This window comes from Camellia sinensis, chromosome 12 (assembly GCF_055761805.1).
Source record: "Camellia sinensis isolate YWXY chromosome 12, ASM5576180v1, whole genome shotgun sequence".
Classification (NCBI taxonomy): domain Eukaryota; kingdom Viridiplantae; phylum Streptophyta; class Magnoliopsida; order Ericales; family Theaceae; genus Camellia; species Camellia sinensis.
The window spans coordinates 58736101-58808189 of record NC_138972.1 but is presented as its reverse complement, the minus strand read 5'-3'; the positions used below and the strand labels follow the sequence as shown (position 1 = coordinate 58808189).

The following is a 72089-nucleotide window of genomic DNA, read 5'->3' as shown; positions in this document are numbered from 1 at the left end:
AGAGAGCTGGAGCAAATGTCTTGCATCTGATGAATCCAATTTAACTTGAAATGGTTGTACTATACAACACTAGTGACAAAGGTCTGGGTACACAAAAGTCATAACAACCCCTGAATAATCATGATAATTAATTAATATTTGCGTGAAAGAATATTTAGATTATTATAAGATAGTGGGTGGTGATGCAAAAAATTAAATTATTTCAACCTTGTTGAGTGTTTCCTAACAAGAAGACAAAGTCACTTTATGAGTGCTTAGACTTGAAAACATTGGGACAAATATCGAGTGTTAAAGGTATGTGGAGAATCGATATTGGGAAAATAATGCCCCCCAATACCCTAGTTAGTGACTTCCATGCAGACAATTAAATTAACCATGTTTCAAATGGCATTTATCATGCTATAGACAATATCCAGATTGAAAGTTGTTTTTGGTCAATAGTGGAGATGTAGAGAGTTAATAGTCATACCCTTCAAGGTCAAAGAACATGCACATGCAATTAAATGGGTAATTTTATTTATACAACTACTTAAACTCTTTACACTGCTCATTTTCATTTTATTTTTTTTACAATTTTTTCTTTTAACAAAATTACCTTTTAGACCTTCAAACCCTAAAATTTGAAACTCTAATTTCTTTACACACCCAACATTCTCTACCATGCCACAATTGTTGTCGGCATCACCCCACCCAACTTGTCGCCATCATCGGCACTATCTACCTAGCTCACCACCAGTACAATGCACCTAACTCACCGCCGATTCCTCTCTCATTGTTCGACCATCGCTTCTTTTCTCTACCACTCTATAACCATCCATCACCATCTGCAAACCTCCTTTCTACATTTCTACGAAACACTCTAGCCTCTCTTTTTCGCAATGGTGTTATTCATGATGGAATGGTAGGGAGGAGAACTTGGTTGCGATTATGGTGATAAGAGGCAAGACCAGGTTGCGAAGGTTGGGTGAATTGCCGGAATAGTAGTCGCAGTTGCAAAAGAGGTGGTTATGGAGACAAAGGTGGTAGCACGACGATATGGAGGCTGTTGGGGTGATGATTACGACGGTTGGCAGACTGTAGGAGTGGTAGTTGTGGCAATGACATCTTACAAGGTTAAAGCAGTGAGGCTCTGCTAGGTGGTGGTCATGGGCAGTGTAACACCCCGAAATAATAACAATAACCCACATCATAATATCCTGTAGAATTAATTAATAATATCATATTTAATATTTCCATTTATACTCCTTGTTCATATAAAAGATAACATATGTGTGTATGCGTTCATAAATCCTAGATCTTAAATCTATAACATATGACATTCATACATGAATTTAAATAAAAGGAGAATCAAATAATTTCATGCCCTAATGGCTATATCTTTCCAAGCCAATGCTTGGTTACAACAAAATGAGCTCAACTCAATGTAGTTAAAGCTCAAGACTTGTACAAAAATAATTATATCAAAAGAAAAAGAAAAAAGAAAAAAAAAATTTGTGGCTTCATATCCTCCCAAAATATGTCCCTCATAGAGGCATATCATCAACACTAGAAAGTTATTTTCCACATAGGGTGAGGTAAAGCCCAGTAGAGATACTCTTAACGAAGTCATAAGGTGAATGCATATACATGCCATTTGTCAAACATTTCACACTTACATCTCAAAATCATGCAATGCTAAAATTATACATCAATTCATGAAAAATATCCTTTTATGTTAGAAAACAGGGCAGTGGATACAAAACACTGAGAATCTCTAGGCATGTGTCTGCCAGTATGCTATACAAGCATTACCAAAACCATTTTATCGATACTAACTGAAAGGATTAGCACCTAACCGCACGGGTTTCTGGACTTTCACCAAGGACATACAGGCCAACATAATAACCACAACCACAGTCCCTAACCAAATTTACCAAGGTATTCTCCTATTTTTCTCAAAACAATACATTTTCAATGCTTAAGTATTAAACAATGCTTAATGCAAGATGTATGAGTAATTAGTTTCGATTCACTTAAACCTCATGCGATTTCTATAATAATCAAATCTATACTCCACCGATAGCCCAAAGCAGATATTTCTATTTAATAGATAATTTTCAACAAAAAATATAATCTCATCACTTTCAAAATGGAGCGATATCACATGTCCAACTCCACCATCATCATCAACAGATACATTCATTTCATTCTTTCAAAAACTAACATCTTTTCTCTTTTCTTTTATAAACCAAATATCAATGATTTTTGAACAAAACTTCCTTACTTTCAAAATCACATTTAAATAAAGAAATTTCACATTTCAACATATCTCAACCACAAACACGTCTCCACAACCTTTCTCAAGAACCCATTTGAAAACCTTTCTTTTACATTTCAAAATCAAATCCTAAGTTTAATCTAAAATTTTCCAAATTACCAAACACTTTCTAGGAGAAAATAACTATGCTAAAATTCATACAAGAAGTTAAAGAAATCCATATCTCAAGAGTAGAAGAAGAACAGTGCAAGAGTTGAAGTTTGGCTGAGCCGAAAACAATATCATCTCCGAATAAAACGAAGCTTTATGCAAGCTCTACATTTTTCTCCAAGGAACTAGGGTAGAAAAATCAATGGATTGGGAGCATTTCAGGCTTTAATTCAAGAACTAGAGAGAGAGAGAGAGAGAGAGTGAAGAAATTAGGGTTTTGGAATGTTTAGAGAGAAAGATGAATGAAAAAGTGTTTCAATTTTTTCTTTTCCCGAACTGATATACATGTAGACCGTTCGAGCGACCAAAACATCGCTCGAGTACACGATAACCCTCTTCCAGAAGTTTTGCATCATGTAGAAGACCGCTAGAGTGCAAGAAAGACCGCTTGAGCGAAGATTACCCGACTCCCAAAAGTTTTGCAAACCTATAAAATATTAGGAGACCTCAAAGACTGCTCGAGCGACCAAAACACCGCTCGAGCGAACGTGAAGAAAACTGAATAGAAACTCTTTTAAAAAACTAACTCTCAATCTGCTCCAAAACAACCAACACTCAACCCAGCTACCAACACTATGAAAAAGACATAGCTAACAATTTAAAGATATGAGATCCTAAATCCAAGAGTAAGAAATGAGTCGGGTCTAAATCGGAACTGTTATACGTAGCGACTGCATCAGTTGAAGGTGGAGAAATTAGGATTTGAAAGGTTTAGCTACGAGGAGAAGAGAGATGTTAGAGATATAGGGTATAGATAGAATAATAGGGTGTGTAAAGAGATCAAATAAATTTTTTGAATTTTCGAGAGAGTTGTAATTAGAAAATGGGTGTAATGAGGTAGGATTGTAGTGTAAGTGGAATTACTTTTTTATTTATTCATTTATTATTTTTTGTTGGTGTTTTGGCTAAAGGGTATTGTAATAAAATTAATTGACATTTAGTGTCAATTGATAGAAATACAAGCAGATGCAATAGTAAAAAAATTGATTCTTAGGTCTCGTTTGGAAATAAATTATTTTAGTATTTTTTTGACTTTTTATAAAAGAATATACAGAAAAATAGAGAAAATGATACGATAACTTATAGTAATTTTTTAATTTTTGCAAATAATGCAGGGCATTTGCTCGTCTCCCGATAGCATGGTTTAGTTTGTTCAGTAAATACCTGTAACCAAGGTTAATATTTCAGTATTGCTGCTCCTTGTATAGACCAATGCTTGCTGTTTTGAATGCCTAACCCCTTTTTATGCTTTATTTATTTATTTATTTGGGTGACCTTTCCGTTTTTAATATATATATATATATATGAAGATTTATTAGAACTTTTTTTTTTTTAAAGTATTTATATCTTAATTATTTTATAAAATATTCTTGTCTTCTAATAAGTCCTATTATTTGAACATTTGATCTATCAAATTCTAATTCTCATATTTAAAGTATTTTATGGACATTTTTACTCTTACAAATATTTTTTAAACGGTTAGTAATTTGATAATATGAGCATTCATATTTTACAATATGAATATTCACATGTTCACATTGATAGTATGAACATTCACATTGACGGTATGAACATTCACAACACGAAACATTCACACTGTAAATTTGAATATTATTAGGGATATTTTGGTAATTATGTCACTCATAGAACTTACTAAAATATAAGAAAATAATATGAATTAAACGTAACATAAGTAGGTGAAAAGAGATTTCTGAAAAAATGTCTATATATATATTAAAATTAGGTTTTATTTGACTAGGGTACCCTAAGTATTTTTAAAAAACTAAACTGAAATTCAAAAAGTCTGCTAAAGGAAAAAAAAAAATTAGTTTAAGTTTAAGTAATTTTTTTTTTTTGGGGGGGGGGGGGATTTTCTTCAAAAAAATTAAATCTTTCTAGACTATGACAAGGTCTAAAAAAAATTGACACTAACTTAAAAAAAAATATATATATATATATATATTCAAAAACAAATGGGATCTTTTTTAATACTTGCTAAACACCAAATTTGATTTTTTAAAACTTGCCAAACATTCATTGAGTACTTCAATATAATAATATCAAATATCTTTTGGAATCACACTATCGAAATTCTGAACATGATTTCATAATGATCAAACCTACCCCATAATAACTAATCTAACTTTCTTGAAGGAGATTATATCTAATATAGATGTGCTCATATATCACTTATTTGGATCCAATATTTATCTGTGTTTGTGTTCGAACATGACAAGCTATATCCATTTGTTGAGTATGACTTGCACTGGTAATAGTGTCCTCCACTTACCCATCTTGAGCCAAATTAGAGTACTTTGTTTCTTTGTTTAATTTGTGTATATGTTCTATTTTCCCATCAAATAGTTTGAAGTGGAGTCTACTTAAAAAGTTACAATTATTCTTGATACAGTAGAAAAATAAGAATAATAGTAGATGAACCTTGTGGCCTCATTTGATATCTTTTTTTAACACAATTTATGTGGTGGAATTTTATTTTTAGTTGGGTGTTGGAATTGTAATAGACAGAGTGACCATACAATCATAAAGCAATTAGTTGGGTGTTGGAGGAAGTGTCAAATTTTTGTTGGCTAGCCACGTCCCAAGTACCGATTTGTTGGATTCGGACCTAATGGAGCATCTTCAATTTCTTATTATTATTACTATTATTATTATTACTTCATTAAATTTAAATAAAAAGTTGTATTTGATACATAATGTATGAATGCAACACTTTTCATCAAATTTAACTAAAAATTTAATTTGGTGAAAAATTAAATACTCTAATTCCTACTTTAAAAATTTATCAAATTTATTTTAAAAATTTTGAACTTATTCCAAAAGATTTATTTCATCAAATTTGAAGAACAACTTATTTTTGCCTTAACTAGTACATTGCACATGATTTTTATCTTATCTAATCTAATATAATATAATTTAATTAATTTTTGAAAATCCTTATTATTGGATTGTCCTTATAATATAGAGAACAAACTTTAAAATAGAATGAACATACTAACAATTCACCCGTTTGTACAATTTAGCAAAATCATGAACAAAATATAACATATATAAACTTTAAAAATATAATAAATAAGTTCTTAAATACATAATATTAGCAAAAAGAAGGAAAAAGAAAGTAAAAAAAAGGATTGATTTTCTGTACAGTGAGCATCCTATATAATAAGAAAGATAACATTGTTTTGTTGTATTGTATCGTTTGCATCCTACCCTTGAACTACGTTGATTTGATTCCTTGCAAAGGAATACGTAGGCAGCCTGCGGGTTTAACCAACTGCATCTGTATTTTGTTTGTTTGTCCAAGTCTTCGGCCTTGTCAAAAATGGGTCGTCTCTGGGCTTTGACATTCACTCCCGTTATTTCATGACTTACGAGTTCTGTCAAAGAGGGGCAACTGTAGACACCCCATTTTTGACCGCCCTTAAGACTTGGGCGCTACTGATGGCTTCTTTGGTGATGAAAGTTGTGCAGTGCAAAGGTTCGATTTCTTCGGCAAGAGGAGAGTCAAATCCTAACCTCATACCCCATTTTTGGACTAAAACTATTTTGAATGGTTTTTAGACTTTCAAACCCTCTCTTTCAAAATATTTTTGAAAAGAAGTTTCTACGATGTTCCGAGGCTCACATTTTGTCAAATGTTGCGCTTTTCGGTAAACCGAGCAAGGACAAAGTGGAAATGAATGAAAGGGAGATGAAATCTTTAGAAAATATTTCAAAACACCTTGTTTAGGGGTTTGGAGTTGAAGAAAATCGGAGGAGAGGGAAGAAACCAAGTTGAAGAAGAATGTGGGTATGAATCGCTAAGAAAGAGTCGAGCGGTCCTCCCTAAATCAAGCCTATCTATCTATACACTTGGATTTAAGCTATGAGGCCACCACCGTTGGAAAGAAGACTTCTGAGGCTTCATTTTTCACTCAAGAATCTCCTAAAGCCGAGTCCGGATGAGGGAGATATGGTTATTGGAAGTTGGGTATCAATCCGTTATGATCAAAACTGAGCAGTCTTCACTAAAAGAGGCATAACTTTTTGCATAGTTGGAATTGTGATGTGAGGATGCCATCATTGGAAAGCTTACTTTCGATGCTTCATTTTAGATAGAAGAATGTCCTGAAAATGAGTTCATATGAAGGAGTTATGCCTGTTTGAAGTTGGAACTGCAGAGTAGAATGTCCTATCGGCCACAAATGTGCACAATCAGCCATGGAGATGGTCGGTCCGCCATCACAAGTAGCAGGTCGGCCCCAAAGATGGCCGGCCTGCCAAGAGTGATCCAAACTCAGAATTTTTGAAGATATTTCTCCTCCAGCTGTTTCCAGCTTGCTCCAGCTGTCCCAATTCAGATATTTTCGACCAAAGCTCTTGCTTTTGCTATATATGGAGGCTATATCTCATATTTTGCAAGGTTAGAACATTTTGGGAAAGCTTAAAATTTGAGAGCTTCTCACTCTAGAATCCTCTCTCTCTAGAAAATTTTCAGAACTAAATCTCTGCCTCTCTCTCTATAGTTCACTCTCTCTTGCCATTTTGGGCATAGAAGTGCATAAAAGTAGAGAAATACTTCTAGTTTGCCTAGACATCCTTCATCAAAGTTGCATATCATTGGGCTGAGGTCCCTTGGAACCTATTTTTGGGCTGTTGGAAGGTTATTTGGCTCAGAAAAGAGGCTGATTTGCTGATGTGCTTCAAAGGTAACCCCTTGTCCCTTTTAAGCTCTTTGTGCACTTTTGTTTTGCCATAGTCTTCAACTACTTTGGGGCTGTTTTTTGGGGTGGTGTTGAACTAAAAAAACCTCTTTTTTTCCTCTATTTTTCAGTCCTAAAAGTGTTGGTTCGTGCCTTGTTTGGCTAGGGGGTGTCTCCTCCCTTTTGCTCCTTGGCTTGTAAAGCCTTTTGAGCTAAGTTCCTAAGCTTTTGAAACCATATTTTCTTGGCCTTTAAACCACTGAACTCAGAGGAATTTCAGTAGTGGAAAGTGTGTTTTGAGGTCCTAAATAGGAGGGGGTGGTCCCCTCTCCTCTTGTCTTGTTTGCTTATGTTGATGGATCACCAAATGAGCATGTGTTTCTCTCTTTTTGTGGCTTATTTTGAGCACGTTTTTGTGACTTTTCAGACCTTCCATAACTTTTTTTTTGGCTGTCTTGGTCACCTCTTGCATGCTTATTGCACTTGTAGTGTAATCCTACTTGTGGCCTTGTAAAGTAGCATGTCATTGTGCCTTGAATTTGCTTAGTTCAAGCATGTTTTTAGCCATTATTCGCCATGCTCTAACTCTGATTTTAGTTGGTGGGGTCACCTCTTGCTTGGTTTTTGTATTTGTAGTGCAATCCCCCTTTGTAGGCTTAACATGCATCATGCTTTATGTCTATAATTCTAGCTTGCTTTAGCTTTGTTTCAGCATGCTTTTGCCCTTGATTTAGCATGCTTAAACTCTATTCCAAGTGGTCTTGGTCATGTATGGCTTGCTTTGTATAGCTCTAGTGTAATTGGCTTCACTAGTCTTGAGTTTTGAGACCACTAGCATGCTATATTCGTGATGTGTGCATGATATGGCATCACTTGGCATGTAATTTCAGAGCATATGTCATTGCCACACTCTCACATTTTCCACTTCTTCAATGTGCTTGAGGGTTGAGCCTTATGCCTTGCTTGCGAGCCAACATGGGCGCATGATTTTCTTGCCTTTTGTGCCTAAGTTTCAGCATATTTCAGCCACTATTTTGGCATATTTAACCTCTGTCTGGGGTTGGTTTGGTCATTTAGGCTTAGTATTGTATGCCTATAGTGCTATGCTCTTTGCTAGTTTCAATGCTTTCGACTCCGAGTATGCCTTGCATGCATCATTTTCGTGTTTTGATGTCATTTAGCATACTATTTCAGTGTTGGAATATATGTCATTGGATCCCATTCTTCATTTGTTATATCACTTTGAAAGAGGTTTTAAGCCCTATGTTGGTTTGAGCACGAAATCGAAGCGTTCATGCCTAATGGTTTTAGCCTTCTCTTGAGGGTTTCTATTGACCAACGGCATGATGATTCTTTCATGTTCAAGGTGCTTGTGGCTTAGATCCTCTTTCAAAATTAGAGGACTCTCACTTTTGGATTTAACTGGTTAAAAGACTTATCGGTAATCTAAAATGAGTAAACAAAATGAATCAAAGTAAAACATGCCAAGATAACATGTTTGTGTTGCATTGCATGTGTTTGGATCAGACGTTAATTCAAACACAAGAAATGAGAGACGTTTCATACTTGAAGTGATGAAACATGCCTCATTTCTTAGTCACTGACACCCTTGATCGTGCATGATATGGTGGAGGTTCATCGAGTCTTGATTGTGCATTCATTGACTTGTACAAACTTGGCTTCTCGACCATCGTGCATTGCGATGCTTGGTTGGTGGTCCGAGAGTCGAGTACCACACTCCTTTAAGCTTGAGGCATGATAAGGAGTGTGGTGGTACACATATTCCCTTGCAAATACACTAACATGCCCATGTTTGTGCTCTATTGCAGCAAAAAGAGAAATTGCAGGAAGCAGTGGCTGACCGGCCATCAAAGCTGCCGACCGACCACCAAGGCTGCCGATAGGCTATCAGAAGTGGCCGATGGCCACCATCTTTGGCCGATCATTCCTCAGCATGTTCTTGAGATGGGTCAAAAGCAATCTGGGAGTTGGCACAATTTTCAGAAGTCCAAAAGAGTGCAAATAGAGGCAATTGGTGGCATGACAATGGATTTCCAAGCGAGGCAATCGAGCATGCATATCTCCCTTCCCTCGAGGCCATTTTAACTACTTTGTTTAGCTAGTTAATTTGCTAATTTTGTAATTAATTAGTTAATGTATTTAGCTAATTTATTTCATCTTTATAATATTCTAATTAGCTTAGTATAGCTAGTTTCAATTCGGTTTGTAATTAATTAGCTTAGCGTAGTTAGTTAGTTGATTTATTCGGACTTTCCGTCGAGAGGGCAAATGTTGTAATAAGTGAGCGTGTGTGTGTAAATGTATTCCAACCCCACGTCTTTCTCCCTTTTACTTATCAACTTTGATGGTTAGTTTTAGGGCATGTTTCAATTAGCATACTTATGCTTTGTATGCGTGCATCATTCATCTATCTTGCATGCACCAGGCTCGGCGCATTATTCAAACTGCATTGTATTTCAACACACTTTCTTGAATACGTGTTTCAGAGCATGTTATCAAGCGTTGCATTCATATGCCATTCTAGATAGCCGAGCCTATTTTAGTTGCATTTTTGCATGTGTTGCATCAGGAATCTTAACATAGCCAGGATCATGTATGATTTCAAACTAGCTTCTGTTTTGGCTCGGAGTACACTGTGAGTGTTTACGCTTTAGCATCCTTGCATGTGTGTAAGTGACTACCATGATAGCATGCTTGCCATAAGGCTATGTGCTTATGTGTTTAACTGCATGAGTGCCTTTGGATGAAGGCTTGAGTGCATGAATTGAAACAATTCATCGAAATGTGAGTTTTAAGCCCACTTGAGAGTAGCAAAATCATATTTTTCTAAGCCCACTTGAGGATGGTAAATCCGCATTTTAGCCTACTTGCGAGTAGCACTTCCAAACCATTTTCGAAAAATGAACATGAGATGTTTTGTTCCAAATCGAGTGATTTAGTCTATACTTGTGTGCTGTGCGCATCACATAGTAAGGTTAGCTAATAAACCAGAATAAGAACACATGTGTTTTCAAAAACAATATATCATGTTAGTAGAGGCCAATCCTTTGATTGGGCAAGCGGGGGGGTGCTCATTTCAGGACCTTCCCCTCTCGTATCTAAGTTCCCGAGCCGAGGCAACTTTGGTGATGACGGACGCGTGGCCTTAGGCATGAGTCAGGGTTTCTTAAATTTTTCAAAACAAAATATTTAGGTGGCAACTTTGAAATCTGGCAAAGCAGTCCACGTTTGTCGCTTTTTGATTAAAATCGATTTTCCAAAACGATTTGCCGAATTTGGACTCTTTGGTGATTTATCAGTCTTACATTACACTTTGTGAGATTAGATTCAGAACCGTGACAGGAGTCCGAACTGTAGTAGCTAGAACCACAAATCCGTGCCCTCTCCAAAAGGAGGGCCGCGCGAAGCGAGTTCGGGTGGTCTACAGGTCTGCGGCTTAGTGGCGCGGCTCAGTCTGTGGCTCGACTCGTGGCTCGGCTGAACGGCTTGACGTGACGTTAGCAATGACGTTGGCGATGACGTTAGCTCTTGGATCCGGATCCGGGCTAATGGATCAGATCGTGTGCCAGACGGGTTGGACCCTACAACTCCGGGCGAAGAAGGCGCGTGGTAACGCATTCGTGAGTTGCTGCAGGTGGCAACGGCGTCAAGAGGCGCGTGCAGGCGCTGCGTGCACTACAACAAGTTAGGTCTTGAATGGCGAAATTTTTTTGTCTCGAAAGAGCTTATTTTTTCACTATAGATATTTGTGACAAAATATTTTCATCACCAGCTTCGTCATTGAATGTTTGTCACTAAAAACTACCATGACGAAAAATAATTTCGTCACCAATGAAACTAGTTCAGTGACGAAATTTTTTGTCACCAATAAAACAAGATTTTGTCGCCAAAAATTCTCATTTTCTTCACCAAATAATTATTCAATACCATATTTATAATTTTAGTTGACGAATAAATTTGTCACAAATGTTGATTATTGATGAGGAAATAATTTCGTCACAGTAAGATGTAAAGGTGACGAAATTTTTCGTCTAAAAAAGTCATACATGGGTGATGAAATATATTTCGTCGCAAATATATTTATATACGTGACGAAATATATTTCGTCACCAAACAACAAAATCAATGAAAACTTCCATATTTGCGCTACAAAAAATTTTGTTACAAAAAATGTTTATTAATGACAAATAATCACTTTGTCATAATAACAAGTACAAATGACGAAACAAATTCGTCACTAAACCTATTCCATATTTTATATTTCAATTTCAATTATTATTTCACAAATATCCCTGCTCATATCCCAATAGCCTTTTAATTGTACTAAGAAATCACTAGCTATTATACATCACTCCACAAAAAAAATTATATACAATTTATGTGTGGGTGATTTTCCGACCACACTGCCCGCTTAGTAACCAGCTAGAGAGCACTGGCAGAATAGATGGCACCTGACTGACCTGCAACAGAAATATAAGAATCCCGCGGTGGTTTCGACCACCTGGGGGCACTCCGGCGATCAAGTCAGTATATCTCTCAAAGATAAATCAAGTACTAAACTCACAAGCTTGAGTATCAAAAGCATACCTTAGATCCATGGGGGTGCCTCTTTTTTATAGCCAATACAATCCTAGTCCCAATAGGAGCCTGGCCCTAATGGACTTAGGATTACTGCTAATCTGGGACTCCCAGTGGGATTAGGATAAACTCTCTAAGAGTCTTATCTTTACCCAAACTGAAGTCTTCTCCCAATCTAGGACTCTTGTCCATATCCAAGTTGAGTTCCCTCTTCATTCTAGGACTCTTGTCCCTTATCCGCTTATCTCGGATTCCGATATCTTCAGAGGCAACCTCGGCCTAGCCGAGATGACCTCGGTACAATGACCAAGACACGTGGCACCACGACTGACACGTCGGCGTCACCTTGCCACGTGTTGGTACTCAGAAAATATATCCCCACAACTGCCGCTAGGTTCTATTACCTCAGCATTCTGAGGTGATGGAACCTACACTGTTCGTTCATCTGTGCCCCTCTGTACAAGATCAAACTTGCCGACCTCAAAGTTCCCTGGACTTTGCTATCCACTGGTGTCAAAAACCAAGTTTCATGCTTTCCAAGCTACTTGAAATCGCACCTCCTAGCCGAGGTTCTGGTTCCATTAATTCATAAATTTCAAGAGCTTTGCAACTGCTCCACTCACACTCTCTGGTGAGTTCCCGATTTCCAGTCATCTATTTGACTCCGGCGATTTTCATATCGGCGTTCATTTGGTAGGTTCATAAATTCTTACTTTTTATTAAGCTCAATCTTTCAAAACTCTTCTGATTTACTTTGAATCTGTTTATTTGCCATCTGTGGCCTTCTGTTCTCGTCTGTCTTCAAGTTTTTGATTTCGTATTGCTAAAATGCCTGGAACTGTTCTTTGTCATATCTGCTTTCTGTTGCTAACATCATGTCTGGTTCATTACTTTCTTGTTCTTCCCATACTTACTTAGTGTTTGTGTACTTGGCTTTATTCTTTGAACTTTGTCATCTTCTTGACTCTGTTTTTTTTCTTCTTGTTTTTCTTGTTGTATTTCCAGATTCTTGCCTTCGTTTCTGTTTTTCGCATAGTCTTAGAACCACGTCCCTTTTTGAAATTGTTGCCGAGATAACGGTAGAGAAGCTCTTCCAGCTGATTGCCAATGCCGAACCACCGTCAACCGTTTGAAGTAGATTAGTCCGGCGTTCTTGCCTTAGTCCCTAGTTCTTAGGGTCTTCATCTTTGTACTTTTATTTTTTTTTGCATATGTCACCTTTTTTGCTTCTGAAAAATGTCTGTTGTTGGCCGATGTTAACATCCCTTGCTCCTTGATTATCATTCCTTTTTCCACTATATTTGATAGCCATGTCGGGTAATTGACTCATCGGATTTCCCTGAGCTTCAGAAGTCTGTCTACTTCTTCCTCTACTACTTCGGCGTGCATCAACATTGGCCCTCTTGCTCGTTGGATTACAGGTTTGGCCGACCTGTCAACGTCCAATTTGTGGCATGTGACCTCGGGGTCAATGCCAGGCATTTCATAAGGTGTCCAAGCAAATACCTCAATGTTTGCTCTCAAACAAGCTTAAAATTCTCTTTCTTCTTCTTCGGCTAAGCTTGAAAAGAAAGAAGCGTTCTTTATCCCCTTCCTGGACGAGGATTTTATTCAGTGCCTCTTCACTCTTATCGGCTGGCTCCTTACCGACATCATCTAGGACCTCTATGTCCTCGTTTTCAATCTCTGCCTTCTCTAGTTCTCGAATGCTGCAGGTGGATATCATTGCTGCCATGGAGCAATTCTCCGCCTGCAGTTGATCCCCTCTGACTTCTTCAATCCCATGTTCTGTTGGTGAACCGCAGTAGTTGATGCAATGTTGAGGGAACTGCCCCCATTGTATGCAACCATGGCCTTCCCAAGATGATATTGTATGGTGAGGGCGTGTCAATCACCATGAATTCTGTCTTGATCTTCTTCTAACTGCTCTTGCATGATTCTATACTTAGAATATTTTGCATGTCTTTCATACTTTGCCTCCTTTGTGCGATCTTCTCGGGGTTACATACCTCGGGTATAATAGCTACAAAACTTTTACGTCGGCAAGATACTTGACCTGCAAACTTTTCATAAATTCTAACAAGTGTGAAACATATACTACTCAATGTTAACTTTGCAAACTTTTTCTCAAGTTTCAACAAGTGTTTAAACGGTGATCTCGGTCTAGCCTACTTGTAAATTGCTACAAATTTCAATAAGGACTAACATATACTGTAATAGGGATCAACAAGGATTAACATAACAAGTGTTAAACAATAAGCTATTTGTAAATTGCTACGAATTTCAACAAGTGTTTAAACAACATACTTAGCTTTTTCCTCAACCTGTAAATTGCTGCAAATTTCAACAGATGATCATATGTCAGCTTAACGTTATCTTGTAAATTGCTACAAATTTCAACAAGTGTTAAGCATCTTCTTTAGGTTTAGCCAACCTGTAGATTGCTACAAGTGTTTAGCAATAACCTCAGCTTTGCTTCAACTCGTAAATTGCTACGAATTTAAACAAGCGAAGAGAAACAATAATCTTGGCTTAACTTCAACTTGTAAATTGCTACAAATTTCAATAAGTGAAGATAAGGAACCATCTCAGCTTAACTTCAACTTGTAAATTGCTACAAATTTCAACAAGTGAAGGTAAGGAAGCATCTCAGCTTAACTTCAACTTGTAAATTGCTACAAATTTCAACAAGTGAAGATAAGGAACCATCTCAGCTTAACTTCAACTTGTAAATTGCTACAAATTTCAACAAGTAAAGATAAGGAACCATCTCAGCTTAACTTCAACTTGTAAATTGCTACAAATTTCAACAAGTGAAGATAAGGAACCATCTCGGCTTAATTTTAGTTAAGCATCATCTCGGCTTAACTTCGGTTAAGCATCGTCTCGGTTTCACTTCGGTTAAACATCATCTGGGCTTAACTTCGGTTAAGCATCATCTCGGCTTAACTTCGGTTAAGCATCGTCTCGGTTTAACTTCGGTTAAACATCATCTGGGCTTAACTTCGGTTAAGCATTATTTCGGCTTAACTTCGGTTAAGTATCATCTCGGCTTAACTTCGGTTAAGCATCATATCGGTTTAACCAACTTGTAAATTGCTACAAATTTTAACAAGTGGTAAACGCATTCTTCTTCTCTCTGCCCCCCCAGTGTGAACTTAAAATCCACTTGGGTTCTCATCATACATGTAGCTTCGACCTTGTCGCCGAGGTTTAATTCAAGCCGAGGTTGTCGGCCTTGGTTTCTCTATTGATCTTACTTAGCTCCAACCTGAGTTTGATTTTCGGCCTCACATCGGCGAGCCGTTTCTCTTTTCTTGTTCCGACGCCTTTGTTCCCGGCATGTCCTCCTCGGCCCTAGCATACTTCTCAATTCTGGCTAACTTTAGTCTGATCTTGTGTGTTTTCTTTTTATCTTCTGGGATCTGAGATCTGCTCATTATGCTCTTCTCTTCTCGGACTTAGGTGCCGAGATCTTATCTTCTGGAATCTTGGATCTTCTCATCAGGTTGAACTCTTCTTTTCTCGGACCTACTCATCTAGGCCGAGATCATGTCTTCTGGGATCTGGGATCTGGGATTTGCTCATCCAGGTTGAGCTCTTCTATACTTGAATGTTATCTCCTTGGGAGCGCTCATGCCCCCTGTCTTTGCATCCCTTCTGGAAGGGTCTTCATTCCTCCGCAGGTATCTATCCTTCCATACCTGGAGGTCATCTTCGTTGTAGTATCCGCTTCAATCTGTTGTCTTTGGTGCGTCACCTTCCTGGCCGGCGTCTTTCACTCCGTGACTCTGGTCACGAGTTTCTGTGTTGCGGTCGTCCCCTTCAATGTCGAGATCGATAGGTCTCCCACTCCCAGCAGGAGCATTGTCTCTAATCTAATCCTTCTGTCCGTCATTGGACATCTATTCTTCTTTCTTTCCCACAGGCGGCGCCAAAGTGTATGGGTGATTTTCCGACCACACTGCCCGCTTAGTAACTAGCTGGAGAGCACTGGCAGAATAGATGGCACCTGACTGACCTGTAACAGAAATATAAGAATCCCGCAGTGGTTTCGACCACCCGAGGGCACTCCGACGATCAAGTCAGTATATCTCTCAAAGATAAATCAAGTACTAAACTCACAAGCTTGAGTATCAAAAGCATACCTTAGACCCATGGGGGTGCCTCTCTTTTATAGCCAATACAATCCTAGTCCCAATAGGAGCCTGGCCCTAATGGACTTAGGATTACTGCTAATCTGGGACTTCCAGTGGGATTAGAATAAACTCTCTAAGAGTCTTATCTTTACCCAAACTGAAGTCTTCTCCCAATCTAGGACTCTTGTCCATATCCAAGTTGAGTTGCCTCTTCATTCTAGGACTCTTGTCCCTTATCCGTTTATCTCGGATTCCGATATCTTCGGAGGCAACCTCGGCCTAGCCGAGATGACCTCGGTACAACGACCAAGACACATGGCACCTCAGCTGACACGTCGGCGTCACCTTGCCACGTGTTGGTACTCAGAAAATATATCCCCACAATTTATATTATAAATCAAAATATATCCATCAAACAACTTTAATAATATAAACCATTAAGTATAACAAAAAAACCACCAAAGCAAATCCCAAAATGAACTAACGTGGAATCCACTAAAAAAAAAAAATGAACACTCAATCTTGATTTGCAACTACAACTAAGTATCAGTTCACAAAACAAAATTCAATAGTTGATCTTTATTTGCAAGTATACTTCCAAACGTCATCAAAAACCAATCTGCAAAGAAAATAGACAAAGAAAACATTAATATATTATCAATTTCATCTAAACGCATATATAAATAATTTTATTTTATAAACCAATTTAGTAGAAATGCATTTAACAAATCAGAACTTCAAAGAGTTGAGGCGATCCTTGATGATAAAGCAACACGAATAACATAAGATGCCAAAAGATTGCAAGAATACCATATATCACTATCACTAATGGCAGAATATATATATATATATATATAATAGCTCCAAAATATAACGTAGCATTGAGGTACATTTGATTCACCACAATCAGTTTTTCATGCATGTTGGGTTCTAATCTTTGAAAACAACCACCAAATCTAATTCTCTCTCACAAGTTAAAAATAAACAATCAAACTTTTGCATGCCAATCATAATAAATCATAGTCAAAAAATAATATATGCATATTTTTCTTAATGTGTAAAGTGGTCTTTCCTATAAAGCAAAAGCCTCTTAACAATTGATCCAACAAAAATCTCTAACTTCTCAGATCAGATTAACAACTTTTCTGCACAATGTGTCAACCATAAAATTCCCTTAGCTCTTATTTACATTTTTCGAAACCAGTGATCAATATATTGCCCCAAAAGCAACAATTCAGTCGAGAGTAATTGCAAAATTTCTGCAAAAATAGGTGTATCTTCACAAAATAAGTCAAAACACATATTTCATTTAGTGGAAAAAAAAAAAAACCAATTGTTTCCTATAGTTGCTCACTCCCAGAAGAATCTATAAACAGTCTATCAGCAATTTACATACAAAAACCAACAACTTCTCTCAAAATATTTTGATCAGTGGAATTCAACACAAGAACCTTGTAAGACTTTTGGGTTATACCATTAAAGCCCCTCAATGCCTTCTTGTTTATGAATTTGTACCCAACAAAAGCATTGATCAAATCGTCTTTGGTAAGGAATCATTGTGATTTTTTATTTTTTATTTATAAACATGCTCATGATTTTTTTGACTCTTTGGTTTTTAATTTTGGCTGCTTTTGGCTAATATTATTTATATATTTCTTTGTATACATTTTAAAGAATAGGAATCTTACACAAATGAGGTGCAAATAAATTTATCTGAGGCAAAATGACAACAGCAAGTCCTGGAAACTGAATTACAAAGATTAGTTCTTTTCTGATAGAGTGGCTCCTAACAGCGAGTTGAATTCTGCCCCACCCTTTTTGTGGGTGTCAGGATATGCAACTCTAGCTAACACCAGGTAAAAATAAAGTTTGCTAAATATTCCTCCTTTGCTTCTTATATAGTCCAATAGAGCACAATGAAGACAATATATGATTGGTTGGCTAACACGAATTGAATGTTTGTGTCAAATAACAAGGAAAGCAAAAAGTTGAGAATTGGAAGGTGAAGCGATAAATAATCAGTCGTAAAAAATAGAGGTAAAAAGTTATTTTTCTAGTAGTGATATATATATCTTTTTAACAGATGACGCTTACCTTCCTAGAGAATTACCTCCATTTGGATGAAGCTTCCTTAGTCACTGTCTCTAAAGTATACTCAATTTGTCACTATTCTGAACTGGAAATTCGTCAAACACCTCTCATCTGAAATAAAAGAGAAAACACTATGCTTCTCTGAGTAATGGCTTAATGAAAAACAAAAAGCAAATAATTAATTAGTTCAAGCATCTAGAGAATGCCTAAGAAATTACTTGGAACCCCAAAGACATTAGCATTTGCAACCTGCTAATGCCGAAATAGATGTTTCTCATGGTGATCACCTACTAGCCATTAATGCAAAATGGACAAACCTTTGAAAAGAAGTTGAGTTCTTTCACAAAAATCATAAACTAAACTATGCAGCAAGCTGAATACCTTGATATAACGCAACTACATGCCAACTTCATTTTATTCCCTTCTCCCCACATTTTCCCCATCCCTTTATATAATATAGACTTTTTTTTCTTTTCTTTTTTGGATCGCTTTTTGATTGGAAACAAAGAAAATTTCATTAAAAAGGGGAAAAAAAAGAAAAAAAAGAAGAAAAGAGGATCAAGTACAAGAGGAGGGGGACAAGAAGTACATTGAGAAAAAAGAAAAGGAAAAGAAAATAGACCTTTGCCATTATCACAATACTGATTGCTCAAAAGACAAAGGTTTTCTTCCTTTCTTCCAATATATCCCCACTTCCTCTTTCCTGAAAAATTAGTTGAAAAAGCTGTCACCATCAGGCAAAGGTATTCAATTGATTACCGAGAATGGAATTAATCCCACTAGGCACATCTAGAAGTAAACAAAGTGCCTCCATTGATGTCGGAATTAATCAATTAATTACCAAGAATGGAATTAATCCCACTAGCAGCGATCTTGAGCTCATTGATGTCGGAATTGATCAATTCGACAGTGGCCGGATCAGTCTTCATGGCCAAATACCCCATCATTATCCTCCCTATTTTCCTCTCCCACAGATATATCCTATCAAAAAAATAAAAACCAAACAAAGTAGAACAAGCACAGAGAGAAGACAAAAACAAAAGCATTAGAGATGAGAAACATTATAAATGAGAAAGCAAAAGCATGAATCAGAATCCAATCCAGTTACCAATATCAGAAACATTAGATATGAGAAAACTATTTTTTTCTGAAAACAAAAAATAAGAGCATACAAAACAAAGAGCACAAAGTTGATTGATAGCTTGAAATCAACAAGGAAAAAAAAAAGGAAATAGTTGAGAAAAAGCTAACTTGAGGAGATGATTTCCAGATTGCTTGGACTTAACTCAACGTCGACAAGAATTGGCTAAGAACAAAGCATATAACAAAAGAGACATCTCAAATCAGTTATCCTGCCAATGCGGCACAAAGAGATTGACATGTTGTACATACAAAAGCAACTAGATCTAGAGACTTGTATATATATATATATATATATATCCACATGTTAATAAAAGATGAATTGCACATGTTAATAAGTGGAGGTCCTATCCACAAACTAGCCTTCAAGATTTTTGAGACATTTTAAGTGCATCTACAATGTAAAGGCACACTTTTGTGTCTTTTTTATAAACCTTGAGCAATGACTTTCAGACCAATTAAAAGGTTCTATGACAAAGAAGGCCCTATGAGTGACATGGAATAATTGTCTAATAGGCAACTAAATAATCTGCTATAGCTATTTTAAATTTTAGAGTGGAAAAAAAAAAAAAAAAAACAGAACTTGAGATTTCAAAAAAGAAAAACAAGATTTAGATGAATTTGCTAAATTGAAATCTTGATGACATTTAAAAAAAGACACAATAAGGAGAGGGCTCCACTGGGATGGCAGCAACCTGAAACCACCTCCATGATTGTTAATTATTTCAGCTCCCAGCCTCCCTTAGTGAACAGAAAGTTTTCCTTCACCTCCAGGATCCATGATAACCAATTTCTTTTCAGTTCCCTTACATGCTCCTTTGCCATCTGATTTCCCAGTTTCAGTAGAGTTTCCTTAATTCTCAATTTTTTTGTGTGCATCAATTGTGAATTCATGCCAGATTGTAATTCATTTCTTATAATGCTATATTTTTTAATTAAATTTGATTTTATTCATTTCTAATAGTTAGCTGAAGAAAATAAATGCAAGTAGCAGACCCAAAATTACTGACACAAAGGCTTGTTGAATTGTGTGTGTGTATATATATATTGTTTCTAGAATTATATACAAAAAAAAAAAAAAAATCATTTTTCTTGTACTAGAATATTCAAGACAGAGGCACTTCAGATGAGAAACCTGAGTGCATGGCATTGACATCACATTCCCCCTAACACTATGGAGCCACTAGCCCAGTAAGCCTCAAAATTTCAGTGTTGAAAACCTTTGAGCTACAAGATCAAATATAAGACTATTTTAATTAACACCAAGAATTATGTTATAGTCTGTGAACACAAAGGCGCCGAGGTAAAAAAAAAAACAAGTAAGTTCATATAAGATTAAAAGTTAATTTGGTAAGAAATAACATAAGTGAACTTTAAGTCAGCTTGTGAAGGCTGAAAACCTTATGTTTTTAGGACTTTTTCTTGAGAATAATCATCCTATGTTGATACAAGAAATAGATGAGAAAGAATATCTATGCCTTCGCTTCAAATAGTACTTAGGATTGATAAGAATTCACAAAACAAAATACCTCCAAGAGATCTTCTTTCCAGGAAACTCTGCAACATTAATGCCCTTCTATAGTAAATCATGCCAAACGCTGTAATTCCAGCCACGATAATGGACACTATTAGAATATGAAGTAAATATCTATATCGTGTAAACTATCCAAAGGATGCTGAAATTGAAAATAAACAAAGTTTTCACATAAGATTCAGGGAGTAATATGAATAAGCATCAACTGAATCCAACTTGTCCTAGCTAAAGTCTGGCCTCAATACGATGTCCAAAACCGAAACTCCAAGAAAGCAAACACAAACCCACTTATCCTGAGCCCAATGCCTACAACCAACATCGTATTTTTTTAAGAAAAAAATTAAGGATTCTAATGTTCTTCCTTCAAGACAAAAAGGAATAACATAGTCTAATTATCTATATTCATTAGAAATACATAAAATTTTGTTCTACCAATATACAAACATAGATTGAAAAAATTGAAAATAGTGAGATTGAAAAACAAAAAGATCAAAGTGAATGAGATTCTGTTGAAAAGAAAGCAGACCAATCCTTATTTGGAAGAAAATAAAGATAAATGTTGATAAGATAATCATTGATTTAGATAAATAGGATTTCATCCAGAATGTAAGCCGTGCCCGGTCATTAAGCATAGAACAGCTAAAGGTTAACCCATGTAGTAATTCACATACTTTAACATAAAAAAATGATAAGGAAGAAATTGAATATGGAGAATGGTCAACAGGGCACAAAAATGTGATGAACTTTAATATCTTCCTTCCATATTGAGAAGAACAAAGCCAATTGGAAATTAACATAATCAAACCTACTTGAGTTTCTACATTAAGTGAGAGGGCATTCACACCAAAAATGCTGATCTTAATTCAAGACAGTAACAAATTTTTTAAAAATGTCTAAGGCAGGCCTTTAATTTTCGTAATTCAGACTTCAAGTAGGACAAACTATTGTTTATGTCAAGAAATTGGATGGATAAGCAGAAGATAGGAAAAAACAAAACAATCAACAAATTTACCTCAAAAACTTACCAATTTCAAGCTTTCCATTGTTTCATTAAAAAAAAAAAAAAAAAGAAGAAGAAGAAGAAGAAGATGGACCCAAAAAAATTATCAATCAAGCTTTCCATTGTTTCATTAAAAAAAAAAAAAAAGAAGAAGAAGAAGAAGAAGATGGACCCAAAAAAATGATCAAACATCAAAACAACCATAACCCTTCAATTTGGATGCAGAGAAAAGCAATAACAAGATGGAAAAATTCAAAAAAAAAATATTTTCCTTCACCAAGAACCTAATTTCACATTCAGGTTTTAATTTTTTTAATTCAGATTCAAACATTTTCCCCAACTCACATTCAAGAAAAAAAAAATAAAAAAATAAAATAAAAATTCACAACCTAAAACACAATTGTAATTTTTGATTTGCTCAATCAAAACCCTAATTTTTCAATGAGAGAGAGAGAGAGAGACCTGAAACAGAGTGATAGCATAAATAATTTAGTTCCTCATCCTCCCCTGAGTGGTTATACCAATCTCATTCTCGTTAATCGGCGTCTCTGGCCTCGGTTCCTCTACCCTCTGATACCGATCCATCTAAACACAAAAAACACAAAGTCAAAAACACAATTTTTTCTCCAAAAAATAAAAAACCCAACAAGAAAACAGCAAAAGAGTACATAAAAATTAGATCTGAAGAAGGGAATAGGAAAAGGGTTAACCATGGTGAGTGTTGAGCGAGTTCGGAACGGGTAAAAGGTAATGGAAGTCTCTAAAAACCCGCTCTGGCCTTTTGCTAGTCTCCATGGCAGCTCTAGATCGATGAATTTGGTGAGAGAAGAGCCATGGCCGTTGTGGGTTGTAGAGAGAGAAATTGGTGAGAATATGATTTAGGGTTTGAAATGGAAGGGTGTGGTAGAGGAGCTTCTGCAGATCACTAGTTGAGTTTTTAGCATTTGCAGAGAGAGAGAGAAAGAGAGAGGGGCAGGGAGAACTATGCCCAATTTGAAGAGTATTTCATTTTAGTATTTGGCGTGAGTATTTTGTTTTGGCGTTTACTTTTATTTGGGTTATATTATTTATGATAGAAATTGTATGTTGCGAAAAGTAAAATATTTTTAATGACTAGCATATGTGTGTCATGGAAAGTTTACTTTTTAATGGCTGACTTTTTGTGTGTTGTAAAAAGTACAATATTTTTAATGGCTGGCTTTTTGTGCGCCATGAAATGTTTAATATTTTTAACGGCTGGTGTACGCATGTCGTGTATAATTGATGTATTAACGGCATGTCATATGCACGTCGTAGAAAGTTTTATTATTTACGGCTAACATTGCAAGCCGTAAAAAAATCTTCAGTATTAGCATTTACGGCCTACACAATAGACACGCCGTGGTTGAGAAATTATTTACGACATGCAAGAAAAGTAAGTCGTAAAAATGAGAAATCACGCCTTGCATTTACTGCATGTCGTTAATGTGGAGCCGTGAAAACTCAGTTTTGTTGTAGTGGAGAAAGAGAGAGAGAGAGAGAGAAAGAGAGAGAGGCCATACCTTTGTGTGTTTTGCAAGAGAGGGATGAGAGGAAAACTGGAGCACCAAAAAAAAGGAAAAAAGGGGTGGAGGAGAATTAGTATGGTTCCTTTTTTTCATTACCACCAAATCTCAAAGTTCCCCTTTAAGATTGGTTGGTGATAAAATAATTTTGTCATTAAAAATTTTAAAATATTAAAATTATTAACGATAAAAATATATTTCTCATTAAATAGTTTTAAAATATTTAAATATAATTTTTTTTAAAAATATTTAAAATTATTGGTGACAAAAATATATTCCTCACTAATAATTTTATAATTTGTGACAAATTTTTTTCTCACTAAAAGTCTCAAAATTTTGGCGCCACCCAAAAAAAAAATTAGAGGAAAAACCTTTGGTGACGAAATTTAATTTTTCCTCACCTAAAAATAAGTATTTATTGACGAAAATAAATTTCGTCACCTATTACTTTTACTTTTTATTATATGTGACAAAATTTTATAATTCGTCACGGATTATTCTTATTTAGTGACAAAATATTTTCTTCATTACTTTTCGTCACCATAGGTTTGGAGAGTTAATTAACTTGTGTTTTGTTTTGAGAGAGAGAGAGAGAGAGAGAGAGAAATTGATAAACAAAAATAAAAAGACGAAAAAAGTTAGTTGTCTATTTTTTTCATTACCGCCCAATATGTCAAAGTTTTTCCTCCAAAATTGGCAACAAAATAATTTCTTCACTAAAAAGTCTCAAAATATTAAAAATTATTAGTGACAAAAATATATTTCTCACCAAATGGTCTTAAAATATTTAAAATCAAGTTTCTCAAAAAATATATATACAAAATTATTGGTGACGAAAATATATTCCTCACTAATAATTTTATAATTGGTGACAAAAAAATTTCTCACCAAAAGTCTCAAATTTTGGCGCCAACCAAAAAAAAAATTAGCGGGAAAACCTTCGGTGACAAAACTTAATTTTTCCTCACCTAAAAAGAAGTATTTGTTGATGAAAACCGATTTCGTCACCTATTATTTTTATTTTTTATTATACGTGACAAAATTTAATAATTCGTCACGAATTATTCTTATTTAGTGACGAAATTTATTTTCTTCACTATTTTTCGTCACCACAGATTACTTTTGTTGTAGTGGAGGCTCAGTTTTCGACGTTCTTTTTTTCAGTTTGATCGTCTCGATGAGACCCACACACTGGTGTGATCAAAAATGAATTTCAACAACTTTGATTTCTGGGCAAATTTTGAAACGACACTCTGTTCTTGGAAATTTTGTAGAATGTCTGCAAATTCAAGCTACCTTCGGCTCTGATGCCACTGTTGGTGGGAGTGGAGCGCAAACCACTGTTGGTGATTCACAATGAGAGGATTAATACTGAACCAAACTTTACTTAAATTCACTCAAATAATTTTGAAAAAAACACAGAGCATGAACTACAATCTTCTCTCTTTTATTTTCTTTCTCCCACACACTTATCATTCTGATACATTAGCTATTTATAAATAAACTAGACAATGTAAAACTATTAAATGCATATACAGCTAAGGTAACAAAGTTCAAACGGTGGCAACCAGCCAACCATCTTTGAAAATTTTGATTTTAGCCTTAGCCTCCATATTTCTACTCTGAGGCCTGTGGAAATTTTTTTATATTATTATTATAGTGAAGCAAGATTACTTCATAACAATATGTTCTCTGCTAACATCCTTGCCACAGTTAAAGGGGCCACGATTAGAAACTCTCGCTGTGTAGTCCGATAAAGAGCGGTCTTTTCAAGAAAATTTGTAAAAAATATGAGTTTTGACCATGTTTATTTAATAGATTAAGTTAGATGAAATTATTAATGAAGGGATGATTAGTGAATAAATTGTTAGTGTCCTTGATATTTTCTTAAATTACATATTGCCCCATGTGACTTAAAATATTACAAATATCCTTTTATCAGAGTTTTTTATTTAATAGAATTAACTGAAAAAATGAAATTCCTAACTACTTTTCTATACAATGATAAAATTATCTAAATTATTAATAAAAATAAATTTATGATATCATTAAAAGTTGTTAATTGACTAGTAATTTATTAATAAAAGTGGCTATGTGGTATTAAATTAGAAATTTAAAGGGATGAGATGTAATTTTTAAAATCACAGAAGGTAAATCATATTTTAAACAAATCTCTGGTATGTATTTACAATTTATTATTATTATTATTATTATTATTATTATTATTATTATTATTATTATTATTTATAAATATATATATATATATATATATATATAAGATGTTAGCAAATTAATAAGTTAGATTACTAATTAATGTTTGATGCTTCTCTATAGGCTCAAAAGCTCTTGAAAATCAAAAGGTACAATCACTTGAATCAAACTCAAGTTCCATTAATTAAAATTAATACATGTGTAAAAAAATATTTTTTTGATGATAGTGGAAGAGATGATTAGTGTTGGGATTGTTAAATTATTTTTATATAAAATAAAAATAAAATATTTCTATATTAAAAAAAATTCTAAAACAAATATAAAGAAAATTACAAATAACAAGCTGCATTTGAGTTTTAAAATAAATATTAAATAAAAAAAAAGAAATAAAAAAGTGCAGCCTAATCGCCTCACTATTTTTTCAATCCCAGCTCATCTGAAGAAAATCTAATCCGGTTGGGGGTGTAGGAGTGATACACTAGTTGGAGTAGCAATTACCATCAACAAAGAAGCTGCCAAACAAGCTATAGTAGGACTCACCTTATTACTACTCCAATCCCACCCCCTAATTTGCAAAACAAACATGACATTTAACAGTTTGGTTATTTCTAATAGACCATGGATCTTCCGGAATTAGGAGTTGAGCAAAGCACCAATTTATCATTTTTGCACAATTCTTTCTCAGTATTTTTATTTTATTTTAATTTTAGATCCACATCGATTTTGGGAGCATCCACTTTTTTTTTTTAATTTTTTTTTTCTTCAAGTGGGACAGTGACATATATCATCACAATATTCATTCATATACCTGAAAGATTCGTGAGTTATTCTGCATATCATTGTCATGAGTTTCTAGATTAAGTGAGAAATGTTCCTTAGCCTATTTATCGATTAGCACTTAATCTCGTTTCATGTTATAATTAGAGATGTGATCACACATTATATATGAAAATTTTAAAATAATTATAATATTTAAAAATCATGACAATTGCTATATATAAGGATTTTTTTACTAGTCGTTTACCCAATCATTAATTTTAAGGTTCTAAGCCTCCGTTTGGGAAGTGGGTTGGCTTTTTGGCTTTTTGGCTTTTTTGGCTATTTTAGCCTGGGCTTAAAAGCTTGGTTTGGGAAGGACTTTTTGGCTTTTTGGCTTTTTTGAGTTTTTTTGTGAGAGAAGAATGTAATGATTATGGGTTGGATGTGATGTTTTGTTTGTTATGGCTAAAATAGCCTATTTTGTTTTTTGTGGCTAAAATAGACAAAAAAGCCTGCAAACCCACTTGCCAAACATAAGCTAAGATTGGTTGAGGAAGTTTGCCTGGACGATCGATTATCAAAAAAATATGAAAAATGTAAAAATTGTTACAAAACTTCTTCGAAATTATGTGCATATGATAGTTGATTAATTCATGGGGTCATATTCCCTAAGCAAATGAAATTTTGGCTCCATACTTCATCTAATCTGGACATTTAGTAATGCTTATAGTTTATAATAGTTTTTATTTATAAAAATATTGACTATATTTATATTTATATTTATCTTTCGTAAAAATAAAAACAAAATGACATGTTTGGTGCATGCATATTTTAAAAAAATTAGCCATGCTGAAGTTTGGATTTTAGAAACTTGTTTCAGAAATTTTTTCTAAAAAATTAAAAATTAATTTGGTGAAAAAAAAAAAGTTATAAATTTAAAATCAAATTAATTTTTGTATAATTTTACCTTTTAGGAGGCAATACATAAATTTTAAATTTCTTTTTGATATTATTTTTATCAAATTAGTTTCTATTTTTTTCAAAAAAAATTCAGATTTTTTTTTTTAACGAAAGACAAACAAAAAATATATTTATTTTTTTTTTCAAAACAAGTTAAATACCTTTTTCTATGTTTATAATTTTTTGTTTTTAAATTTATAACTAGTGTTTACATTTTTATGTAAGTGAAAACATATATACACTATTTTTTTTTACCAATATATATAAACAAAAAATTGTAAACATAAGTTGAACATTATGATTTGAGGAGCCCTCTTCAACATTTATTTCGATAAAATAAAAAAAATAAAAATAAAAAATAAAAAACTGAGAAAGTGAAAAAGTTTAAAATTTATTAGAGATTAATAAAAAAGTTTATGATTTTAATTATTTAAACTTAAAATGTTTATCATTTATTTATAATTATTTCTTTTGTACACCACTACCCTGTCATTTGCCTACTAAAAATTCACATGGTTTTGGATCTTTGATCACATCCACCTTATCCCTAGTTCAGTGACATATATGTCATATTTATAATTCGATTTGGTTTGGAAAAAGAAGGGTATCTCATTCTATAATTTGTATGTAGACTAGTACTATAGTTTTTGCACAAAACCATCTTTGTGAGTGTGAACCTATGTCATTTGCAATTAAGTTATTGATGAGATTGAAAGATTCTTAGGCAAAGTAAAGCATAAATTGTGATATATTATATCAATCAAAGGAAAACAATTTTTAATGTTGATATATGTTTAAAAGATATATTGAAATCTGTGAAAATATATATATAAAAAAAAAAAAAAAACATGGAGTTATTTAGCCCAAATCCTTGTTCCTTGTGTATCTAAAACATTGGATTTATTTACTATATTTTTCTTAAGTTGAAAGTTAATAATCCAAAAGTAGAAGCTAAAGGCATCCCTACTCCAGTTTTTATATATTCAATTTTTATAAAAACGATTTTTGTCTCATAAGTTAGAAGTTGCACCAAACAAATGCAAATTTAAAAAATAAAATAAAATTATAAGCATCTATAAAAGCTACAACAAGCCATTTACATTCACACAATCATGTCTTGAGATTATTGCATCTCAAAATTTTCAATGATCTAATAGTTACAAAATATTTTGAATATGAATGGTTTTGGAAAGGAAGATAAAGGTTATTAATGGTATGGTATAACAATATATGAAATGTGTATCAAAATTTTAAATATTATTTATGTTTAACAAATGCTAGTTGTTGGCAGGGACGTTAATTAATTAAAATTCGATGAGCCATAGGAGGATCCTGGAAGGCTTGGTGAACCTCGGATATGGGGAATCTAAGTGGGAATGTCGATCAATTAACAATATACAGATGTAGATGTAGATGGTGACACGACATGACACTAGGACACTAAGTCTTCATTTAGCATGTCCGGTTTTTTAGTTTTTTGACTATTTTATTTACAAAAAAAACAAAATAAGACAAAATATCATGTTCAAATTAAAATTATTTTATTTTATTTTTTACAAAAGTCAAAAAAGTCAAAAAGCTCATCCCAAATAAGGTTTTTTAGCCTCAGGTTAAAATAGCTAAAAAATTAAAGAGTCAAAAAATCAACTCACATCCCAAAAGAATCTTAAGATGTAAGAAGAGGATAAAGGTGATAGATATATGTGATTCAAAGTATAGGGGATGTGGGAATTTGAAGAGGTGCTGTTATATATTCTCTCCCCTAACAAGTTTACATTACAATTTGGCCACTTTTCACAGTGTGTATTGCATTTGTGATTCTGTGAATGCAAGATTGGAATCTGACTTTTGTTTTGTGGAAGAGTGAAAGAGTTTTGTGTTGTCTGCCTTAAACAAATCAGATTTTGCATGCTGTGATATGCTTTGCATTCTGGGATTCCAACCAACCACATACATATATGCTTATACCCTATCCCTGAGTTGTCAATTTCTTGATCAGATTGAATATTAGAATCATCATCATCCATATAGTATTACACCTAATATGTCATACAATAAAATTTTTCTTCATCGTTAATAAAATTTCCTTTTTTTTGATTAAAAAAATTATATATTCGTATAATATTACACCTAATGCTCTGTTTTGATAGAAAATGCTTCATAAATAATAATTCTTTCTTATTTTCTTAACAGTCGTGTTACATCTCCATAAAAATCTCCCACAAAAGCATCCCTTCATAAACTCTTACTGTAAGAGTCCATTCACTTACTTTGTAACACTAAATTCTTACCGGTACCAGTATGTGAAGGGGTGATTTTGTAGGAATATATAATTTTCCTTTTTTTTAGGGCTACAACTTCTCTTTAATCCGAAATTGGACTGGACTGTGTTGTTGGGTTGCAGTGGGCTCAACTCCAGGCTCATATTGATGATCCAAACTGTCAATATGTAGAACTCGTTAAGTATATCATTGTTGCAAAAAATCATATTGATCAGACATCGATAGTCATTTGATCAGTTTGCATTTGTTTCAATAGAAATTATGATTTTAAAAATAAATAGGAGACACAAATTAATGTAATTTAATCAAATGACTATTGATATCCGATCAATGTGATTTTTTTTATAGAGATGATGTACTTGACGAGCTCTATACATTAATGGTTTGGATCATTAAAATTGGCCTAGATTCAAACCCACCAAGACCCAACAGTACTGTCCAGTCCGCTTTTCAAACTAGAGAGAAGTTGTACCTTTTTTTAATGTTAAGTACAATTGAAAAATATAATTTTTTTATTTCTAAGCTAAAATCTAATCAATAGCACCACTATGTAACAGTGGCGATACAGACCCCCTCAAAAACAGACCCCCTCGACCCCCTCTAAGGTGGCACCTGCTGAAGTCATGTAAAGAAGAATTGCACAATGAAGAAGGTGTGATACACGCACCTGAAAGACAAAAAAAATATACTGAAAACAAAGACCAAAAAAAAAGCAGGAACGGATCTTTGATCGCATCGTGCGTCTGCCATAGCTCTCCTCCGTCGCATCGCATCGTGCACCTTCTTCCCCACCCCTGTCCGTCTTCCCTCTTCCATCGTGCGTCCGCCATGGCTCTCCTCCGTCGACCATAGCTCTCCAGCCATAACTCTCTGTATCTTGCTCGACGGATCTTCGATCGCATTCCGATAGCATTTTGTCAGGTAATGTTACTCGAAAACCCCTCATTCTCCCTCTCTCTCTCTCTCTATCTACATACATTGATCAATCTTTGTAGACTGAAACCACAAATGGTTATAATAGAGTACTAAAAGGAAACAAACAAAAATGAAAAAAAAAAAAGAAGAAGATGAAGTATATAAAAAAAGGTACATCCAGTCCCAGAATAAAAATTTCCGTAAGAATTTTGAAGTTATTTTCAAAATCATATTTTCACACTATAGGATGATATTTGGACTATAGGATGATATTTGGTAACTCATTTGGAAACTGCCTTCATAGGTTGCAAATGTGCAAATTTTGATGGTAAATTGGGCTATCTTTTTATGCTCGGTGTTGCTTGCAATTATTCATTATGTAACACCTGATAAACTTCATAATGTGAGAAGAAAAACTGTGATGTATAACCAAACCAAGAAGAAACTGTGATGTAACACCTGCAATTATTCATTATGAAACATCTGTGATGATTGAAATACAATGTCTGTCTTGATAATAATTTTAGACAGACTAATGTCTGTATTTTATAAGATGAAATGCAGTGGCGATACAGACCTAATGTCTGTATTTCTTAGTTTCATAATGAAATCTGTTGACAGTTCAGGGTTTAAGAAATCTGTATTTGAGAGTTTATGCAAAAAAATCTGTTGACAGTTCATGGTTTAAGAAATCTGTAAAAAAAAATCTGTTTTTTAGTTTGCTATTTTGATAGTATTTGAGCCAACATCTGATTTTTTTAGTTCATGACTCAAACTGCCAAACTGTCTTTAAAAATTTGTCTTTGAAAATCTGAAAATCTGTTTTTTAGTTTTCTATTTTGACAGTATTTGAGCCAAAATCTGATTTTTTCAGTTTGCCAATCTGTCTTTGAAAAACAACTCAAATATATTTTTTAGTTTTCTATTTTGACAATATTTCAGCCAAAATCTGTGCCTATCAGTTCATGGTTCAAACTGCCAAAATCTGTCATGGTTCATGCTCAAATCTGTGCTTCAATCTGTTAAAAACCCTATCTCAGCAAAAATCTGTCATGGTTCAGTTCACAAACTGTGATGGTTCATGGTTCATTCAACAATTCAACAATTCAACAATTCAACAATAACTCATCAACAATTCATGGTTCAGTTCATGTTGGTTCATGGTTCATTTTCAACAATAACTCATCAACAATTCATGTTGGTTCATGGTTCAATTCATGGTTCATGCTCAAATCTGTGCTTCAATCTGTTAAAAAACCTGTCTCAGCAAAAATCTGTCATGGTTTAGTTCACAAACTGTGTTGGTTCATGGTTCATTCAACAATTCAACAGTAACTCATCAACAATTCACATCTTCATTCAACAATTCAACAATAACAATTCAACATCATCATTAAACAATAACAATTCAACATCATCATTTAATAATTCAACACATCTTCATTCCACATCGTCATCCAACAATTCAACAATAACAATTCAATAATTCATTTCCATTCCACTCAAAAATTCAACAATTCAACTGTTTCTTACTAATACATATTCCATTCCACAACAAAATATAGTTCAATCTACTTTTACTTCTACTTCTAACTAGCATTACATCTTCATAAGTAATAACACACCAATTACAAGCAAGACAAACATCAGAAATTCTAGTTTTTGCTTCTTTGCACTAGCAAAGGTAAATTGTTCCGTCATAGATCTTTGTTGTTCGATCATAGCTCCAAGTTGTTCCGTCATAGATCTTTGTTGTTCGGTCATAGCTCGAACTTGTTCCGTCATAGATCTTAGCAGTTCTCTTTCTAGTTGTCATGGAATTTCTTGATCTCCTCATTGTGAATTCATAGGCACACACCATCCAATGAAAATACCACAACCATTACAAGAGTAGAATAACTTGCTTTTGTTTCGATCGGTCTCAGAAATTTGAATCGTGGCCTTTTTCTTACATGTAGGACAATTTTTGTTAAAGTACATCAACCGATCTGAGCTACTGGCGTTGACAGTAGAACTTGACATCTACAAAAACAAGTTATCCTTATTAAACTAGTGAATAAAGATAATTTCAGCTCATGATGTATAATGAGTAAAGACTGCATTTAAGAGGGACATTCACCACTTTTTCAATCTTCCTTCCTATGTCAAAAGGCCATGCTCAATTCTCATACTCAATTCCATGTTTAGTCTCATAATTATTCTACATTCAAGTTGACAATAAGTTCAATGAATATGCCCTGTTTCATTATGTATAAGTTCAATGAATATGTTTGAGGTGAGTATGATGAAAATTGGACTTAATAATTGGATACACTAATCAAGGTATTAAGTCCAACTATTGAGAATCAGTTATGAGAATCAGTGAATAATCAGTTATGTATCACTTCCAATTATTAAGTCCAAGTATGATGAAAATTGGACTTAATAATTGGATACACTAATCAAATTGTTAGGCCAACTATTGAGAATATGAGAATTAGCTATTGAGAATCAGTGAATAATCAGTTATGTATCACTTCCAATTATACAATTATCCAACAGATTCAACAAATTCAAAATTATGCATGTAAAATTGCATTGGTGTGGGCTTATTACCTAATGAGAGTACACTAATTTTGAATCAATTTTGTTTTGTCCAACAGATTTAACAATTATCTAATCAGTTAACTTATTACCTAATGAGATAACACAATTATCCAACAGTTCACTTCCAATTATACATGTAAAATTGCATCTCAGATTATGTAAAATTGAATTGCATCTCAAATTATCAGAAATTTTAGAAATTTGATTTCAGACATTTCAGAAATTTCAATTTCCCTTTTTGGTATCAAAGCCAAGTTCAGTTGCTGTCTATTACTTGCTGATATGCTACTTCTGTGTCAATTCTATTTTCTTTTCTATTAATCTGTTATCAGTCATCTTAATCTGTCAAAATTATATCTGTGTCTTTCCACGTTGCTATTAGTCACCCTCTTTCGTCCCAATCCTTGGTAAGTCCTTTGGTTAGGCAGGTTGGATTTTAGGGGTCTTCCGAATAACGTATGTATGAAACCAACGTATGTGAAAACATGATAAATTTAAACAATGTATTAAGATTCCTGTAAAACAGTTTAATTAAAAAGAAAAATGAATCGATTATTTAGAAGTAACTCATCAGTCAGTTCTAGGTCATCAATACCTTTGTCCTCTTTACCTAATCAAGGATTAGTAATTAATGAAGAAGAAATAGAAATACAGAATGATAAAATTGATTTAAGTTTGAATATACCAAAATTATCAGTTAAAGAAATTTACAAAACTACATTTTTACAAGATACATTCAAAGTTAATCTGCATGTTAAAACTTTTGAACAAGTATATGCTTTAGAAAAACCTAGAGAAACATGTAAATTATTTGATGTTAATACTATTAAACGACATTTAAAATCTGGTCACAATTTTATTCACTTAGGATTAATTCAAGTTGGAATCAAACCATTAACTTCACAAGGTAAAAACACTTCTGTTTTATTATGTTTACGTGATGCTCGTTTTATTAATTATAATGATAGTTTAATGGGAATGGTAGAAACTGGTCTACATAAAGGGCCAATACGTTTTAATTGTTTTCCTGATTTTACTCTTAGTCTTCGTGATCCTCATATTTTAGATGCTTTAACATTAAACATACAATTACATGGTTCTTTTACTAATATGAAAGAAAAAACCCATAATATTGTTTTAATTTATCGTGTTCATTATAAATGCATTAAAACTAATTTAAATGTTCAAGCTTTACATAAAAGTCCCAAAGTTAAAACTCTATTAATTCAAACCAGTAACACTGATACTAATATAAATATTCCTCAAATGATTGAATGGAAAAATATTACTCTCCCTGAACAATGGATTACTGTTAATGAAAATTACAAACATAATCAACACCAATCCACGAGTCAAGATATCCAAGATATTCAACAATATACCGATGGATCTGTTCGAATTAAATTTAATCGTAGTCAATCCTCTAGACATAGTACATCTAGTGTCCCTACTGAAATTGAAACAGGAGATGAAATCTTTAATACACCCTTATTTCGCAAAAATAGTCAAATCAATCTTAGTCAAACTTCCAATAATAAACTCAAAGGAATTGATAACTCTACAACTTCTCAGTTTAGTAAACCTGTTTATACTCATCCTATACATCAACCTGAAGATGATAATGAATCTCAAGAATCACCAACCCAAACTGATTTCAAAGTTATATCTCCAATCAATCCTCAACTAATGACAATTAAAAAAGATTTTACTCCTGATCTTGATAAACTCCTTATTGAATTTAGATCTAAAGAAAATAGAACTCAAAGACATGCATATCGTGCTAAATATGATTATGCTCAACAATCTCGAATAACTAGAAAACGGTATGATTTTATGATTGAATATAGCTTCGAAATGCCCTTCTTTGAATACTATAACAATTATTACAAAAAAGTAAATACAATCACAAAACATAAATGGAAAACTTCTCCTAATACAACTGTTAGCTCTAGTCATCCTCCTCTAGCTAATATCATCATTGATCATCAAGGTTCTGAAGTCCCAGCCTCTCTTTTTAAGTTGCTTGGCACTGATCCTGACATTAAAAAAGTCATTGAATAGAATAATTATACTAATCAATGTTTAAAAACAATTGGAACACAATTAGATAAAATTGAAAATCATTTAGATTCAACTATTGTTACATCTACTACCAAATCTTTATATCAACTTTTGCTTAATCTCCCTAGTAACCGATCTAAACGAACTAGTTTAGTTACCAATGATAATTCTACTGTTAAAGCCATAGAACAATTACTTTCCAAATTACATACTTCTGAAACAGCCTCTCCTTCTAAGGATAAAAATCTTACTGTACTTAATCAACAACCCATTGATATTGTTTCTAATCAATCTGAAACTGATACTACTGATAATGAAATTAATCAATTAGCCCAACAATTTCAATTCTCTACTCTTAATAAAATTCATTATCCTAAAGTAAATCCTCAAACTACTAAAAATTGGTATTCTCGACCTACTCCTCCTGATCTCCAATTTGAAGAAACTAATCTTTCTAGTCAATTTTCTGTATCTGCTAAACGATTATATGAATGAAATATAGATGATCTCAGTGAAGATCAAATCCTTCAAAAATTAAATCATCTATCTATGGTCACAAATAGTTATCTTAGTAATTATCCTGAATATACTCAAGCTGAAATTGTTTTATTAATTACTTCTGGTTTTACTAGTATGCTCAAATCTTGGTGGGAAAAATACCTTACCGAAGATCAACGTAAATCCATTTTATAAGCTAATCAAAAAGATGAAAATGATCTCCCAATCTTTGATGAAACTGTTGGTTATTACAAACCTGATGGTATTAATACATTAATCTATACCATAGTCAAACATTTCATAGGTACCCCTACTAATATATATTCTCACATACATGATCAACTTACTAATCTTACCTGTCCAACCTTAAGTGATTTTAGATGGTATAAAGATGTATTTACCTTTAGAGTTATGTTAAGAGAAGACTATACTAAATCATTCTGGAAAAAAAAAATTTATTAATGGATTACCTAGTCTTTTTGCTCACAAAATTAGAGATGTTCTTAGTCAACCTACTGGTGTTATTGAATATGATAATTTAACTTATGGTGATATAATTAGCACTATTCAAAATGAATGATTAAAAATGTGTATTGATTTAAAACTTAGTCAAAAAGCTAATAAAGATAAACACAAAGCTAAATATGAATTAGGAAATTTCTGTGAACAATATGGATTACCTCCTGTTGCACCATCTCGTAAGAAATCACATAAATATTCCAAATATAAACATAAATCATCATACAAATATTCTAATAAATACAAAAAGAATTATTCACCTTCCAAATCAAATGATAAATTTTATACTAAACCCAAAAAGAAAAATTATAAATCTAAATCACATCCAAAATCTAAATCTAATAAAGATATTACTTCTTATAACTGTAGTCAAAAAGGTCATTATTCTAATAAATGTAAAGAAAAACAAAAATTAAAAGATAAGGTAAATCAACTCCAAATTGATGATGAATCAAAAAATCAATTATTTGAAATCTTTCAGTTAAATCAATCTGTTAGTAATTCCTCTTCTGATAATCCTACTACTTCATCTGGTTATCATTCACCTAGTGAAACATCTGATAGTAATATTGAATTAGGTTGTAATGATGTTTGTTGTAAACCAATTAAACAAATCCATGTTCTTACTAAATAGAATCAAGAAGAATCTGCTCTTATTGAACTCATTAGTCGGCTCGATGATCCAGAATTAAAAAAGAAATATACTGATAAATTGAAATTATTATTAACCAATCAAGATCCAAAACCTAAGTTTGATAAACCAATAATCAGTCTATCTAAAACTTTAGAAAGATTTAAAAATAAACAAAAAGAAATTACATTACAAGATTTATAACATGAAATCAATCAGATTAAACAAACTATTAAAGATTTACAAAGTAAAAATAAAAAATTAGAAGATGAAATTATTTCATTAAAACTTACTCAAAGTTTAAATAATTTTCAAAATAATAATGAAACCCCTCATGAATCCGACCCTAATTCTGAACATGATTCTGATCCTACTAATCCTGAAAATCTATTGTTTGATAATCGTTCACAATCTAATAATCTTGAAGATAAACGATTAAATCTAATTAATAAAATTTATATGCAAAAGTGGTATTCAAAAATTACAATTTCTATTAATAATTTTGAACTCGAATTAATTGCTTTAATTGATACTGGTGCTGATTTAAATTGTATTCAAGAAGGTTTACTTCCTACTAAATATTATGAAAAATGTCATGAGAACTTAACCTCTGCTAATGGTAGTAAAATGCATATTAAATATAAGTTACCTAAAGTTCATATTTGTCAAAATAATGTTTGTTTCAAAACCTCATTTGTTTTAGTTAAAAATATGACTGATAAAATCATTTTAGGCACACCATTTATTTATTTATTATATCTATTTACTACATCTAGTGAAGGCATAACTACTAATGTTTTAGGTCAACCTGTTACATTTAAATTCTTATCTCCACTTGAAATGTTAGAATTAAACCAATTAAAATATTGTTCTATTTCTCATGCAATGTAATAGATTAACTCGACACTTAAATTTTCTTAAAGAAGAAATTAATTATAAACACATTGATCAACAATTAACTGATCCAGTTATTATTTCTCAAATTAATGAATTTAAATTAAAATTAGAAACAACTATTTGTTCAACTTTACCTACTGCATTTTGGCATAGGAAAAAGCATGTAGTCACATTACCATATATTAAAAATTTTAATGAAAGACAAATACCTACTAAATCTAGACCTATTCAAATGAATCATGAATTACTTGAAATGTGTAAAAAAGAAATTAATGAACTATTAAAAAATAAAATCATTAGTCCAAGTAAATCACCATGATCTTGTCCTGCTTTTTATGTTAATAAAATGCTGAATTAGAACGAGGTGTCCCTCAATTAGTCATCAATTATATGCCATTAAATGCTGTATTAGAATGGATTATGTATCCTATTCCGAATAAAAAATATTTGATTAAAAGACTTAATCAAGCTGTTATTTTTAGTAAATTTGATTTAAAAAGTGGTTTTTGACAAATTCAAATTCATCCTAATGATAGATACAAAACTGCTTTCACTACACCATTTGGTCATTATGAATGGAATGTCATGCCATTTGGATTAAAAAATACTCCTAGTGAATTTCAAAATATAATGAATGATATATTTAACCCATGTAGTCATTTTTTTATTGTTTACATAGATGACATATTAATTTTTTCAAAATCAATTAATGAACATTGGAAACATTTAACTGCTTTCTTTTATACTAATAAAAGTCATGGTCTAGTCATATCTGCTCCTAAGATTAAATTGTTTCAAACTAAAGTTAGATTGTTAGGTTATGATATTCACCACAATACAATTCTACCAATTAGCCGCTCCATTGAGTTTACGTCTAAGTTTCCAGATGAAATTCTTGATAAAACCCAATTACAAAGATTTTTAGGTACACTCAATTACATTGCTGAGTTCTATAAAGATCTTAGAAAAGTCTGTCAACCTCTGTTTGATAGGTTAAAGGATAATCCTCCTCCATGGTCTTCTGTTCATACTTCTATTGTTCAACAAGTCAAACAATATGTTAAGACTCTTCCTTGTCTTGGTATTCCTACTGAAAATTCATTCAAAGTTATTCAAACTGATGCTTTTGATATTGGTTATGGTGGCATTCTTCTTCAGAAAGTCACTCCTTAATCATCTGAACAAATTGTTCGTTATCATTCTGATGTCTGGAATAAAGCACAATTAAATTATAATACTATTAAAAAAGAAATTTTATCTACTGTTTTATGTATTACTAAATTTCAAGATGATATTTCAAATCAAAAGTTTTTACTTCGTGTTGATTGCAAATCCGCTAAATATGTTTTAGAAAAAGATGTTCAAAATATTGCTAGTAAACAAATTTTTGCTCGTTGGCAATCTATTTTAAGTATTTTTGATTTTGAAATTACTTATATGCCTGGTTGTCAAAATTCTATTCCTGATTTTCTTACCCGGGAATTTTTACAGGGGGGTAAGGGATAAGTCCTACTCCACATATTGCCTACCATAAATCCTGAATTACCTATTTCCGAACCCTGATTAAACAACTTACCTATTGTATTCACCGCCTCAAATTAACCAGAAAAAACTACTAAAAGAGCCTAATACATTAATTACCATCAGATTCAAGCTCATCGTAATTTACTTGCTCATAATTACAATTGTTTGAATCACCATCAAAATTATGGTGATCTTCTTAGTGGTTGCTAAATCTTTGCTAACCTTTGTTTCTTGATCATACAGATGTCTCGCCCAAGGCCTCCTTTCAAGGCTTTGGTCCCATCTTCTGATAAACCTCATTTTATTCCTCTTTTGGAATTAGTAACCCAATATCATCCAATTGAAATGATTAACAGTTACCAAGTCCTTGGTAACATTCCTCGTCCCAATTACTCATCTGCTTTGGCTACTGATCCTTTTGCTTCTGCCAGGCAAGCAGTTTCAATTACTCAATTTCCTGCTAATCCAATCAGGTCTGCTCGATCTGATTATGTTAAAACAACTACTACTAATCTCTTTTTTAAAGAGCCTAGTCACCCCAAGAGTCAAACTGTTCATGACCTTGCTAAATCCTATTTTGGTCCAGGATGGCACTTTGTTCTTGTCCATCTAGATAAATCAATTACCTTCTATAAAGACATTTTGATCAATCATCAATCCGTTTTGATTAAACCCATTTATGATCGAACCTATGCTAGTAAGGTTCTGTATCAGTCTATTTATATTCACAATATTATTTCCTTAGCTGAATGGGGTTCTCCTTATTAGTTTCGTGAATTATCCGGTCACTCTATTCCATACAGTTATCATGATTACATTGATGCTTGGTTCAAGATCTTCTTGTACCAAAATGAAACCTTCAGTCACTCCTGGTTCATTCAATTTGATCAAAAGTTCAAATCAAAATTACCTTCTTGGTTTCTGAGATGGTGGTCTTATTATGGTGCCATTTTAGATATCTTCCCTGATTTTTTGATTGAATAAATCAACTAGTTTGCCACTGTTTTCCCATTTACACCTCATCAAAGGAAATTTCCATTATTGTTAATTTTTATATCTAAGTATAAAATCCCTTGGATATTCAAATGGTATTATGGTATTTCTGATGATATAATTATCCGGCAACATTCTGTTAAATGGTGGGATAAGTTCACTCCTCACTGCATTTTTGAAATTGTCCATGCTGAATTCCTAATTAATCAATGTGCTCCCACTCCTGCAATGATTAAAGCCCAGCAGACCCCAACTACTGCCATTTCTCAAGGAAGTCTTAGTCTTCCTCCAATCAATCTTAGAAGCCCCTCTTCTAGTGGTTCCAAGCCCAAATCATCCAAGTCAAAGTTTGCCTCATCAACTGATAAATCAAAGTCCAAGGCTAAGTCCAAAGCTCCTGTAATTCTGACTCAGCCCAAGACTTAATCAAAACCCAAATCAGATAAATCAAAGGCTGCTCCATCCAAGCCCAAGGTCAAGCCTGGATCAGCCAGTGATCAACTGCTTCGAATGGCCCGTCTCCTAATGGATCAGGCCCAAGCCCAATTAAAAGATGAACCGTCTGATGATGAACCTCCTGCTCTGGCCCAAAAGACCAGTTCAGAAGAAAGTTCAGACAGTTCACAAGGTTCAACTAATCAAGACCCATATGGACCAGAGTTCCAAAATGCTTAGGATCCATATGCGTTTTAATCAACATTGGATTCCATATAGATACAAATTAGCTTCAATCAAGACTCTTTTGAGAAAAGCTGCCAATTTGTATTTATATTGATTCCTTTAATCACATGTTCCATCGAAAGCATGAATAGTAAAAGTTACTGTTCACTTTTACTGTTCACTCAATCAATTTTTGATAAAGCTGCTCAACTGTTCAATCAATCAGCCGAAAGCAATCGACAGTCTGCTCAGTCTCCAATGATGCCAGCTGCCTTCGATCAATCAGCCAATTCACATGTTGCATAGTTAAATTTATTTTCTATATATTGTAATCAAATATATTCATTCAACATTCTTCGTTTTTAGAAAACTCTGAGAACTCTGAGTGAAAATCAACCTGTTTGTTTGTAACCTGATTAAGATCCTTGCAACTGCAACAATTGTAATTGTAAGTTATTTTCTGTAAAACTATTTTAATTACTGATTTATTTAATTTAGTGTGTATGATTCCAATTACTTGATCATCTGTTTTATACACTGCTGGAAATTAGGCTTTTAGCGGCGTTTAAAAAACGCCGCTATAAGTATCAAAAACGTCGTTAATTCTTTTTGTGACGTTTAGTACCAAACGCCGACGACGCGGCCGTCGCTATAACTTTATGACGTTTGAAAAACGTCGCTATATTAGTATAGGCGACGTTTTTAAAAACGCCGCCAAATGTCCTACCCTAACAATACTGTGACGTCACTATGATTTTAGCGACGTTTTTAAAACGCCTTCATAGGTTTTTTAAATTTTAAAAATTCCAACCGTTATAGTGGCATTTTAAAAACGCCGTCTTATCTTTTTTTTTTTGGTTTTGAAATTGTGCTAATTTTATGTGATTGAACTAAAAGAACACCAATAATAAAACTAAATAACACTAATATGAAATAATAACTCACATTCAAATAACAAATATAGCATTAATTCACTTTCCCATTCAATTTAATATAGCATTAATTTTCCCACAAAATAACATATTGAAAAATTGAATTCACAATTCTCAATCAAAAAATTACTACCTTATATACAAAGCCACAAAATAACATTACCCTCCCCTCTCTCTCACCACACCCCCATTTAATACAAAAAATAAGAAGTGAACCAAAACACCCACTGTCAGATCCAAGGAAAAAAAGAAAAAATAAAAAACCAAAGGATTTTAACACAAAAAATCTGAAAAAATTCCTGAGACATATTTAGGGTCAACTCTGTGAACCAACCTTGCACTTTCTAAGCAGTAAAATAAAGTTTGTGTCGTTTTCTTTGGTGTACACTTCACATATCTGAGATAGACCAAAGATACGCTTCTCTTTCCATAGCCTGTTTCTCATTCGTCCTTGTAAACATTTCCTTTTCAAACCCTACAAAGCGCAGAACAACAGAGGATAAATAATTTTGACAAATAGAAATACAATACAAGTCCATATAGTTCATAATTTGCTTTAACTATTCTAATTTCAATAAAGAATGATGAGAATCAGCTCACGACAAATAAAATAAAATAATTCTCTGTTTGTTTCGCTGGAAATCTGGAAAATGAGTTTCTCATTTTCTAGCATCTGGTACGACAGAAAACAGAATTCACTAATAGTTGAGTTGAAAATTTTAAAATTTAGTTGAAAACAAACAACATACAAGAAATAAAAGAAATTCACTCATTTTCTTACATAAGATTGTTTTAGCCAAACAAAACAGCAATAGTTAAACAAGTATAGAAATCATCTCAGGTCTCCAATCTCTCATTTTTCCCATCCACTTATCTCCTCAAGGTTTGTAAGATGTATTTAAAGCTTACATGGAGTGCTGGATAGCTTCATGAGCTGTAGCTGAAGGCTAAAAATCATTAACTGCAACCTCTTTGTTCTCATTCTTCTTGTCTAAATTAATTGTCAAGAAAAATATTCCGTCTCCATCTTAGTTTCCATAAATATCAAATACCTAGAAAGAAAGGTGCAAAGGATACAGTCTTCAAAAAAGCGACGAATCACAGCTAGTCGATGAGGAGGAAGCTCTTTGATGTCAGTGTATTCAGACAACAAAAGCAATCAATTTGGTCTACCATTCACAATATCAGAATTAGACAGTTAACGAGCAACATTGGAATAAAACAGCAATAGTGAATTTGATTCATAATTAATTTTCTCTGTTAAATGTCAATGGCGAAGGCAGAGATAATCATGGAAAAGAACAAGAACCACTCTTATATGATACAATGTGTAGATAGAACACAAGAAGAACAGTAGTCAAAGTGTAGTTTAATACACCCTTGCACTCAATTGCCGTCGATTATCTTGCTTTACCATCTCCATTAGTGTTGTTTCCAACTCCTCAGCTCTGGAAAAGAACAAGAACCACTCTTATGGATTTACTGTAGCTTTCATGAGGCACATTAAGAAAATTAATACTATTTACGGCCCAGAGCAAAACAGATGATCATCTAATAAGAAGTAATTTTGTATTTAAAGATTGACTACCTTCCATGAGAAATTAATGCCCTCACAAAAGCATACACATGGATATATGACTGCTAATGTTAAATGATAACATAGATTATTAGCACAAAACAGGTTAAATAAACAATTTGCTCTAATGAAGGAACCCTTGAGAACTTCAACACATACATAGACAACACAAAAGCAGCTGGACACATTAATCATGCAATGCATACCAGGTTTCTAATGACACTGGGTTGATCACCTTGCCTAATTAACTACTCATGTATTTGTTTATCTTATCATAATCACCGTCTTATCTTCAACCTAATAATATGGGCCTAACTGGAAGCATGAAAAATTCTCAGAAAGATGCAGATACTAGACACCGCACAGCAAGTACTAACCTTGATGTACCAGATCTCTTCTCCTCCAGCAACCTGCACAACTCGACCTTCAACCAAACCACCTGCACATGAGCCGTTAATGAGCGAAAAGAGTTGAACATGAATTACTTATATTCATCGTGTGATTACAAGTAATATGCCATTGTTTACATTTATAAGTTTTGCAATTATTGAACTGGAAATCTAGTCATACTACCCAGCAAATGAAATGAGTAACAGATAGAGGTGTGGATTTAGCAATCTCCTAAACACTACTAAAGAAGTGCATCATTCTCATGGCACCTTTACTGGCCAGACAAAGATTAATATATAATAGCATCAAGGTTACCTGAGCATCATTCAAGAACATAATTGATGAGTAGCTTTGCTACACAAACATGGTAAAGAACGAAATGGTTCTTTCGGTTTCTCTCCCTATTTTTCATGTTTTTTAGTGAATGCAAAACTATATCAGAATCAGGAGTGCTGAAAACAACTGGAAGAAACTAGAAGTGAGAGACATTTTTGAGTAAAGAGATGGAATTCTGTCCAGTGGCCCCTAGAGGAAAATAGGTTTATAGTGTAAAAGAAGGAAGAAAGATTAGAGTCTCACTTCCCCAGCACCAAGGAATAAAAATGTCTGCTCGGCCAAGGATCTACCAAGTAACTTCAGTGCCGCAACAAGCCCTGCAAGAACCACAGCTGCTGTCCCCTGCAAAAGTGGGGAAAAAAAAAGTTAAGACAACATGGGATTCCTCAAGGTTATTTGAACGACGACCATATTATCACATACCTGTATATCATCATTGAAGACAAGATGAGTAGTACTATATTTCGCTAGCAGCTCAAAAGCATTGTGGTTTGCAAAATCTTCAAACTGTAAAGCATTGGTAGCAAATCAAACCAACATTAGAACTGCAAGAACAAGATCAGGCCCTGAAATTTTTTCAGATTAAGGATGCAAATCCACCTGTATGAGTACTTTTTCACCATAGTTCTGCTTGACAGCAGTCATGAATTCATGAAGAAGGTCATAATATTCCTGGAATACAATTTGACAAAACTGCCTCAGTATTAAAGAGAATTACATAATGTATCTTAATGCTTGTAACTAAACACAATAAAATGCTAAAACTATTAGACCTTCCCAATAAAATGCTAAAATGCTTATAACTAATGCGAACAAAATGGAAGGTAATTATCTATGTACTAAAACAAAATGGAATTACATGCTTTGGTTTTCTCTAGTATCTTAAAGCAAGAATCCCGTCTTTCAAGTAGAAATTTTAAAAAAGCAGTTTGTAACACACACTGAAAAGGGGTATAAAAAAAGTTTAAAAAAAGCTATTGGGAAAAGAACAGAACAAGAGAGATTACAATGATATGGGAAATGAAGATTGAAGGGTAACTGAAATATCAAAATTAGCATAAGTATGAGAGTAAATGCTCCTCCAGATGCTAATTAAAACAAAATCAATTCATAGCCAAGCAGCATCTAAGCACACAACACATATGCACCAATCAGCTTCAAATTCACAACTGGGGATTGATGTAGACTAAAGAGGCACCTCAAGGTCCATCATGGCCATGTACTTCTGCAGTGGAACTTGATATTGGCGAATATTGTCCATCAGTTTCTTCTCCTGATAAGTCAAATGAGAAAATTTCAACAAGAATGATTTGAACTAAAGTGAGGTTGCCAACCTCCTTCAGGTTCACCTTGCCATTATTCAACCAACCACAGGCTCAGCTTTTTGGAGCTCATTTGACAAACAAGAAGTGAATAAGGAGCAGAGCATCATTTTCCTAATCACTCTCAACTCGAATGAATCTGATCTGTAATATATGTTACAGGACAAATTGATATAATAGCTAAAATAATAGAGGATGCACAGACACATCACACAGATTCAAAGGGTGATATGTCTTCCTTCATCACCTCACCAGATTCTAAAAGTTTTTTTTCATAAATCTCAAGTGCTGATGGGTGATTCTGGATGACCTATCAGCACCCATTCCACATCACAAATATAAAAAAAATTACTCACTAAATTCAAATAGATGTTAATAATAGATGTAGTGTCATAACCAGAAACAAATCCGAAAGTAACAAAAATTAAGCTTGCAACCCCAATTCTAACAAGAGCGGTAAGGTCTAGAAAACTAAATATATAATAAGGCTAACCTTGTACATATGTGGCTGTGTGAAAGACGGCTCATCCATCTCATTGTGCCCAAATCTACGATAACACACTATATCAATCACTGAACTGAAGAAGAATCGAAGAACAATCACTGAACTGAAGAAAAATCGAGAGAGATTTGAGTGAGAGAAAGAGAGAGCAACTAACCTCTGATCGAAGAAGACTAAGAGCTCCAAATCCACGGAGATGAATCACCGATCTGAAGAAGAATCGAAGTAGAATCGAGAGAGATTTGAATGAGAGAGAGAGCAAAGAGTGAGTGAGAGATTTGAGTGAGTGAGAAGGAGACGACAGTGCTCAAAATAGGGTTTTCAAAATAAAAATAAAAGAGAGATAGAAGAGGGTGTGAAGAGAGACAGGGAAGAGGGTGTGAAGAGAGACAGGATTTGGAGGCGTTTTTTAAGCGTCTTCTATTTACGAAACGGTGTCGTTTTACCTAACAAAAAAGGCGACGTTTAAAAAACGCCGTTAATTATCAAAAAAAAGTGACGTTTAACTAAACGTCGTTAATTAAACGCCGTTAAATCCTCATTCTCCTGTAGTGACAGTTTCAAAATTTATGTAATATATAAAACAAGTATCTCTGGCCACCCTACTTTATTTTGTTACATGTATGCATGTTTGTATATAATAAAAACAAAGCCTAAACTCATTAAAAGTACAGGTAAAACTACATGCAACGCAAAGAATTTGGATGCATATGGTGATGCAATTAAAAGATTGTACAACTTAAAACTTTTCTATATGAATGTAAAAAGACAAAGTATGATCAGTGCACGAAACATCCGCTAAAGCAAGATCTGGAAACTAGGAAAATTGACTTTTTCGAGCAGGTGGCCTAGGCTCGAGATCACAGTTGATGTAGAGGAGGTAGAAACATGTTTAACAGGGCTGAGGTTTCCAACCATAACAGAGAGCCATCACACAATCTTTCGCTGAGCTGCCCACTGTTGCCTTTATTTCTTCTGATTTTGCTATTGTCTGCAACCACAGATCTATTAAGTTATGCAGTCGAAAGCTGGGATGCAATGGCTGACCCTTCAATGAGATCTCCACCTGGGGGGAAAAAAAAAACTATAGTAATTAGCAAATTTGCCAATAATGCTTCGATTATCAACTATACTATTATTGTTGTTGTTGTTAATCAATATGAATTGATTTCTTTAATTGGTGTTTGACAATACATGAGACTAGTCTTGCACAATACTCTAAATAGTGTACTTTGATACTAAGCCAATGTCAAATGTAGAAAATGAAAATTCTACTATGGAAAAGAGAAGAAGCTAATGAATCAACTATAGACTGGAAAAGACATACTCACCCAAACAAACTTGCATAGACATCAGCATATACAAACTTATTTTCATAGGGAAGTGATTATGATTATGTAAGGTACCTCAGCTTGATGGCAGTTAAGATCCAGCCTATCTACAACGAACTTTTGGATGGATGAAACTGGTACATTTGCATCCCTATGGTGGGAACAAAGGAAAACATGTCAATAATAACAAGAATTTTGCTTGCCGCTAACTAAAACAGTTCTTATGGTAAACAGAAGTCAAGACACGGTCATGGATTAGTTCTTCGACAATTTGTTTTGTAACAAAAATCTCATTTCAAGTATAGGGAAAAGTTCGACGGAAGGTTAGATCAAAGAAGTCAGAGAGAAAACTTACATGGAATAAAGCACCCAATATGGGATGCATAAGCTTTTCTTAATGCTATCTGTAAAAGGGACTTCTTTCAAATGCCACACAAATACAATCAGATGATCTATTTGCACTTAATGTGAACATTCCATGTGTTTTGGATGCTATTTGTACTTTGTTAAATAATTAAGACACCATCATTACTCCAAGAGGACGAAAATAATGCTTAGTGAACGTGTTCACAGTTGTAGCTCAGAGGAAGAAAAATAAGTTAATAGATTACAACACAGACATGTGTTCTCTAGATCAGGGCAGAGTTTACTTAGTTTCAACTGGACCAAATAGCAATGCAGTATCTCTACACACAGATATCATGACTTAACTGAAGCATATATCATGACTTAACTGAAGCATATTAAGCAAAGTGGTGGTGCCAAGGGGACTTACTTTAAACTATTGACATATGCACGAGATCTAGCCAACTAGGCTAGCCCCAGTTGGTTGGTTAGTATCATCCTTTATAACTTTTCAAATGAATATAGCTCCCATTCCTTCAATGCACGATAACAAAAATATAGCCAGCAAGACATTTCAAACAATATGAGATCATAAAAGGAAGATCCCATCCTTTAAGATATACCCTCTAGAGTGAATAATTTATGAAGATGTATTAAATTTACCAAGAGAAGATCTTCATCAATTCCAAAGGATTTGCGAGCTTCTTCTAGGCGCTTTGATGTGACCTTCTCATGTTTCCTGCACAATCATCCAAAGTGGAAACTACAATAAACAAAACCAATTGCTCAAGCAAAGATTTGCACAAATTGTAAAACTCAGTGCATTATGGCATGGTAAAGTTTCAAAACATAGTGAACTTCTGGTTAAGATGCTTCTTTTAATGAGATTTCGCACAAAGCTTCACACTTACTAGATTTCTTCAAATGGACCCAAAACATTTCAAATTTAAATGTGCATGCACGTGTAGACACACATCCTGGGGAAGAAAAAGACTAGTTTCCAACCTTTTCACTGTATTTTCTCAAATTAACTAACACACATCAAGAAGCATTCACTAAAGGATTCCACAACTCTTTTACTTAATCAACATGCTTAGGTGTTAATTATCTTCTTATGACCAAAGAAAAAAAAAAAAAAATGAACTAAAAAAAAAAGGCAGCTCTGTTTTTTGTTTTTTCGAATGTTTGTGGATAGTGATGTTTAAAGGAGAGGGAAAACAAGTGATGTACCCAGAGCTCGCTGGATCTCTAATCTCAAACTCATCTGTCATAGCATCATAGCCACATATTACAACATAGTGACCTATAGAAGATTATAGTCCAGTTAGTAACAGATACAGATGTGGCATGCACAATGAATATACGGGGTTACTGGCCATGAACTCAAATATGAGATAGTATTAGTGGTAGTGAGAGTACTAGAAATAAATAATTTGGAGGAGAAAAAATGAGACAAACGCAAGATCATGTTCAACAGTTACTTCATTAAATCAGAAACAGTTAAACCCACACATTCATCTGCCCCTTTTTCTCCTACAACTCCAACTGATCCAAAATGAGTTATTTGTAGTTCATAAACAATAACGAAGTTCTCAAATTTCAACATTCCGCCAACTATATATATATACAAGTCACAATAACAATCTACATCAACTTGGAAATCCAATCAATATGTTGTTCAAAGTGAGCAATTTATTTTGTCAGATTTTTCATCTTGTGTTTGATGAAAAGGAGATGACCCTTCGTCTGAGCCAGGGCAAAAAAAAGGATGGTTATTCAATCAATACATATATAAATTCATATATATACTTGTATAGAGAGATTTTTAAGAGAAAAAAAAATTATCCAAAAAAAAATACAGATAATGTGTACGCATATAACGAGATTGTGCGAGAGAGACAGAGATCGAGAGAGATTGAGAGATCGAGAGAGAGAAGAATCGATAAAACTGAGATTGGAAGACCAACCTTCAGACGGCGCTGATCTTGCACAACCTGTTTAGCACGGGCCCTAACCTCATATGGATCAATCTTGGATTGGGGCTAACTAGAGCATATACAACTCATCAATCACTGAAACGGAGAGAGAGACGGGAAGGAAGAGCTTCAGAGAGAGAGAGAAAGAGAGACGGTGGAGCTCACCTTAGGAGACGATGGTGTAGATGATGATGTAGACGATGGTGCAGATGGTGGAGACCGATCTGAATCTCTGAATCTCTGCGATGAAATCACTGAGATGAAATCGCTCTGAATCTTTGTGATGAAATCACTGAGATGAATCTCTGAATGGCTCTGATAAGGGTTTAGAGAGAGTTGAGAGAGAGATTTAGAGAGAGAAAGAGAGACAGTGGTGGAGCTTCGAAATCGTTCTGAGATTTAGAGAGAGAGAGAGAGAGAGCTCGAAAAGTTGGGTCTTAGTCTGAGATTCAAAATTAGGCTTTGAAAAGAGGAGACCAAGCGCGTAAGGCACAACACATTCGGAGGCGTTTCAAACGCCTCCTATTATTAAACGATGTCGTTTTGTTGAACAAATATGCGATGTTTTAAAAAACGTCGTTAAATGTTAAAAAAAAGTGACGTTTAAAAATGCGTCATTAAAAAAACGCCGCCTAAACCTCTTTTTCCTGTAGTGATATCATCTTCTTCTATCTGCTTCGCTTCCCCTTTCTGAAATTTGATTCAATAAATTTCAATTTCAGAAATTTGTACCATTAAAAAAATTTCTCATTGGTTCCTAAGAAGAAATTGAATCAAATTTTGATTTCAAAATTTTGTTATTTTATTTCAAAAATTTGACTTCAGAAATTTGTTATTTTATTTCAGAAATTTGATTTCAGCAATGAAGAAATTTGATTTCAGAAATTTGTACCATTCAACAAATTCAAAATTTGATTCAAAGACTCGTTGGTTTGATTCACTACCAAATCTTTCAGGTTGAGGAATTTTTTCCTCATTTTGCCCTAATTTTAGCAAGATACACCAAATTTGTAAAATTAGAAGAGAAGAAATCAACATGTTGCCTTAATTTCATATTTTACAAAATTAGGGCAAAATCAACATATATATATATATATATATATACACCAAATTACCTCGTCGTCAATAGGATTGAAATAGAGGGAGTCGGGACTCGGGAGGACAGAGTAGGGCGGCAGAAGGACCTGTCGTCAACGTGAAGGGAAGGAGTCCGTCCGTCGAATGAGATGGAAAGAGAGGGAGAGAGAGAGAGTCGGGAGTCGGGCGACAGGCGTCGCAGTCAAGGACGTCAGAGTGAAAGGAAGGAGCTGAGGGAGTAGACTGTCAGAGTTAGGAGTTGAGGAGCTGTCCGTCGAGTGAGGGGGAGCTGTCCGTCGAGTGAGGGAGTCGTCTGCCTCTCGTCTCTCATTGTCATAGAGCTATATTTTCCCGTTAAAAAATGTTTTTGAATTCTGAAAGAGGAGCGTCGGCTTTGTATGTCACGTGACCCATCACGTGCCTGTCCAACTCAGAGGAGGTCGAGGGGGTCGGAAACATTTTTCAATTTTCAAAGTCCTAACCAAACACAAGAAGATATTCTTTGACAAAAAATTTTCTCGGGCCAAAACGAATTTGAGTGCTAATTTTTTTTTGTCATTTTTGCTTACACTAAGTACCATAATATGAAAACAATTGGTAACCATAGAGTATATTGTACTTTATAAATGCATTCTAACAAAAGAAATTCTCTTATTTTATTTTATTGTGAGTTTTCCATCCGACACGACAAAGCACCCTTGCTTTAAGAGTAAATTTGCAAAAGCACCACTTCGAGTTGTCCCTCAAACATCATGCCGTCATCACTATAGAACATTATGGAGATCTACCCTCTAGTGCTACTACTAGATAGAGATACGATTTAGATTTCTAAGTTCATTTCCATGCATACACAATTGAATGGTTAAAAAATTAAAATCAATGAGCCTAAATGCACAAATTAATCTACTAATTGAATTGTGATGCAAACATAGTTGGGATACGTTTGATTCAGCTAATTTTACTTTCCATTTTATTGATCTTTTGTATGTACTATTGGTTTACATAATTTATGAGCAAAAATTCTTTTCTTTTACTGGTAAAAACAAAAATTGAATTGTTGCTCCTCAGATATTGAATTCTAATTTTCAAGAAGATAAATTGACACAATCTACACATTTCAAAATTTTGATATTTTCTTGTAGTTACTTAGGCCTCGTTTGGGAACAGACTAATTTAGTAACTTTTTAGCTATTTGACTAAAATATGAGCTAAAAAAAACTAGTATGTTTGGAATAACTTTTTGACTTTTTACCAAAAGATGTGCAAAAAGTATAGAGAAAAGAGAATCTTTGACTTTTTGGTATGAGTTATTGGCTTTTTAACTTTTTTTAATAACTTTTTGACTTTTTAGCTAAACTGGTCCTTCCCAAACGAGGCCTTAGTATTGTTGGTGCTATTGTTTGTCACCATTTTATGTAACCGTGTCCTTGAATACTAATTATTAGTTTCTTGTGTGTAAATTATTAAATTATTATTAAGGAAATGATGCATAAAATTATATTTTGTTATATATCCAGCTATATAAAATAATTATAAAATAAAAATAAAAAATAAAGAAAAAGGAAAAGTCAACCAGTAACTTGTTTAGTGGAACCTGCATCAGACGTCAGCAATTTTTGCAACGTATGCAAAGGAATTGAGAGAGAATTGTTCAGTGGGACAATGCTCATGATAGTAAAAAACATATGCAATAATAATCTTCTCATTTTCATTTATCATCAAATTTTCCATCAGAATATTAGATTACTTGATAGACAACAAGTCCCATCATATTATATCTCAAAACAAAAAATTCAAAACGAAAAAAAAGAAAAAAAAAAAAAAGAAAAAAGAAAACATAGAGACTGAAAGTACAAAAAGGCCCCTCATCTCTGCCTTCCATTGCACTTTGCACCCTCATCAGTTCTCCCCCTTCCTTTGTGTTTTTGTTCATTCTTTCAACTGAGTTATTAGGCCTTTGGGGCTTCCATAGCTATCATGGGAGGTTGTGGGATTGGAGTACCAATGGCCAACGCCGGCATAACATTCTTGTTCACTTGACTTATCTGAATTTCAACAACATTTGCTTCAATGTCGTCAATCGTCATCTGGTTATTTCCTCCACTGCCCTTTACTGGTTCGAGGATTGCCTCGGCTTCCATCTCCTTGTACTCCTTGTATTTGCCCCATAGAACCGAGTAAAGTCCGATCACAATTAGCACAGCGCCGAGAACACTGAACCAAAAAAGTAGAGAAAAGATAAGTAGGGAAATATAGGGAATGTTGAGAAGTTTGAAAATAAGAAAAAAAAAATTTATTATGATGTTTTTTCTAGTATCCATTTCTTTTCTCTTGTTAAGATGTTAGTTTTATTTGACAGTAACGTTTCATGAAAAATACTGTTGAAAATCATAAGAATCAAAGTGGAATTTTGTTTCTTTCCATAGGGATGGAAAATTGGGGCAACAGTAACAATTTTGCAATATATGGCATCATGCAAAGAAAATTCTAAAAAAAGCTCTTTTCAAGAATTTCTATGTACAATCCTTCACTGCATGATGTGATGGTGATATTTTTATAATTTAAAAATATATTGATGGTTTCATTTATTTTAAAGTGATAGAGACTAGCAACTCAGTATTTTTTTTTTATATATTTTATTTTTGTGTGTTTTTATTTTATTTATTTACATATTACTTACCCTCCCACATAGATCTTTTCTGCAAGGATGAAAGAGCCCATGATTGCCACAATAATCATCATCAAAGGACTGAAGGAAGTCACGAACACTGGCCCTCTTTTCTTCATGACTAGACCTTGCACATAGTATGCAATGCTTGATGACACTATACCCTGAAATCAAAGATTTATTTTATTTTATTAATATATAATTTGGGACATATTATTGAGAGAGGGAGAGAGACAGAGACAGAGACAGAGACTTACAGCATAGGCAGCAGCTAGGAGGTTCATGTCCCAACCAATGGTCCAAACAGAAGGTCTGTGCTCCATTACAAAGGTGACAGCAATGGATTGTAAAGTACCCATGAAGCACACAAGGGTTGTCAGAGAGAGATGGGCTGAGTACTTTTTCAGTGTAATTGCCTGTGATACAATACAAATAAAAAAAATTAAAATTTCTTTTCCTTCTTTTGAAAAAAACTAATAAGGGAGTTTTAAAAGTATGTGTTTTTTTTTTTTTTGTTTTTGGTTTACCTGAAGGATGAAGAAAGCAGCCCAGGCAAGGGTAGCAATGATAAGGAGAATGGAACCCGTAACCCAGTCCTTGTCAGAAGGACCAGAGGCTTGAGGGACAGAGGATGAAGTAGTACCAGAATGCATATGCTTTGACCACACCAAATCAATGACATGACCTTTGTATAATGTCATCAACATTGCCCCTCCCACTGTCACTATTGTTCCCACCACCTTTGCTTGGCATCTTACCTTCTTTATATCCACCTTCTCCATCCTTAATTTTCACAAACCACCAAATCCAATCAATACTCATAACTTGTTACCATAAAACCTATCTATGTATCTATACTAGCAGTGCGTGCAAAACTGGAAGTTACAAAATTTAATGTGAGTTTGATCAGAGCAGTTACATGAGACAAGAATATCATGTGTATTTTGAAAAACACTAAAAAAATTCTGACAAAACTACACCAATTCCGATTTAGGCTCCATAGATATAGAAAGAGAGAAGTGGAGGTGGTGGTGGAGAGTGAAGATAGATACCTGCATATGACAGCCATGACAAATGTCATCGCGGGAAGCATGTTGCTCATGGCACATGAGAAGGTTGGCGAGGTGAATTTCAGTCCAGCATAGTAGAAATTTTGATCAATAACAGGTCTGTAAAATTGAAAAGTAGAGATTAAGATGAGAAATGCTATTTATCACTTGTTTTATTTCACCGCTTCTTATGTTTGATGACTACGATTTTCCAAGAAATGGTATTTGGAATTTTAAGAAGCAACTAGTATACTCACCCAAGAAGGCCCAGCACAAAAATTTGCATAAAAATGGGAAATGTAATCTTCGGCCTCACTTTCCTATAATCAAAACATGAATTAATCAGTCTCTTTTTACCAACACAAGGACTTAAAAAATAAAATTGTTGACTCTCTTTTGAGTGTTAAAAAAGAGAGGTTCTTCTAGTACCTCTCAAGAACGAGAGCGAAAGGAGCGATGACAGCAGTAGCAAAGGCATGCCGATAGACAACGAGCACGTAATGACTCATTCCCCGATTGAGGGAAACTTTGGTGATGATGTTCATTCCGGCATAGCCGAACTGGAGAGAGATCATGGCTATGTATGGCTTGGCTCTCTGAAGAAAACTTCCCAAACATCCTTTCCCCTCCATTTTTCTTTCACTTTCTTGGAAAAGAAAATTATGAGGACTCAAGAAAGAAGGAAGGAAGGAAGAGGAGAGAGAGTAAACTAGCTAGAAGAAGAGAGGAAGAACACTTGAAGTTGCTTTGTGTTTCTCCTGAGGAATAAGATTGTAATGAGGGCTCTATTTATAGCCCATTGGAGAGACCCCTATCCAAATTGTTTCAAGTGTGTGGGAATCTCACTCTCACACGTGACTGTTGCACTAACCATGCATCTATTTGAATATTCTGATTTGTTGTATGTATATATATCCATATACGGGCAATGCGGGTTCCACGTGTCATCAATTGGAGCTTAATTATGTTTTATGGGTTCCACTTTGTAGTGGTAGCTGATATAGGAGCGAGAGAGAGAGGTAACAAAACAAAAGATTAGTGAAATGCTGATGCTAGTGAGGGGCCAACATTGTGTACTAGTGGTAGCTGATTGCAGCCCTAATTCCGACCGGGCCCCACCGATACCGGCACGCCTCGACGCGGCATGGCAAGGCGTCTCATCCATCGGAACAGTAGTACCCACCACCACTCACACCACCGGACTATTATCAAATAGTAACTCACTGTTTTTAAATTTTAGTGCAAAACTTTATGGAGATGGGAAAATAATGGTTTTGGGTGCAAATCTGATATGTGCCCAGATTGGCTTGTCGAGTGACGAAATTGAATTAATCAAAATGTTATACTAATTAAGAGTTAGATTCGATGTTCTGTTGAGTTTCTCTGTGATTCCTATATTTGGGTAAGTTTGCATTATGATGTTCGAAGTATTCATTAATATTTCATGTGGTTACGTAATGGAACAATACCCACTTTATAAAGTAGGCTACTTTCCATTTCTTATCTGGAAAAATGAAAACATATGTGTATAAGAATTTTGATTTTGTGTTTGATATGTTGACAAGTGCATCTCGATTAGGGATGTAAAAAAATACACTGTACGTATCTTTGTAACTTGCATAATGCATCCTGTGTAGAAATGTTCTTTGCCTCTACATGTACAAGTGGGAATGATTTATTTTAATGTTAAGAAAAATGTTTCATTATTCCTTAAGATTTATTTGCTTTTCAATTTAATTGAAAGATTGGTAAGGAGAGAGAGAGGAAAGAGAGAGACTGGAATGAAAGATTGGTGTGTATTACTATCTATTATTGTATTGTGTCATTACAAGAGAATGAGCTCTCTCTCTTTATAGAGAGGAGAAGGAGACAATGGGACAGTGGAGCACCGAAAGTGCATGCGACAATACATTAAACAATATGAAAGCTTCTGTTAAAGCTGAAGGTTGAAGGTGTGTGGTAGTGGGTGAGCTCTCTTTACAGCTACGCTCTCTTTACAGCTACTATAGTGTGATGGTAAGTATATTATATGTTAACAGGCCCCCACAAACTCAAGGAGGGTAGGCATCGACCAAGTTGAGTTTGAAAACAATATCACGGAAGCGCCCAGGAGGATGAGCCTTGGTGAATATATCAGCAGGTTGATCGGCAGAAGCAATAGGGAGAAGATGAACAGTACCACGTGTAACATGCTGTCGAATGAAATGACAATCAATCTCAATATGCTTGGTGCGATCATGAAAAACATCATTGTGAGCAATCTGAATGGCACTCTAATGGTCACAATAAAGAGAGGTAGCGCCAGAAGAGGAAACACCCATATCAGTGAGGAGCCAGCGAAGCCAGAGAAGTTCCTGAGTAGTATCAGCAAGAGCTCGGTATTCAGCTTCGGTGCTAGAACGGGCAGTGAGGGATTGTTTCTTGCTACACCAAGTAAGAAGAGAATCCCCCAAGAAGAAACAGAATCCCGTGGTGGAGCGTCGATCCGTAGGATCCCCAGCCCAATCAGCATCAGAAAAGGCACGCAGTTCAAGTGAGGAGGAAGTAGAGTAGTGAAGGCCATGGAACAGAGTGCCTTTGAGGTATCGAAGGATGTGGAGTAGAGCAGTATAGTGGGGAGTGCGAGGAGCCGACATGTACTGACTAACAATGTGAACAGCATAGGCAATGTCAGGACGAGTCACTGTGAGATAGACAAGACTACTGACGAGCTGGCGATAAAGAGTAGCATCATTGAGGAGAGCCCCATTGAGAGGAGTGAGACGAATCTGAGGATCAACTGGAGTAGATGTAGTTTTGCAATCGGTAAGACCAGCACGAGCCAGAAGATTGGATGCATATTTGGCCTGAGATAAATAAGAGCCAGTAGAATCATGAGAGACTTCAAGGCCTAAAAAGTAGTTAAGAGTACCAAGGTCCTTCAGCTCAAACTGACGATGGAGAAAACGTTTAAGGTGGAGAATACCAGCTGTATCATTACCAGTGATAATCATATCATCCACATACAGAAGGAGAAGAGTGGTACCATGAGGAGTAGTCCGTATAAAAAGAGCAGAGTCATAGGGGCTAGAGATGAACCCGAAGTCATGAATGGTAGAACTGAACTTAACAAACCAAGCGCGGGGTGCTTGCTTGAGGCCATAGAGGGCACGCTGTAGTTTGCAAACCTTATGAAGGGGAAAAGTAGACCCAGGTGGAGGTTGCATGTAGACCTCCTCAAGAAGATTACCATTGAGGAAAGCATTTTTGACATCCATTTGAAAGAGCTCCCAGTGGGGAGCAGCAGCAACAGCCAGTAAACTGCGAACAGAGGTAAGCCGAGCAACAGGGGAGAAGGTTTCCTCATAATCAATCCCATATTCCTGGTTAAAACCCTTGGCAACAAGACGAGCTTTGTAGCGTTCAATAGAGCCATCAGAATGAGTCTTGATTTTGTAAACCCATTTGCAGCCAATTGCAGTTTTGCCAGGAAGAAGATCAACAAGATCCCAAGTATGAGTTTTGTCCAAAGCTTGAAGTTCATCAGTCATAGCTTGCTGCCAAAGAGGATTAGTACAAGCCTCACGATAGGAGGTAGGTTCATAAGTAGAAAAGGCAGCAGACCCAACAATATAATCACGAAGGTGGAGAGGAGGTTGAGTTACCCGGTGTGGTCGACCCGTAGGAGGATTGGTGGGAGGAAGAACCGGTGGAGAAGAAGGTGGTGCAAGGAGAGGTGGACCTTCAGGGAGAGCAGTCTGGTCGGGAGCAGGAGTGAGCAAGGGCGTCTCAATGAAGGAGGAACCTGTATCAAAATCATCAGAGAAGAGATCGATGGAAGGATTAGTAAACAGTACATTAGTGGAAAGTGCAGATAAGTGAAAGGAGAATAGGGAGGAAAACATTTGGTGCTCCCAAAAAATGACATGACGGGAGATACGAAGACGTTTAGAGAGAGGGTCCAACAGCGAAAACCTTTATGTTCAATTCCATACCCAAGAAAGCAACAAAGACGAGAACGAGGTTCAAGCTTGGTATGTTCATGAGATTGAAGGAGAACAAAGCAGGCAGAACCAAAAACCCGAAGATTAGTATAGGGAGGGAGGAGGGGGAGTGCCATGCAGACGTTCAAAGGGAGTTTGATTATGGATGACAGGGGTAGGAGCACAATTGATAGTGTAGACAGCAGTGAGGACAGCTTCCCCCCAAAAGCTTTCAGGGCAGGAAGAAGAAAGAAGGAGAGCGCGAGTAGTGTCAAGAATATGCCTATGTTTCCGTTCAGCACGGCCATTTTGCTGGGACGTGCCAGCACAGGAATGATGAGGCAGTGTACCATGACACTGAAGAAAAGAAAGAAAATCTGAATCCCGATATTCCATAGCATTGTCAGAGCGAAAAAGTTTGATGATTTTGGAAAATTGGGTGTGGATCATTTGGGCAAATCGATAATAAAGGGTTTTGAGTTCAGACCGAGTTTTCATGAGAAAAATCTAAGTAAACCGTGAAAAATCATCAATAAAAACAACAAAATAACGAGATCCCCCCATAGTAGTAGTAGGGGAAGGGCCCCAAATATCTGAATGTATAAGATCAAAAGGTGCACAGGAAACAGATGTACTTTTATTGAATGATAAAGCAGGTTGTTTGGCAAGTTGACAGGGTATACAATCGAAAGTATCTGGAATTACATGACCCAATTGTCCACTAGAAACCAAAGACTTTAAACGATTAATAGAAATATGCCCTAAGCGACAATGCCAAAGATGAAAAGGAGATAATGAGGAAGCAGATGCAGGAGCAGCGATCTGAGGAGAGTCAGGAACATGAAGGTGAATGAGCTCATAGAGACGTCCATGCTTACGGCCGATCCCAATAGTCTGCCTCGTCTGAGGGTCCTGCACCAAACAATGAGTAGCAGAAAAGGTGACAGTTAGACCAAGTTCACATAATTGACCAATGGAGATAAGATTTAAAGTAAGAGTAGGGATATGATAAACTTGAGGTAAAGATAAAAAGATGTGGAAACAGTACCAATATGACGGACAGTCATGAGAGAACCATCAGCAGTTTGAATTGAGGGAATATGAGGAGAGGAAGAGATGGAAGAAAATATAGTTGAACTGGAGGTCATATGATTACAACAGGCGGAGTCAAAATACCAAGAAGAGTTACCTGGAGTTATAGACAAAGCAGTATGAGGAGGTGTACCAGTTGGGGGGAGAATGTGTTTGAACATGGTCTCGACATCCGTTGGAGAAAAGAGAGGGGTAGACGGAGCAGGAGACTCGGAGAAACCCTCAGCGGCAGCAGCAGCAGTGTGATGAGACTGATTCCCAGAATGAGACTGATTCCGGGAACGATGAAAGCTCCCCCGAGGAGAACCACCGCGAGAAGAGTGGCTGTTGGAGGATGAGCGGGATGGATTGCGAAAACAATCCTGTTGCAGATGACCAGGACTAAGTTTGTTGCAGTATCGGCAGGTTCTGACGGGGCAATTGACCAGGAGATGTGTGGAAGGAAGGCCCCGATTCTGACAGTAGAGGCAGGCAGTGGTCCGCTGGGTGAATGATGGCCGGTACGGAGGAGTGGCAAGAACAGAGTCCACATGATGAGTTTGGAGAGTACCAAGACGAGTCTCCTCTGATAGCAACTCAGAAATAGCTTGTTCCAGAGTGGGCAAAGGATGGCGATGAAGAAGAGAGGCACGTACGGGCTCAAAGGATGAAGTGAGAGCCATGAGAAAGTGCACCAACCTTTGCTGATTACGATAAGCAGTAAATAAAACAGCATCTTCTCGGTGAGGCCAAGTCGGTTCGGAAAGAGCAAGCTGGTCCCAAACGGAGTACATTTGAGAAAGGAAGTCATTGATGGACTGACTAGATTCTTGACGCATCCGATGAAGTTGGCTCTGAAGTTGATATTGATGAGCAAGACCAGTGGTCTGGTATCGTTCTTTCAAAAAATCCCAGATGTCTTTTGCAGGGGTAATGACAGAGTCAAGCTGAAAGCGACCAAACTGAAGACTGATAGACGTAACAGAAGTATTTCGAAACCAGGTAATGATTTGGTAATTCTTACTGTCCCATTCCTCAAGACGATCTTCATATGTAGGAGTAGCAGGAGAAACAGTGGTTTCAGCAGTGTCTTTCATCGGTTGGGTCATGTCCCCGGTGATAATTCGCCAGAGCTTCTTTCCTTTGAGGAAGGAAGACATGGCTTGGGCCCATAAAACATAGTTGGAACCATTCAAAATAACGGAAATGGGATGGGAGGCATCATGACGATCCATAATAATAGTTGAGTAGGGCTAAATTGATAGGAATAGACCTGTAGGAGCAAAATTAGGTAAAACAGAGTGTACCAGTGAGTCCGGAAGGCCGAAAATAGCTAGGAAAGGTGGGCTGTGTAGAGATGATGTCAGCAGGATGGAAAATGATGTCAGCGGCGCACGTTAGCAGAGAGGGCGTGCGGCGCACGGTAGCAGAGAGGGCGTGCGGCGTATAGTAGCAAAACGGCGCACGCGGGTGCACAATAGCGGAACGGCGCACGCGGGTGCACAATAGCGGAACGGCGCGCGTGCGGCTCACGGTAGACGAATGGCGCACGCGGGTGCACGGTAGCAAGCGCGGTGCACGAAAGGGCAGAGTGGAAGGCGCGTGAAGGCGCGTGTGAGCGTGGCAACGGAAGCAGAGACGCGCCGAGCAAAGAGGCGGCGCGTGAGAGCGCGTGACGGCGTTTCTGGTGACGGGTTTGGTGCCGTTGGAATCGTAAGGAGATTCCGAGCTGTTTGGTGTAGTTCCACTGTGTACGGGACTAAGCACCAAAATTAAAGAATCCCAGAATTGTATTCCTGTGCTCTGATACCATGAAAGATTGGTAAGGAGAGAGAGAGGAAAGAGAGAGACTAGAATGAAAGATTAGTGTGTATTACTATCTGTTATTGTATTGTGTCATTACAAGAGAATGAGCTCTCTCTCTTTATAGAGAGGAGAAGGAGACAATGGGACAATGGAGCACTGAAAGTGCATGCGACAATACATTAAACAATATGAAAGCTTCTGTTAAAGCTGAAGGTTGAAGGTGTGTGGTAGTAGGTGAGCTCTCTTTACAGCTACTATAGTGTGATGGTAAGTATATTATATGTTAACATTAATATTGAGTCTGTTAATTTAATTTTTAAGCTTAGTTGAGCCTTGAGCATGTTCTGCATGAAGCAGAATTAATGAAGCATCATTCAAGCAGACTCCGGCTTCAAACCATAATCAAAAAGAGAAAAAATTGTCCTTTGCCAGTTGTTAGCGTCTATTATAGAGTTTATCTTGATTTAGTTTTTTGAGTTGTGCAATGATTTCAATACAGTATTGAAAGACAATAACTTGTTGAATCGAATGTTGCGCTACTTTGTTTGAACCCTTGTGATTCGCCGTGCATTGATTTGCATGGCGTTGAGATGGTAGACGTGAATAACAGAGATCGAGAGAAGTCTAATTAGGAAATCGTACTTGAGAGACATAATGATAGGAAAATTGCTTCGGAATTGAGTAGCGAAAATTTGTATGTCTAGAGCTTTGTGAGTCTTATTTGACCTTATTACTGATGGATTGGTGCATCCATAATTTTTCATCATCAGCTTTTCTCAATGTGAATCCTAATTCTTGTTTGTGTGGTTGATTATTATTTCTGCTTCAATCATTTGGTGAATAATTAATTGAAAAATCTCATAATATAAAGATTTTGTCAACTAACTTTCAACTGCAAGAGGCTGATCAAACAAAAAAAAAAAACTTTCAACTACAAAATACATAAACTATTCTGCGCACTACAATTTGGAAACAATATTTTGTATAAAAATTATTTTTCACTTCAAATAATGCAATGAACACACCCAAAACCACAGCCTATACTTAAATTTGTTAAGTTATTAAATTTTATTAGATTTTACACCATGTTAGAAACGAGTAATTATTTAGTAGATGTGAAATATGTGTCACAATATTTACATGGTACTCCTAACCAATTATGCAGTAAAATTTGCTATGGATGAAATAATATTGGCTTACTTTTATTAAGTAGTTGAGAAATAAAAAATAACATATCTAATGTATCTTGTGATTTTTCAATTTTTGAGAGAATCACATAAGTAATACTATATGATACTGTACGACCACCTAATATTTTTTCAATAAAAACCAACAAAATCATGTTGAAAGCTTACAATATATCCTGTTGGATGCAACTTATAAAGCTGCTTATAATATTTTTAGTTTGAAAAAATTTGCCACGATGTTTGTGTACAATTTGCTCTTATCGCTTATTTGGAGCAAAAATAACTTATATATTATTGTAAAATAGAAAAAATAGTACTTTTAAAGTTTATTTTGTGATTATTAGATTTTAGATCGGCGAAAAGTAAACCAAACTAAACCAATATGGTGTGAAATTGAGTCAAAAATTCACACCTTAGAAGAGTATAGTTTAGGGTGTGCCACAACACTTATTCTTACATAAAATATTCCAGTAAACAAATTTGATTCCCAAAAGAACAATGTGTTTCATGTGAAGAAGCCCTATAGGATATTAGGAATGTATTATTATTATTATTATTATTGTTATAAGGAGGGAGGAGGGAGAGTTTTGAGTGAGATATGCATTGTGGATAGCATAGATTCCATTGCACCAAGCAGTTGCGTTGCGTTGGAAGCTGATTACGCATCGCAATACCAACTTCCACTTTGGTGATAATATTGCAACGAATTTCAACCCTTTTGATTCCATACATCACATTCTCTCACTTTGATTTTAAATATTTTTTCCCTTCTTATTTTCATTATTCATCTACATGTATACAAGCATGTAGTATTCAATACACCTTTCTTATTGGATCTTTTCCATCCATCAACAATTTCATTAACCATCTTGAGCATTACCTGCTTCATCCTATTTGATAGCACCTTTGCTAGTATTTTATACATGGCACCAATCAGACTAATAGGCCTATACTCAGCCAAACAAGAGGGGCTATCATTTTTAGGAATTAAAACAATGAATGTGCTATTCATCCTACGTGGTGGATTTATTGGGTTAGAACACCTTTAAATGAAATTTATCAATAAAAAACACAAAAAAAAAAAAAAATTATGTGACATGTTTGCTTTATATATGTTAGTATTGATATATATGCTCTTTATATATGCTTGATTTATCCAAGTTTGGTATCGATGCTAGTTGAAGATTCTGCCGAACTGCAATTTATACTCTAAGGGGCCCTTCTTTCGTGATTTTTAGATTGTCAGATCAAGATTCCTTCCACCACAAATTACATCTTTCATTGGGTTTTAAGCACAAAAATAAATAAATAAAAAATAAAAAAATAAGAGAAGATATTTAAAAGAAAAAAAAAAAAAAAACTGACATCTTTTTTCATTTGTCCAAATACTAATAATATTGATTTGCCACGTTTTGTCCTCATTTATTAACTTAAATGATCAAAGTGTTTGCTTTAGTTGCTTGATTGGTAATGACTCAAAATTATTGCATAAAAGATCTTTCGATTTCAAGGATTTGAAATCATTTAATTTGATGCACACTTGAAGTTTGCTACTCTGCGTGGCTTTCTATTTTCTTTTTTTTTTTTTTTTTTTGATCAGTAAAGAAAAATTTCATTAACAGCATGAAATTAAAGGTACAGGCAGATGACATGCATCGAGAGAGATTCAAAAAGTACAAAATACCCCTACTACTGCTACTCGCATCCATACAACCAACCCCTTGGCTTTCTATTTCCTTGCTTGTCTTTATAGCATTAGTGGGATTCTCATTGTTAAAAACTATCTGTTTTTATGTTTTAATTTGTTCACAATTTTATAATTATGTAAAAATTTCCTAGTATAGTTATTTTGAAGTATGATCAAATGATTATGAGTAAACTGAAACATGAGAAATATCATCAATACACAAATTGAACATAATATCATTATTAACAAGAGATCCACTGTTTGAACTTTATAGCCTACTCAACAATTAAAATACGTGCACAATTTTGGCTTGACTTTGAAGAAAAGTATGGTCACGCATGATGGGGTGTATTGAGAATACAGATAGTGAAGTCATCTATCTCTTTAACAACTTTAGTTTTTTAATGACTTGGTTGTTGACACTTCAGGAAATAACGAGTAAATGAACTTTCTTGTATTTTATTAATATGTTGTTTGTATGTCTTTCGGGTCATTTTTTTTATTTAATGTTTCAATTGCATCAATTTAGTCCCCCCAACCTATTTAATTTATGTATAAATGATCCCTCAAAATCCATTTTATCCAAAATTTAAAACAAAATGAGAAGTATTCCTATTCCAATTTGAACAAAGTTGTGACAAAAATAACGCAGGAATCATTTAAACACAAGCTAGATGACTTCATAATCAAATTGGCAGAAATTAAAATACTAAACTTTATTTGTTTTGTTTTGTTTTTGGATGTGGTGTGAATGTGAGCACAATGGTGACACATTAATTTGCATATTTTGTAATGCATAAACACCATGCAATGCACTACTAGCATTCTATTTCTTAATTTGGTTGGCCATAAATGGTTTTTAATCCCAATGAGTTTTGCTTAGTAAGAGTGGAGGCAATCAAAAGATTTACTACTTAAAAAGTTATATAATCGAATTTTATAAAGGTCAAACCTCGTAAATCTTAAAGTTACTTTAAGTTTTTCAATCAAAATTAATCGAAATACATATAAATTGATCTGTACATCTGATTATCAAAAAATAGTAATAAATAAATAAATGGTTTTCATTTAACCCCACCCCCAATCTCCCCAATCTAAAACTAATTAAACTGTAACACAATACAAAGCACATATTGAATGTGAATGTCTAGTCTAGTAGTCTAGTCAGTTTGGCATATTACACAAACGAAGAATGTGCATTGCAGGAGGAGAGGAATTTCCACAAATGGTGGTGAAAAAGTTCAATTGATTTGAGAGATCACTAACCCCATTGGGCTTTGCAGATTCTTTTGAAGAGAATCGGTCGTGGAAATGTGTGTATTGTACACTGGAGTCTCTTTCAAAAGCTATGTACCGACATGACTGGTTTTCAGGTCTCTTCACCGTGATCTTCTCACATAGCCAGCCTCAGTGGTGACACATCTTTTTTAAGGTTAAATTCATCCAACTTCATGTAGTTTGGGACTAGAGTACTTTATTTTTTTTATCATTTAAATATAGTTGAAAATTTTTATTTGATTTTGGACTAAAATATTACTGTTAGTTTTTGGTGTAATACACACACCAATTTTGAGAATGAATTTAAATTTATAAAAAATTAGAATAAGATTAATACAAAAGGAAAATTTTATCTCCATTTTTTTCAAACCTAAAATCAGATTAATATATTGATTAAAATAAAATCAAATATAATTATCAATTGATCTAAAATATAATTAAGAATTGTTTTGAAATATAATCAGATAAAATATGAATAAACAATAATTAAGAATTGATCTAAAATGTAATTAAATTAAAATTAGATTAACATGTTAGAAATTATAATAAATAATTAAGAATTTAGGATTAATTATAATATAAAATATAATTAAATTAAAATTAGATTAAAAAGTTAGTAATTACATCAAATAGTTTAATATTTAGGATTAATTGTGATTTATAATATAATTAAATTAAAATTGCAATAAAAATTTAAGAATTACAATAAATAATTAAAAATTTATAATTAATTGTGATTTAATTGAATTAATACTAGACATTATAAATTATGTCTATGAGAGATGAGATAGAAAGAAAATAACAAAAAAATATAGTGTTTGAGGGCATTATAGTCATTTTACATCTATAATTAACGGTGTTAATTATTGCATTTTAGTCCAAAATCGCACAAGGGGAATGTAACTATTTTTAAAAGATAAGGGGGTAAAATGCTATCAAATCATACCACAGGGAGGTAAGACGGATTTTACCCTCTTTTTTTTTTTAGAACACTTTGTTCGGATCGGCTTATTCAAACCTTGATTAATTTTAAGAGATCAATCCCACCGTCTACTTGTAGGGCCCCATTTAAAGTTAGCGCAAATGCCTTGTATGGACTAGTTCCAAAAAATTTATTGCAACTAGTGAGTATTGAACATGAGACTAGAAGAGAGAACAACCTGACGCAGGAGAATACACGGGGACTAGATATCGTTCTAGTAGACGAAAGGAGCTCTCGAATCCACGAGAAAAATAGAACATTGAATCCACAAGGAAGAGAAATATTATTGAATGAATGAATAAAAGTTGTAAAAAAAAGCTGTCTTTGCCATGAGGCTTACATAGCCATTTATAATAAACTAAACATAATACTTGTAGGAAAAGTAATTCTAAAATAAATTAGGAACTTAAATCAACACAAACTAGGAAATTTAAGAGAATAGGAAACTAAAATTCTAAACTATTTAAAATCCTAATCAAAATATAATTCTAAAATAATAAAATTAAGAAACCTAATAATTCTAAAATATTTATACTAAATTACAAGAATCTTAATAAAATAATATATTAAAAATATTAAAACTAAAAATACAAAAATTGTTAAAATCTTGTCTTACATCAGACTCTTCTTCTTTGAAAGAACTCGTCATCGAGTTCATATTAGAGATCTGCCATCTTCCATCCCAAATAAAAAATATTTTGAATGTTTCAGTTGCTTGCCCCTCTTCCGAATGTTGTATATAGAAAAGTTTTCTTTCTGAAAGTTCTTCTCTATATGTTTCAACTGGTTGACAAGATTAATTAGACAAGCATTGAAAATCAATTTAAATTTCTCAACACCAAGAAAATCAACGAAGGGTATTTTATGTTGATGTTGGATACTCTCTAGACTTTGCTCTATCTTAGATTCAGTTGGGCATTCAATTATCATCTTTCGAACATCAATTGCATCCTCAATCAACTTCTCTGGTGCACATGTCAACTTTATTACCTCATCTTTTATTTTTTCTTTTTCATTGAGTTCAACTAGATCTTCTTCTTTTACGATCTCATAACCATCATAATAATCAAGAGATGATAGTTCCGTCATTAGAAGCTCTTGGCTAACTTCAACGTTTTCCTCTTGCTTTACCTCTTCATTGTCTTCTTCAAACTTCTTGATCAAAGTAATTTCAGTGACCTCTCTTTTATCAATTTCAATATTCTCACCATTGTTGCAATCAACTTGATTATCTACTTCAATTGAATGTTTGTTTGGGTCTTCAAAATTTTGAAATATTGTGATACTCAAAATCTTTTCTTCTTTAATGTGAGGTTGAGCGTGACAAATTTGTTGACCTACAAGCCTTGATTGACCCAAACTAGGCAGAGCCATAGTCATGTTTCTTGAATAATCTGTATCCACAATTCCATAATAATTATTGAATTGCGAAGAATATTGTGAATCAAAATTACCTTGGAACAATTGTTTTGATTCAAGCTTTCTTTGATATTGTAGATACAATATTTGCCCGTGATTTGTTTAAAGGAATCTAGAACTCATCAATTTCTTCATCTTATGCCACGTTCTAATAGATTGTTTGTATTGTCACCTTCGATCATATTGCAATTGCTTCCACCATGTAGAAACATAACCTTGTAACTTACGTGTGACAAATTTGGCTTGCTTTTCTTTGGAGATTTCCATACACTCAAGGAATTTGTCAACTTTGCGAAACCAATAAATAAAATCCTCGACATGACAAGAAGCATTAAAATAGGGAATTTCAGGTGGTACTTGATAATCTGAAAAGTCATGATTGATGCAATTATTGTTATTGAACATATCACTGAATCTTTGTTGTCGCCTTACCGAGTGGTATTCACCATAATCCTCAAATAACTCATCTTCAGATTCGTCATCACTATCATATTGATAACAAAAAGATCGTCTCAAGACATTGTGATTAATAGGCTGGCCTTGGGCAATACCCATAATGCGGTTCCTATTAATGTTGTGACTAATAGGTTGGCCTTGGGCAAGTCCCTTGACTCGAATCCTATTAGATCTTTCTCTACAATCATCATCAATAGAGCTTGTGCTTCCTCTTTCGATAAATGACATCGAGCCAGGCAAAACCTTGCTCTGATACCACTTGACGCAGCGAAATACACGGGGACTAGATATCGTTCTAGTAGACGAAAGGGGCTCTTGAATCCACAAGAAAAATAGAACCTTGAATCCATAAGGAAGAGAAATATTATTGAATGAATGAATAAAAGTTGTAAAAAAAATTGCCTTTGCCATGAGGCTTACATAGCTATTTATAATAAACTAAACCTAATACTTGTAGGAAAAGTAATTCTAAAATAAACTGGGAACTTAAATCAACACAAACTAGGAAACCTAAGAGAATAAGAAACTAAAATTCTAAACTATTTAAAATCCTAGTCAAAATCTAATTCTAAAATAATAAAATTAAGAAACCTAATAATTCTAAAATATTTATACTAAATTACAAGAATCCTAATAAAATAATATATTAAAAATATTAAAACTAAAAATACAAAAATTGTTAAAAAATTGTTAAAATCTTGTCCTACATCACAACCCCAAGTCTTAAGTTGTGCCCACTGGACCAACAACTTAAGGTTTGTGTTTGAATTAGTTTATTTTTAAAATCATAGTTATCGTTTACACAAATTTGATCTGATCAATTATCTATTGATATCTGATCAACGTGATTTTTTTGTAAGAATGAAATAATCAACAAGTCCTAAATATTTAACAATTCGATTGGATCATCAATATGGATTCTGTGGTGGCCCACGAAACCGAACAACATGCTCCAGTCCTTAGACTGGAGAGAAGCTTGGGCCATAATAATTAAGGATTGGAGATAAGCTTGGGCCATAATAATTAAGGGATGGTTTGGGAATTGATTTTTTTTTTTTTTTTTTTTTTTTTTGACTTTGCACAAAAAAGACGTGTAAAAAAATAAAGAGAATAATGTGCTAACTTGTAGTGACTTTTCGAGTTTTAAACTAAAATAGTATGTCCCTAAACGGGGCCTTATATATATATATATATATATATATTTGGATTTTTAAGAAAACAACAAAATTATTTTTTGAAATATATTTTAAAATTTAATTTTGACATTTGATTTCACATATAAATAAAAACAATGGATGTTTCTATAATAGAGTGCCAAATTTTTAATCAAAATAGGGTTAGTCTGCCTATGTTGAGTCAATATAAAATCTCAAAAACAAAAGTATTCTTATCAGGGTTAGTCTGCCTATGTTTCTATAGTATTCGTGCACCTAGTTTACCTAAATTTGTGTTTAACGGAGTTGGTGTAGTACCTCCCCCATATCTGGTTTCATCCATGAAAGCATTCAAATTGATTAAAAAGGGATGTAAAGGGTATTTATGTTGCATATTGACTGCACCTGCTGATACTAAAGCTAATGTGGACAGTATTCCTATAGTCAGAGAATTCCTAGATGTTTTTCTAGATGACTTGACAAGGGATTTGATTGATAGGGAGATTGAGTTCACTATTGAAGTGTTACCGGGTACACAGCCAATTTCTAATGCTCCGTACAGAATGACACCTACTGAATTGAAGGAATTGAAAATACAGCTGCAAGAATTGTTGGATAAGAAGTTCATCAGGCCTAGTACTTTACCGTGGGGCGCACTAGTTTTATTTGTGAAAAAGAAAGACGGCTCATTAAGACTCTACATTGACTACCGTGAATTGAACAAGGTAATAGTGAAAAACAAGTACTCATTGCCTCGTATTGATGATTTATTTGACCAATTGCAAGGTGCTCAGGTTTTCTCCAAAATTGACCTTAGATCCAGATATCGCCAGTTGAAAGTCAAAACAGAGGACATTGAAAAGACCGCCTTCCGAACGAGGTACGGACATTATGAATTTCTTGTTATGCCTTTCGGAGTTACTAATGCGCCTGCTGCATTTATGGACCTCATGAATAGAATTTTCAAACCATTCCTCGATGAATTTGTGGTTGTTTGTATAGATGACATTTTGATCTTTTCCAAGAGTAAGGAAGAACATGAACGTCATTTGAGAATTGCCTTACAAACCTTAAGAAAACAGAAACTGTATGCAAAACTAACAAAATGTGAATTTTGGCTTGATAATGTGATGTTTTTGGGACATGTGATTAGTAAGACAGATCTAATTTGGCTTATCATGATTTCAATTTGGGCCAATCTATTTTTATTAGGAAGGAATTTCTCTCTAGTCCGTGCTCAACTTAGAGAGATCTAATTTGGCTTATTGTGAATTCATTTTAGGCCTATAAGTGAACCATTCATCTTTATAGCCCTTTAAACCCATTATTCATCCTAAAAATGAGGTTAATTAAACCCTTCCTTGTAAAACTCCAAATTAATACAATATAAAGTCATATTAGGAAAAATGTTAGGGAGCTCAAAGTAGTTCAGAAAGTTATCAAATACTAAGTATAATATGTGTAGAATGGATCAGGTTTATATATATATATATATTTGGAAACATTTTGAATGTTTTTTTTCCAAACTTTTTAGCAATAATGATGATATTAATATGGAAAATATTCCAGTGTGCAATGCACACCATATGTAATCCTACCACAAAAATATGTACGTTTTCACGAATTTACATAAGTGATCTCACAAAAATGCGAAAGTTTAACACAAATTTGTCTAAGTTTTTGAAAACTTAAAATTTACGTGAATTTACATTCAATTTATGTATTTTTGTAAGATTACTTGTATAAATTCATTAAAACTTATATAATTTTGTGATATGATAGTATACATTGTGAATTGCACACCAAAGAATTTTCCTATTAAATATTTAACTATTTTTCACTTTTTACTAGATTCCATGGTAGGTCTTACATATTGTTGCACTTGTTCAGTGAATGAAAAAAAAAGGCAAATACATAGCAATCAGCATTTCTAGCGTACTCTTATATTGTGGTTGTTAAGCATTTTACTCAGTCGAATTACGATTTAGAGTGCCAACAAGCTAGACTGCATGGGACTAGTTATTAAGGTAGGTTAGGTAATCTCTCCTTCCAACAAGGTATTTTGGGAAGTGTGTTAAAAGTTACTTCCCAGTTTTTAACCTACTTTCTTTCTCACAAAAAGAAGGAAGGTCACAAGCTCAAGATTTGGGTTTGTAAGATTTGATTGCATAGTGGTTGCAAAAGTGGCAGTGCAAAAAACAAATGGGTTATGGCGGGACAACAAGGAACTCAAAGTAAAGGGAGCAGAGTATCAAAAAGGGTAGGGAAAGAATGCAAACAAAGACAAGATTTTTCTTTGACATAGAGTGAGCCATCCAAAAGAAAACACCATATTGTAGACACCCCATTTTTGACCGACCTTAAGACTCAGACGTCACTGATTGAACGCTCGGTGATATTGCATATTGCGCTCGTTCAGAAGTTTCACAGTCCCGGCTGCAAGCCTTGCCTCCGGACTTCCGGACTTTTTCGTGCCTTGCCTCGGTTTGCGAACCAGGCTCCGTTTTCTCTGTTTTCTCTTCCCGAAGGGAGGGAGAGGTCTCATAGATCATCTCTCAGTGGCTGTAGGCTGCGTTTCGTGGTCGTAGGCCGGTTTGGAGCCCGGTTTCTGATTTTTCGGAGCCGACGGCCGTGTGCCTCGGTTCGGGACCGCTTAACCACCTCTGTTTGCCCCGATTTTTTGTATACACCCCACCACCATCCATTCCAACAACTTGGAGCTATTTTTCAGAGCTTAGGAGCACCATTTCTCAGACCAAGAGCTGCTGGTCCATTGGTCTTCAAAGGTAAGCTTCTTTTCCCTCTTTTTTGTTCCTATCTTGCTCTATATCTAAGCCTTACTTGAAAGCATTTTTTAGGCTCCGACCCAAACT

At 34.5% G+C, this 72089-nt stretch overlaps 2 protein-coding genes and 2 long non-coding RNA genes across 4 annotated transcripts; all 4 read right to left on the bottom strand.

Annotated features, from left to right (window-relative positions):
- Window positions 1-18037: 18037 nt before the first annotated feature.
- LOC114289517 (uncharacterized) lies at window positions 18038-22706 on the bottom strand. The gene is made up of 3 exons (XR_014345779.1): window positions 22381-22706; window positions 22133-22255; window positions 18038-18699 (listed from the first exon to the last, which is right to left on the bottom strand). It is a non-coding gene; the product is annotated as an uncharacterized LOC114289517 (long non-coding RNA).
- Window positions 22707-41056: 18350 nt separating this feature from the next.
- LOC145803593 (NADP-dependent malic enzyme-like) lies at window positions 41057-44701 on the bottom strand. Its single transcript, XM_082896904.1, has 5 exons — window positions 44545-44701; window positions 44368-44451; window positions 44188-44286; window positions 43596-43657; window positions 41057-41141 (listed from the first exon to the last, which is right to left on the bottom strand). Exons 1-5 carry the CDS (start codon window positions 44587-44589, stop codon window positions 41057-41059), a joined length of 375 nt encoding a protein of 124 aa, XP_082753030.1. The 5' UTR covers window positions 44590-44701.
- Window positions 44702-48106: 3405 nt separating this feature from the next.
- On the bottom strand, window positions 48107-49839 carry LOC114302461 (uncharacterized). The gene is made up of 4 exons (XR_014345778.1): window positions 49586-49839; window positions 49412-49490; window positions 48675-48747; window positions 48107-48183 (listed from the first exon to the last, which is right to left on the bottom strand). It is a non-coding gene; the product is annotated as an uncharacterized LOC114302461 (long non-coding RNA).
- A 2344-nt stretch (window positions 49840-52183) lies between these two features.
- On the bottom strand, window positions 52184-55098 carry LOC114313310 (WAT1-related protein At5g07050). Its single transcript, XM_028259695.2, has 7 exons — window positions 54644-55098; window positions 54472-54534; window positions 54218-54334; window positions 53693-53948; window positions 53423-53581; window positions 53178-53329; window positions 52184-52711 (listed from the first exon to the last, which is right to left on the bottom strand). Exons 1-7 carry the CDS (start codon window positions 54844-54846, stop codon window positions 52447-52449), a joined length of 1215 nt encoding a protein of 404 aa, XP_028115496.2. The 5' UTR covers window positions 54847-55098; the 3' UTR covers window positions 52184-52446.
- Window positions 55099-72089: the final 16991 nt, after the last annotated feature.

What these genes read in the sequence shown, in the direction of transcription:
- LOC145803593 (XM_082896904.1), bottom strand. Translation starts at nt 44,589, where the DNA reads ATGACTGCTGTCAAGCAGAACTATGGTGAAAAAGTACTCATACAG. An exon ending in GTGAAAAAGTACTCATACAG is followed by an intron (nt 44,452 to 44,544) that starts GTGGATTTGCAT and finishes AATGCTTTACAG; the next exon opens with TTTGAAGATTTTGCAAACCA. An exon ending in TCTTCAATGATGATATACAG is followed by an intron (nt 44,287 to 44,367) that starts GTATGTGATAAT and finishes CCACTTTTGCAG; the next exon opens with GGGACAGCAGCTGTGGTTCT.
- LOC114313310 (XM_028259695.2), bottom strand. Translation starts at nt 54,846, where the DNA reads ATGGAGGGGAAAGGATGTTTGGGAAGTTTTCTTCAGAGAGCCAAGCCA. An exon ending in GTCATGGCTGTCATATGCAG is followed by an intron (nt 53,949 to 54,217) that starts GTATCTATCTTC and finishes GTGAAAATTAAG; the next exon opens with GATGGAGAAGGTGGATATAA. An exon ending in TCCTAGCTGCTGCCTATGCT is followed by an intron (nt 53,330 to 53,422) that starts GTAAGTCTCTGT and finishes CTTTGATTTCAG; the next exon opens with GGTATAGTGTCATCAAGCAT.